General features: G+C 46.3%; 2 protein-coding genes and 1 pseudogene across 3 annotated transcripts in view; 1 reads left to right on the top strand and 2 right to left on the bottom strand.

Moving 5' to 3' along the window:
* Positions 1–2,305: 2,305 nt before the first annotated feature.
* Positions 2,306–10,696, bottom strand: CDKN1A (cyclin dependent kinase inhibitor 1A). 2 transcript variants are annotated; one of them, XM_060021910.1, is made up of 3 exons: positions 10,621–10,696; positions 5,368–5,823; positions 2,306–3,821 (listed from the first exon to the last, which is right to left on the bottom strand). In XM_060021910.1, the coding sequence occupies exons 2-3, from the start codon at positions 5,810–5,812 to the stop codon at positions 3,772–3,774; spliced, it is 495 nt and encodes a 164-aa protein (XP_059877893.1). In that variant the 5' UTR covers positions 5,813–5,823; positions 10,621–10,696; the 3' UTR covers positions 2,306–3,771. The 2 variants fall into 2 exon arrangements, with proteins under 2 accessions (XP_059877893.1, XP_059877894.1); XM_060021911.1 differs by having other exon boundaries at positions 10,608–10,694.
* A 27,713-nt stretch (positions 10,697–38,409) lies between these two features.
* LOC132431553 (small ribosomal subunit protein eS4, X isoform-like) lies at positions 38,410–39,213 on the top strand (annotated as a pseudogene).
* Positions 39,214–67,359: 28,146 nt separating this feature from the next.
* Positions 67,360–71,614, bottom strand: part of SRSF3 (serine and arginine rich splicing factor 3) — an 8,986-nt gene continuing 4,731 nt past the window's right edge. Inside the window, exons 4-6 of the mRNA XM_060021912.1 lie at positions 70,650–70,688; positions 70,351–70,437; positions 67,360–70,167 (exon numbers count right to left, since the gene is read on the bottom strand). Coding sequence (XP_059877895.1) covers positions 70,140–70,167; positions 70,351–70,437; positions 70,650–70,688 — 154 coding nt within the window. The 3' untranslated portion in view covers positions 67,360–70,139. The remainder of the gene's footprint in view (positions 70,168–70,350; positions 70,438–70,649; positions 70,689–71,614) is intronic.

The following is a 71,614-nucleotide window of genomic DNA, read 5'->3' on the forward strand; positions in this document are numbered from 1 at the left end:
ATCTTGCTCTTACAGAAACCAAATGTAACATGGTGATTGATGATTATCCATGAGGCAGCCCTAATGGCAGCCATTATATCAGATATGGTATCTTTACTAGAATAGTCTCCGCGGCCTCTGACTGTAAGAAGCTAATAATACGGCCAATGCATTCTTTCCAATCCATATCAGAAAAGCAGATCAAAAGTGTGTCATGAGGACTTCCCTGGTGGCACAGTGGTTAAGAATCCGCCTGCTAACGCAGGGGACACAGGTTCGAGCCCTGGTCCGGGAAGATCCCACATGCCGCAGAGCAACTAAGCCCATGTGCCACAACTACTAAGCCTGCGCTCTAGAGCCCACGAGCCACAACTACTGAAGCCTGCGCACCACAACTACTGAAGTCTGCACACCTAGAGCCCGTGCTCCGCAACAAGAGAAGCCACCACGATGAGAAGCCCATGCACCGCAACAAAGAGTAGACCCCACTCACCACAACTAGAGAAAGCCCACGGGCAGCAACGAAGACAAAGCCCAACAAAACCAAAAAAAAAAAAAAAGTGGGTCATGACCACATTCCACACAAATATTCAGAAACCTATCATGTTAGTTTTTTTTTTAAATAAATTTGTTTGTTTTGGCTGTGTTGGGTCTTTGTTGCTGTGCGCGGGCTTTCTCTAGTTGCGGTGAGCGGGGGCTACTCTGTTGCGGTGCACAGGCTTCTCATTGCGGTGGCTTCTCTTGTTGTGGAGTGCAGACTCTAGGCACACAGGCTTCAGTAGTTGTGGCACACAGGCTTAGTTGCTCCACGGCATGTGGGATCTTCCCGGGCCAGGGCTCGAACCTGTGTCCCTTGCATTGGCAGACAGTTTCTTAACCACTGCGCCACCAGGGAAGCCCCATTAGTTAAGTTTTAAATGGTCAAATGAGTTGGGGCATGCTGAGACACTCCCTCTATAGTAAAGGACAAGTTATTATACTGTGGACATCCTACCACTAAAAAGAGGCATAGCGCTGGTGGCCAATAAGGATTTTGGAGGCAGTATACTAAATACTGATCCAGCCCATATACTCTATGACTTGATTAAGTGGAGTCCAGAGCAAAAGAGGCTCTGCAATAGGTCCTTGATATGGGGCAAGCGCTTGGGATGTATGGCCCAGCATATCCCACGATACTAGAAATATCCATGGGCGATAAGTAAACAGTGTAAAGTCTCCAAAAGCCCCAAAGGCAGAGCCTCATCTCAGACCCCTAGGATTCTGGAGCAAAGCCACGCCCTGTACAGCAGAGAATTAGTCAGCATTTGAAAAGTAGTTCTTGACCAAATTGCACAATCCAGAGCGAACAGATCATTATTGTTTTAAGCTACTAAGTCTTAGGGTTGTTAACTATGAATAGGTAATCAGAAGATGCAGTAAGAGTACTTTGTTCTTTTTAATGTCATATAGTATTCCACTATATACAGATACCACAACTTATGTATCTTTTCTTATGTTATGGACATTTAGGTTGTTTCTGGTTTGGCTCTGTTATGAATAATGCTGCTATGAACATGTCTTTTGGCAGAAATGTGTACTCATTTCTCTTGAGAACAAACCTAAGAATAGAATTCCTGGTCACGGGGCAGGCATGAGGGAAGGCATCTTCAGGAGATATTGCCAAAGAGTTTTCCAAAGTAGTTAAAATAGTTTATAGTTCCATCAGAAGGTATAAGAGTTCCAGTTGCTCCAAATCCTTGCCAACGTTTGGCATTGTCAGTCTTTTTCATCTTAGTCATTCTGGTAGGTGTGTATCTTATTGTGGTTTTAATTTGCATTTCCCTGATGAGTAACAATATATTCTTTACTAAAAAAACCACACACACAAGAAACCAAAATGTTGACAGTGGCACTCTACAGAGGTGTGATGATTTATTATTTTGTTTTGTTATTGTTGTCTGCTTTTTGTTCTGTAGTCTTGGTCTTTCTATTTGCTAAGCTTTCTGCATTTTTAAAATTTAAGTGCTTAATTTTTTAAATTATAAAAACAATCCAGGGCTTCCCTGGTGGCGCAGTGGTTGAGAGTCCGCCTGCTGATGCAGGGGACACGGGTTTGTGCCCCGGTCCGGGAAGATCCCACATGCCGCAGAGTGGCTGGGCCTGTGAGCCATGGCTGCTGAGCCTGCGCATCCGGAGCCTGTGCTCCGTGACGGGAGAGGCCACAGCAGTGAGAGGCCTGCGTACAGCAAAAAAAAAAAAAAAAAAAAAAAAAAAAAAATCCAAAAAACCTCCACCTACTTGTTCTTATAAATAACAAGGTATATTGACGACAACAGTAATATTACAAGTGAAGTCACCAGAAATATTTATTGAGCACCTACTGTATATCCAGCACTGTGGGAGGGGCTTTGAAGGACACAGGGCAGTACAGGACTTATTCTCTGCCCTTGAGAGGTTTACAGTCTAGGTGGAGACAGAAGAACCAGGACATATGGGAGCCAGGAGAAAACAGTCCAGGCCAGGATGTTACAGGAGCTGGAAGGTGTCTGGGGTCAGAGCCACCAAGTGGTTCAGTGCCAGGAAAGACAACAACTCACAGCTCCCGGGCCCATATCCACCCACTTAGTGTGCCCTATCCATAGCCTCTACTCCCGCCATCATAAAACACCTAACTCCTTGTTCAGTTGCTATTCAAAGTGCAATGAAATGGGGGAGGGGTGGGGCAAATGGAAAACGTCCTTGGATGAGTTCCAGGGGCTGATGTCACAATCTCCCTCCTGCTTCTCACCCACATACCCCTCACACAGAGAGATCCCCATTCAAGGAGGCCTGTCTGACCATCCAGGACCACCACCCCAAGAGCTAAGAGGAGGGGGTGGTCACTGCTTGAGCTGCCTGAGGTAGAACTGGGGAACCCTACTTCTAGCGTGCCCCTTCCCCTTCCAGTCCACTGAGTTGGGGGACAGGCACCCCGGAGTTGCCACCCAGGGCTGAGAAGGTACAAAAGGGAAAGGACATGGAGGAAGGGAGAGGAGCAGAGAGGGACTGAGAGCCCAACTGGGAAAGAGGGGCCTCTGGGGCCCCTAGAAAAGTGCAGGGGAAGGCGAAGCCAAACACTGAGGCCGGCTCCCCCACGGGTGGAGGGGAGGTGGGGTGGTCTGCTACGGGACCCGACCTTCCCCACACCTTCACGGGACCGAGGGGGTTATCAAGGGCCACAAGGGTATCAAATCCCCAGGCCTGTTCCAGGCTGTGCCCACTTCAAGGTCACCCTGCCCAACCTTCGAGGGGAGTGAGGGGACCTCAAAGTTTCGATGATGCTCCCCACTCTGTTGGGTCCCCTTCAAAGTGCTATCTGTTCACTTCTCAAATTATAAGGAATTCAGGTCTGAGAATGCGGGAAAGGGGTAGAATTTTGTAATACTCATCAGACGGTGAGGGGAGGGAGCCAGGTACCTCCAGAGAGTACCACCCAGCTGGTGAGGGTCGTGCCAGCCTCACCGTACCTCAGGGAGAGAGGAAATGGACAGCAAAGGATGAGGAGGGCTTAAATAAGAGTTCACATAATAAAAATACCTAGCACTCTAATAAGCCTAGTTTTCTGCTACCTAATTTTTTTTTAAATAATTCTAATGCCAGAGGCTGGGGGTCTGAGGAGGGTGGGGGCAAGCAGGGTATATACATGAGGAGGAGTTTAAATTAAAACACAAATAATAATTAAGACACACAAACTGAAGGAATCAGGCAAAAGATGTAGAAGAGGCCTACAGTGGCCCCCTTGTTTCCAGGATGACCTAGCTTCCAGCGGCTGGGTTAGGGCTTCCTCTTGGAGCTGATCAGCCGGCGTTTAGAGTGATAGAAATCTGAGGAGAGAGAATAGAAGTCAGCCAGGCCAGGAGGAAGAGGGCCCAGCAGAACCACCCATCCAAGGCAAACTGCAGAGGGGCCAGGGACCCCTCCCCAGGGCCAGAGGGACACACTGCCAAGTCCAGGGAAGAACTGTGGCAACTTCTGGCCCATCTCCCAGAGGAGCATTTCCAGAGCATCCCACCGTACTTCACAGATGTGATTAATAATAGGACCTACGCCCATGGGCCAGCTGTAAGGCAAGCTGCCCTATACAGTAGCCACTAATCCTATGTGGTTATTTAAATTAACTAACATTAAACAAAATGCAAAATTCAATTCCTCGGTCACACTAGCCAGATGTCAAGTACTTGGCGGCCATGTGTGGCCAGCGGCACTGGACATTTGCATCTTTACAGAGTTCTATCGGAGAGCACTGCTCTGGGGATTGCATTAGATAATCCATGAAAAATGTTCTGCACAATGCCTGGGCTGTATAAAGTTAGCTATTATTATTATTATCATTATCAGTATTAGTTCTAACCCAGCTGCAAATTAGCTGTGGAATTCTTGGCTGCATCTCTCCAAGCCTCATTTTCCTCACCTATAAAATGAGGATAACACGGGTATGGTGCTCTGAGGATTAAATGAAATGCTCTCTAAAAGACTTTGGTTGATGGGGAATTCCCTGGCGGTCCAGTGGTTAGGATTCCACACTTTCACTGCCAAGGGCCCAGGTCCAATCCTTGGTCAGTGAACTAAGATCCTGCAAGCCGTGCATGGTGAAGCCAAAAAATAATAATAATAATAACAGTAATAATAATAAAATTTTAAAGTAAAAAATTAAAAAAAAAAAAGACTTTGGTCGAAGGCCTGGCAAAAGACTTTGGTCAAAGGCCTGGCATACTTAGCGTTCAAATGTCAGTATCATTCATTCAGTTTTCCTCAAGCACCTGCTATGTGTCAGATACCATCCTAGGTGCTGAGGATTCAGCAATGAACAACAGAGCTACAGATTCCTTTCTTGTGGAGATAATATCCTAGTTGGGGAGATGGACAATATCAAGATAAGGAAGTAGCCGTTGATAGTTTAAAAAGTGTCAAAAAGAGAAAAATAGGCAGGGAAGGGGGGCTGGAGGTGTGTATGTGTGTTGGGGAAGGGGAGTTAAGTTTGAATAGGACAGCCGGGAAATTCTCATTAGCTTTCTCTCCACTGCAAATTCATTGCGGGACCTTAGGCAAATCATTCTACCTCTCTGGGCCTTGTTTCTTTGCCTACAGAAGGATGGCAATAATGTCTTATGGTATAGGATTGCTATAAGGACTGAAAGAAATCTAGAAACTTAGCAAAGGGCTTGGCATATAATCAATGTTCCAAATAAATGTTAGCTGGTTGTTCTTGGCAGCAGGCTAGCTGTGTGACCTCAGGCAAGTTACTTCCCCTCTCTGGGCCTGTTTCCCACTCTGAGGTATGAGGAAGCTGGGCCAGATAGTTCAGCCCTTGCACCATGAATTCTGGGAGTCTTGATCCCTTGCAGTATCCTTCTCTGCACTTGTCCTCACCTGTCATGCTGGTCTGTCGCCGTTTTCGTCCCTGGGAGGTGCCCGGCCCTCCCAGGGACCCCTCAGGCCGCTCTGGGGAGCGAGGCACGAGCGTGCAGGACAGTGACAGGTCCACGTGGTCCTCCTGAGATGTCCCCTGCAGCAGGGCAGATGAGGTGCTCGGCCACTTGCCCCCTCCCAGGTCGTCCCGGGTCCCCCGGGGCCCTGCAGGCAGGTAGAGCTTGGGCAGGCCAAGGCCCCTCACGCGCTCCCAGGCGAAGTCACCCTCCAGAGGGGTCTCGGTGACAAAGTCGAAGTTCCATCGATCTCGGGCCTCCTGCACGCAGCTGGCCATCAGGGCGTCGCAGTCCCGGCGCAGCTGCTCACTGTCCACCGGGCCAAAGAGGCGGCGGCACGCCTTGCTGCCGCGTGGGATCTGATGGGCATCCCTGGATGGCTCTGACATGGTGCCTGCAGCTGGAACACAAGTAAGACCCTGGTCACTGGAGAAATCAGACCCTCCCTTACCCGGCCGTGCTTCACTCTGTAACCTCAGGCGAGGTCTTCCTACTAGAACGTGAGGTGAGACGATCACTCTGGTTCCTTCCAGCTAATTTCCCCCCACTTCCCTCCCACAGGCTCTCCCAACACCCCAGCAACACACACAGGGCTGGGGCAGAGCTCAGCCAGCCTGGCACCCCAAGGTCACTGGGGAAGCAGGCAGCTGAAGGGCAAGTTTATGTATGTCAACAAAGGCAGGTTTATTGCAATAGCAGGGATCAGGGTCCTGTTTACCACCAGGTATTATCAGGTAAAATGAATTTGTTTTCCCCCCTGAGGTGTCCCTCATGGGTGTGAATGCCCCAAGTCTGTGTGAATTGCCAGAGTCCAGCAGTTTCCTAACCCCAGACCTGGCCAGGAGGTCAATTCCCAAGTAAATGGACAGCTCCTCGAGCCTCCTGAAACCCTCCATCTAGATGCTCATGTGGAGTAATCCTGCTCAGCTACTTAAAACCACCCTGGACTTTGGGGTAAAAAACACCTGGGTTCTAGGGCTTCCCTGGTGGCGCAGTGGTTGAGAATCTGCCTGCTAATGCAGGAGACACAGGTTCGAGCCCTGGTCTGAGAGGATCCCACATGCTGCGGAGCAACTAAGCCTGTGAGCCACAACTACTGAGCCTGCACGTCTGGAGCCTGTGCTCCGCAACGGGAGAGGCCGCGATAGTGAGAGGCCCGCGCACCGCGAAGAGTGGCCTCGCTTGCCACAACTAGAGAAAGCCCTCGCACAGAAACGAAGACCCAACACAGCAAAGATAAATAAATTAATTAATAAACTCCTACCCCCAACATCTTCTAAAAAAATGAATAAATAAAAATAAAAACACCTGGGTTCTAGTCCTAGCTCTGCCACTTACTATCTCAACTTTAAAAAAGTCACTTAACGTCTTTCGGCCTCAATTTCCTCATCTGTAAAATGGGACTGCATGCAAGTCTAAAGCAGGGCTGTAGAAGCATGCTCAAGCAGTTGATCCGTGAGTCCCTCCAGGCAAGGCAGATGGAACAGAGTTGGGAGGCTGTATCTTGGTGGTTAAAAGTGAGGGCTCTGGAACCAGGCCACCTGGGTTGGAATCCAGGCTCTGCTGGGTGAACCTGGACAAGTGGCTTCACTTCTCTGGGCTCTATTTTCCTCATCTATAAAATGGAGACAGCAATAGTGAATGTCTCAGAGGACAGATGTGAGGATTAACTGAGTTAATGTAGATAATGTGCTTAGAGCAGTACCTAGTATATAGAAGTGCTTGGAAAATATTATTATTATTTCTCTCTGCCTTTAGTTCTGCCTGAGCTCCTCCCCATCACTCCACCTGGGCCACTGCCTCCTTCAGACAGCAGCTGACAGGTGTTGTGCGCTGAGGGCCTTTCCCAAGGATGTCATCATGCAGGCAGCCTGGGGGTGAGGAGCAACTAGGCAGGGCAGGGCAGGGAGATGACTTCTCCCAGGCTGAGCCACATCCTGCCAGGCACATGAGGTGACCTGAAGTCTAGACAACATGGAAGCCCCTGCCCCATTTTGCCTGCATCCAAAGAACCCATTTTTCAGGCAAAGAAAATTAAAGGCACCCGTCTACCTGGTTCCTCTCCTCCCACGTCAGGAGAGGGAAAACTAAGGATGAGTTTGCCCGTGAGGGAGTGCTGGCACCTACCTGCCCTGCTCCGGCCTGACTCCAGGATGAGCTCCTGCACGACCTTGACAGGGACTGGGTTTTCTGGGGACAAGTCCTGCTTTTCAGGCTCTGAGGGTGAAAGCTCTGCTGCGTGACCTCCTGGGACAGGAAGCCCTGAACCCACACCACACCTACCCCTCCACACTCCACCTCTCACAGTGAGTGGAGCCCTCAACGCAATGTCTTAGCTGATAGGGGAGGGGAGGCACTAGGTGACCTCAGATCAAGTTAAAAGGGCAGGAGTTATGAGACTTGCCCCAAAACCACACAGTTAAAAGGATCAAGGGCCACTGCCACATAGAGAGGGGTAACATAGTGCAGTGGGCAAAGCCCACAAATAACCTTTGCTCACTCTCTTCAGGGAAGGATTGAGATTTATTTTTATATTTTATGTGCCAAGGCCTGTTCTAAGAAGTTTACAAATATTAATTTTCTGAAAAAGTGAGTACATTAGCTCTTTTACCGAAGAGGTAACCAAGGTGCAGAGAAGTTAAGTAACTTCCCCAAGGTCACACAGCTCACAAGTGGCACAGCCAGGATTTGAACCCAGGCCTGAATGCCCTGGGTTCTGTGCTCTGGTGTTGAACCCTACTCCCTCTCTAATTTTGAGGTTTCTTAACCAGAGAGCCACTTGAGCTTTTTCAAAATGTAGACTGACAGGCCCCTCCTTCCCCAGACCAATTAAATTCAAATGTTTGACAGCTCTCCAGATGGGCATGTTTGGGGTACCAGCCAAGAGGGGACACACAGAATGTCCTGAATAGACACTATGGATCTCAGTTCTTCATTGGTACATGGAGGAGAAGCCCACCTAGGGCTTTATCAGGGAGCTGGATATTCCCTAGCTTCTAGGAGCTGAAGATGGGACCAGAATCCAGGCAGGGACCCTCTCTACTTCTGCTACCCCTTCCCTACGGCTCTCATAGGCTCCCCACCAAAATCTTCTCTCATGCCCATTATTATAACTCCCACCTGAGAAAACAAACAAAAACCCTTGTTTTACAAACAAGTAACTGAGAATAGCTTCCTTTGTTGGCCTTCCTGCCTTCGACTTCAACCATATTTTCATACTCAAATAAATGGTTAGCTCTCAGTAAACACTGCTGAACCAATAGGGTACTCTTTTTAAGAGGCGGGGGAGCGACCTCAGATCAGCACTGGAATAGCGGCGGGAAGCAAAGGCGGGTGAAGCCTCCTTCCGCGGGAAGGCGTGTTTGCTATTAGCGCTGGGGCCAGAAGGGGGCGCTGGTCTACAGGAAATCACGCGCGGGATGGGAGGTGCGTGGGCAGAGCCTGGGACAGCGGCAGGGAGTAGTGATGAGTCAGTTTCCTGCAAAGAGCTCCCAGCCCGCCAAAACTTCGCTTCCACTCCGGCTGCACGTCACCCCAGAGTGAGGAGGGGGAGCGGGAGGGGGAGCGGGAGCCGCGAACACGTCACGCTGAGCCAGCTAGGCTTCCAAAACCCCCGCCACTGTTGGGAAACCGCGCGCTCTCGCGCCGTCTCTTGTGACACACACGCGCGCGCGCGCACACACACACACACACACACACCGCAAGCACAGGCGCGCCGAGATCTGGTCCCTCCACCTTATCTCCACGCCCAAAGCAGGGGATGAGTCAGATCCCTGGAAAATAAAAATAGACGGGAGCAACGAAAACAAAACCGCTCTTAAGTCCTCCCCGAAACGCAACGTGGAGGAAGGGAAGGAGGGAGCTGCCTGGGCGCCCTAAAGTACCAAACCAGTTCCAAGATTCTCGTCCCCACGGGGAGGGCGCGTGTCCCCGGGGGCCCCTGACAAGGCAGACAAGGCGGACGCACCGTGGTCCGCGCTGGGCGGCGGCGCCCGAAGGGCGACTCGCCCTCCTGCTCAACCGTGTCGCCCTCGGAGAGGGAATTCTGGACTAGGTTGGGGGCGCCCGGAGCCCCCGAATGCAGGCGACGGAGGTCCGGAGCGGCGTCGCACCCCGAAGCCCCATCCCTCAAAGACACGACCCCTCACCCCCTTCCTCCCTTGGCGGGGGCTGTGTGCCCCGCCGCCCCGCAGAGCAGGGCTCGGCCCCCGCCCCTGAATCCGTCCGTCCGACCCAAGGGCAGGCTGGGCCGGGGTTCTCCCGGCAGCGGTGGGAGAGACGTAGGTCCGGTTTCTGTGCTTCCCTAACTGACTGGCTGGCGCAAGGCGACTCAGCGCCGGGCCGCGGCTCCGGGTCCTCGAGGGCGCGCCGCGGGGCGGGGACCGGACACCCGGTCCTGGACCTCCTGGTGTCCCGGCTTCCCTGGGAACACTCTGTGCCAGCCAAATAGGTCACTGTGCTGATGGGGGGACAGAGACCGTGGAGAGGCAGGGAAGGGGACTTCTGGAGGAGCCGCCGTCTCCCAGCCCTGGCGGGGATCTGACCTCACCCGGCCCCGTTCCCTGGGGTCTTCTTGTCACCGTGAGTCACCTCCTCGCTAGCCCTTAAGGGACGTGTCCCGACACGTTCCCAAGGGCCGGAGACACAGCCCGCGCTGACCTCAGCGCCCAGCCTATTGGCGGACACGGCAGCGTTGGGGACCCAGACCTCGGTTCTGGGCCGGGATGGCACCGATTGGATCCGAGAGCCGCCCGGGAGCGGATCCCAGATGAACCTGCTCGGCTCGGCTTTCCCCACCCCTCCCGGACCCCTCCGCGGACAGGGCTTCATCCCCACGCCGCAAGCGCACCAAGCCTGGGGCCCCGAGCTCACCCTCCGCCCGGTCCACGCCGTCCCTCGCCCCAGCTGAGCTTCAAGCGGAGGGAGCGTGGCGGGGATCTCTGAAATTAGTGCTCCCTCTCCCCGCCCGGAATCTCCGACACATCCCGGCCCCTGTCCCACGCGCACATATAGACTCGGGTGTGCGCAAAACCGAGCCCCAAGCACGGACCCACGCACGCCATTCACCTGTGAACACAGTACACACACGCTGCTGCGGACATACACCCACGGAGGTGCGCGGACCACACGCGGACACGCTCGGCTCAGCTCAGAGCCGCAGCCCGGGATTCCCTCTTGCCTGACCTGGCTCTCTCACCTCCTCTGAGGGTCTCGGTGTCTCAGTGAATCCGCTCCCAGCTCCTCGTCGCCCAGCTACCGACTCGGGCAGCTGCTCACACCTAAGCTGGCGCCGCCTGCATTCCCCTTATAAAAGGGCTGGAGGCGGGACCGGCCGCTCCGCCCACAGCGCGCCGGGGACCGGCCTCTGGGGGGACAACTGCGGCTCCCGTGCGCTCGCAACAGCGCTCTGGAAACCTCTGCGGCCAACCTCGCGTGCTGCAGGAGGGCGCTTCCCTCTCCCCACTACCCGCGCCTGGGTTTGTACGCTTGACACATTTCCCCACGAACTGCGCTCCAAATCTGTTTTTGTCAGTTGGGGAGTGAGTTGCCGCTCCTCCGGAGGGGACGACATTGTAAGTACAGGACCGAGGAGCCCCCTCTCTGGCCCACCACCAACTGACTCTGGGCAAGGGTTTACCCAAAGCAGTTGAATAGACCATGAGGAGTGTCATTAATAAATAAAAATCCTTAAATGATTTAAAAAAAACACACCTCACTTTGCAATTCCCAGAAAAGCCCCACTACACCACCTCTATTCCCATGGATTCCTCACTACAGCACCTCTGCCCATTACCTGAGGCACCCAGAGACCCCAATGAAGCATTCTTGGAGGCCAGAAAGGATTCAATTCCCTTTATTTCACAGATAAGGAAACCGAGGCCCACAGAACTAAAGGGATGAGAAGTTATTTGTCAAATGCTCCAGGGAAGAGAGGACTGGGCACGCTGCTAAGAAAGGGCCAACCTGGTCTCCAGGGGAAATGGGACACTGAACTAACTTTCCCACCCCCTCGTCCTCACTCCCTACACCCACCTCCCTCTCACCTCAGCAGAAGAAAGCTCTGTGATTGCAGCAGATTTGATGGCTAGGAAGGGGAGAAAGATTTGGTGGGTGAGTTAGCTCCTGGGTAGTCCCCACACAGCCCACATACGCTGCTGGGAAACCGAGGCTCAGAGTTCAGTGGCCTGACTCATAACACAGCAAATAAATGGCGATGGCTGGAACATAGGCCTTTTGTCTCTCATCCAGAGCCCTCTGCTTGTTGCCCTCTCTGTTTCAGTGGCTCTAGAATGAGGGAAATGCCCTGCACCCCTCATTTCGAGGCAGTATACTGAGGCAGTATACTGATGAAAGACAATTCTGGAAACGTCCACTGGTGCTTCTGACAGATACAAAAGCAAGTGAGGTGCCCCGCTGTTCCACACCCCTAGCCCCACTTGCACCCCACCTTTGCTTCCTCCTTCACCTAAAACATTTGCAGTTTCTCCTTTTAAAAAATTGCAGAGAACAGAGTGTTAATCTGAACAGAAATCTACTAAGAAATAGAATCCAGGCTTGGAACAGCTACAATTACTGACATCTAGGGCTGTTCAGTGTCTGGAAATCTCTGCCCAGACATGCCCAGTCTATTTCCTCTAATGCAGCTGACCTCAGGAAAGACAGACCTCCTTCTCCTCTACTGCTGGGACAAGAGCCTGGGTAGGGGTAGGAGGGCACATTACCAGACCCCCTTGCCTACCTAATTTTGGAATCAGGCCAGGACTTCAGAAGGACCTCTAAAAGGCCAAGATCCCAGGACCAGCCCCCTTCTCCCCCAGTTCCACCCTCCCCAGTTCCACCCTCCCCACCTCCAACACACCCGTACCCACACCACCCAAAGGCTGGGTTGTCAAATGTCCAGCAGAAGACGGGCATATCCTCCAACTGCCTTGAATCCCCTTGGCTTTCAGACATTTCAGATAGACTTGACATTGTCTGTCTGTTTACTTTGGGAAAAAAATTTAATGAAGGCTTGTATTGAATTATTTAAAGTTTTGTGGTCCTGAGCTTCACAATGAAATAATTCTTTTTGTTGTTTTTGTTGGGAAGTGAATTTTTTTTTATAACTTCTAGCTCACCACCACCACCACAACAGAATTCAACAAATATTTATTAAGCACCTACTGAGTGTCTAGTACTGTTCAGCACTTAAAAAAAAAAGTTTCCAACCATACACTTGAATGTATAGCCAGGTATGCTTTTAAAGGAGGACTTCTGCCCTGAAGAAGCAAAGAAGCAGGTTGTTAGAAGCCACATGCAAGATCTAACTCCCAAAACACACACACACACACACACACACACACACACACACACACACACACACACTAGATCCCAGGCCAGTCCCAAGGGATCTGCTGCAAATCACATATTCTGTTCAGAGGAACTCAGACCATGGTCTCCCTAGGGTCTCTGGGGGTCTCCTGTCTCCTACCACCCCCCTCTTCTCTGAAAGCAGGAAGCCCCAAGGACAAAACAGCCACCAGCTTCTTCTATGCCAGGGCTCAACATGTTAGGACATGTTCCTGAGGGCCTGAATGCTAGTCAGGACCACAGCCTGCTGCCCGGGCCTGCTCCCAAGGAAGCAGGCAGCTTAGGGATGTAGGGAGACTCAGCCTGAGAGGCCGGAGGATCCAGGTCAGCCCCCATCCAGGAGGGACGTGATGACAGAAAGGAAAGGTAGAAGCCCTAGCCTGAAGAAGGAGGATGTGAGGAAGGCTCAATGGTGGCCACAGGAGCTGCCCAGAAAGCAGGGGGAAGTGCTGGGAACAATGTCACTGTTTTCTCAGAAAAGGCCTGCGGAGTCCCTAACAGGGGCTGTCAGCTTTCAGTGGAATTCACTTCCACACAGGCTCCCAAGAAGTGAGACCCCCAGAGAAGTGGCAGAACAGAGACATTATTATATTATTGAGCAGAAGTCCCGCTTGCTTTTTTTTAAAGGAAGAATGAGATTGGGAGCTCCCCCAACTCCACCCCCCGACCTTCTGGGGGTTTTACCCAGCCAGTACAAAGATCAGAATTGACCATACAGTGAGGTAGAAGAATTTGTGACAGAATTTGTGCCAAATACTTCCAGCTTCCCTGAGCTAGCAATTTCACCTTGTCTAAGCCTGAAATTTCACCATTAGAAATTCATTTCTATAGTATTAAGTTCTGTTCTTCATTAAATAAGATCATATAGGCAAAATGCTTAGCATAGTGCCTGGCACATAGAAATCAGCACGGCAAATGAGTGCCTGAATCCTGCAGAGGGTTCTGGGTGGCACAGCACAGTGTGAATGTGTTGATCATATCATTTAGGGACTAGAAGGTGGTGAGGGAATGTTGTGAACACAGGCCACCTGAGGAGTGAAGGGCTCCCTGTGCCTTTGCACATATTGTTCCTTCTTCTTGGAATGAGTATTCCTGACCAATATGCCCCACCTCCACTCCTTTCTCCACCCATTGAACTCCTACTGATCCTTCATGACCCGACCTATATGACCCCTTGGGGCAAGGCTTTCTCAGGGCTTCCTCTGGCTCCCAGAGCCCCTGGTAAGCAATACACTCCACTGTGCTTTACTGGCTTGCCTGGTTCATGTGCCTACTGCATCCTCTGAGATGGGAACCTAGAGAGGATGAGCCCATATTTTATTCATCTTTGTACCTTCAAGGCCTAGCAGCCTCAGCCTAATCTCAGTGAATATTTATGGAAGAGCCATTTTTGGCCTGCACTCTGAGGTTAGGCTTCAGTGCCTCTGCTTCTCAGCCCTCTCTTTTATTTATTCATTCATCTGTTTACTCATGTATTCATTAAAAAATAATATAATTAACACTCACTGCTCAACCCAAGAATTAGAACATTACAAATCATTGATACCTTCCTGTGATTTCCTCTCCTATGCTGACCCTTCCTCCCCTACCCCAAAATAAACACTATCTTGCAGTGTACACTATTTTATGTTGAACTTTCTTTTGTTTTCAGTAGTTTTATCACATGTGACCAAGACAGTAATGCTCTTCCACTTTTCTACGTGCTCGCCTACATTTCCCAGCCCCTCCTTGTAGTTTAGACTGGGTAACGTGACTGGTTCTAGCCAATGAAATGTGAACATAAGTGACATTTTCCTCCTTGGAACTGAGGTCAAGTGAAATTCTCCAGCCTTTCTGTCCTCCCTGGCTGTGGCAAAAGTGAGGTCTCATGTCCCAGATGGTGCCACCTCACTATGGCAGATCCTCCCTCAGCCTAATTTCCCGAGTGGCTGTGTGGAGCCAAGCACCCCGCCAACTTGTATGTGAGAAAGAAATCATCTCTTGTTATATGAAGTCAGTGAAATGTGAAGCTTCTTTGTTCCTGCAGCATAACCTACCTAAGATTTATCCATATGGCTATCGGTGATTGCGGTTTGTGCAAGTCTGTGGCACCCAATGAAGTACAGCTCTGGGCATTTGCACTCTCTTGACGTTGCCTCCCCTTGAATCTGTCTGGCTTATGACTCTTTTAGCCAATAGAATGGGTAATTCTGTGCCTGTTCTAGGTCTAACCCTTAATAAGGTCTAGCAACTTCTGCTTTTGCATTCTTGAGGAACTTGAGACACCACGTGAGAATTTTGATTACTCTGAGACCACCATGCTGAGAGAAGTCATGTGGAGGCCACATGCAAGATAACCAAGTCTACTCCCCCATGCACAATAGCTCCAAGTGATCTCCTAGCTGACCGCCAGCATCAACATGCCAACCACATGAGAGGACCATTTTAAAAGTTGATATTTCACCCTCAGTTAATCCTCCCCAGTTGAAGCCACATGGAGTAGAGACAAGCCATCCCCAATGAGCCCCTGCCTAAATTGTAGAATTGTGAGCAAATAAATGATCGTCGTTGCCACTATGATTTTTTTAAGTCTTTATTGAATTTTGTTACAATATTGCTTCTGTTTTACGTTTTTTGGTCTTTTGGCCGCAAGACATGTGGGATCCCAGCTCCCTGACCAGGCATTGAACCGCACCCCCTGCACTGGAAGGCGAAGTCTTAACCACTGGACCGCCAGGGAAGTCCCACCACTATGTTTTAACATGGCCTGTTATGCAGCAATAGATAATTAAAACAGGGCTCAATCATTTTCACTGTTATTTAACATCCAGTGATTCCCTTCTCCTGTAAATGGGCACTTTGGTTATTTCCAGTTTTCTATTATTATGCATAGGGCTGCTATAATTATTTTTTTTAAAGATTTTTTTGATGTGGACCATTTTTTTTTAACATCTTTATTGGAGTATAATTGCTTTACAATGGTGTGTTAGTTTCTGCTTTTGGACCATTTTTTTAAAAGTATTTATTGAATTTGTTACTACACTGCTTCTGTTTTATGTTTTGGGTTTTTGGCCACAAGGCATGTGGGATCCCAGCTCCCCAACCAGGGATCGAACCCACACCCCCTGCATTGGAAGGGGAAGTCTTAACCACTGGACTGCCAGGGAAGTCCTAATTATTCTTATCCATGTCTTTGGGTCACACATGCAAGAGTTTCTCTTGGACATACACCTAGTAGTAGAATTGCCCCACAATCTTCCTGTCAGAAGAAAAATGATTGGTGAAGCACCTGCACTTGGCGTTTGGACCTGTCTGTGTCTTTCAGGATTACTGGGAAAAGTCTAAAGCACTGCACACATGTTTGGGATTATCATTGCTTGCATTTTTGTGGAAGAATAAAAAGGAATCCAAAGGAATGAAGCACTAATGGTGGAATTTCAGATATACTGGACACCTGTGGGTAGACATTTGGTGACAAGAGGAACTGCCCACAGACACTGAGTTCAGTCCTCTGAGCCAGCCTTCAAAGCGCCCAAGGCATCCCTCTCCCAGGATCTTTAGCTCAGAACAGCCTTCTGAATGATTCCCAAAAAGTAGGAATTATGCATTCTTTCACTTCTTTCTTTCCTAACAAATTATTTTTAAGCCCCTCCCAAGAAAAAGGCCCATCAAAGTTCTGAGGGTCTTGGGTTTGGATCCTCTGATTGCATAGCAGTGTGGAGTCTTAGAAAGTCATTTCAGGATTTCAGATCCATTATCTGACTCCTCTCCATCCTGGATGGGTGTTTTAGACTCATGTTACAGATGGTGGAATGGAGGCCCCAAGAGGTGCTGGCTTTGGCTGAGATGACACAGGCAGAGAGAGTCAGGGCAGAGCCAGGGCTCTGGCTGTGGCCCCACCCTCTCTGTTCCCCCTCCTATCAGCTGCTTGTCCTTATCTTTGCTCCCCTAGGATGGCACTGAGTGTCACACATAGTCAAGATGCCACCAGAGCCACTGTGGGATGCAACAGCTGCAAACCCAATCCCCAAATGCTGGTGGCCCGAAGTTCAGAGCTAAAGGGAGATTATGCCTCCCTCTCCCCACCCTCAGTGGTTTTTAACAACCCTGCACCTGCTGTGAGGAATGATTACCGACGTCTCCTTTTGGGTACATGCGAGCAGCTCAGTGCTGGACTTAGGAAGAAAAGTGGGAGTGTGTGTTAGAATGACACTAGCCATTGTAATAAATAAACTCTCAAATTACAGTGACAGCCCAATAGAAGTTTCTTTCTCACTCACATATGAATACAATTAAGGCGTTCTGGTTGTCAAGTAGCTGATCTCCATGTGATAATTCAGGGACTCAGGCCCTTTCCATCCTGTGGCTCCACCATGCCCTAAGGCATCAGGATCTCTGCTTCCAGCTGGAGGAAAGAGAAAGAACATCAAGAAGGTATATGCATTTCTTCACACCTGGTTCAGAAGTAACACGCATCATTTCCCACCCACATTCCATTGGTAAGAACTTGTCATGCGGTCCCACTTAGATCAAGGGTCTGTGTAGTCCCCGATGGGGGCACAAATGTGTGATAAGCTGCTAGCCATCTCTGCCACAGCAGAGGAGCGAGGCAGATGAGAACCCTTTCCTCTTCCCCCTCTTCCCACAAGAGAGTTTTTTCCTGCCGAGTTTCCGGACCTGGCTACGAGAAGAACAGTGCATGACCTCTGAGCTGCATGACCTTGGACCTCAATATCTTCATCTATAAAACGGGTACTTTCATATCCATGATCTTACAACCTTTGCTGAGAGGTTGGAAAAAAAACGAGGTAGACATGATGCTCCCCAGTTCCCAGAGGAGGAAACCAGGACACAAAGAGACAGTGTGACTTGTCTAAAGTCACACAGCAGGACCCAATTTCCCCCTTCTGGTACATAGGTTTGTTTTGTTTTGACTAGTCAACATCAAAGTCTGCTGAGAAGTCACTGGACTGAAATGCAGGAAAATCCCCTACTCAGCAAATCCATCTGAAAACCTCCTGGGGGCCTAGGAGGATTACTAAGAAAAAGCCTTTTATTGTCTGAAATGCAGGTATAGAGACCCTGACAGGTTCTTGGTGGGCTGTGTGGGACCCAGCCTGAACCTGGGGGGGCGGGGAGGGAGCCTGCTGTGGTGAGACTTCAGGGAAGGCCCAATCCTCCCTTATCACTTTGCAGATGCCTGAACTCCATCCTTTAGACCATTTTCCCTCCAGCTCAGGAATTCTCAACACAGGGAATGGGAGAAAGGGAACCCCCTTTTGAAAAATGTTCAGGTCCTACAAATACACAGACTCTTTCTAGAAGAAGACACAAGAAACAATGACAGTGGTTGCCTCTGGGAAGGGAAGCAGGTCCCCTGTGCCACCTACCTCCGTGGGCACCATTAGCACCATCTGAGTCTGTGTGGACAGCGCCCCCTGGAGTTGTGCTATGTACAACTCTGGGTGCAAGGTAAGCTTATTCCTTGTAATATATTTTAATAGTTAACTCCATTTAAAATAATAATTAACACAATTAAAAACCTATTCCAATTTCTGGCCCCATCTGGACCTACTGAATTAAAATTGTGTGAGAGTCAACCAGCTACACAAGTATACAGGTATTTTGAAAAATCTCCCTAATAACTGAAACCTCCCCACCCTCCAGCCTCACGGCTTTGGGAACCCTGATTTAATCTGTCCATGCACAGGGTCCCCTTTCTTACCTCTAGAAGTTCTCAGCAGACCGTTCCTTCTGGTTGAGAATGAGAGAACCAAGAATAGATTCTGTCACTAAATGGGAATGGGGGAAGGGAGAAGGGGCAGGTGGGGTGGGAGCTCCAGGCTTAGTGCGCAGGCCAGCTTTACCTTCTGGGCAGTTGGATCACCCGCACCCCTGCAGCTCTGAACCACCCCTCCTATTCCAACGCCCCCCACCTCCACCCCCCCACCCCACCCGCCCCAGTGTAACACATCAGCATCTTTGGCCAGCACAGCTCAGGCTCGGCCTTGCCCGGGCTTGCCTTTGGTTGCATCATCCTCTGGCCTTGCCCGGTGCAAGCCTCCCACTCACCGCTGGATAAAACCAGCTAATTATATCACGGGAGACCCAAGGCGGGAGCATGTGGGCATTTTCAGCTGACCCAGCCTGTTTCTACTTGCTTTGCATGATTGTTCTTGGTGTTTCAAAATAATAATAACAACTACCAACCAGGGAAAAACTGGCCTGGGGCTGTGGAGCATGCTGCTGAAGCAAGAGCAAGGGTCCACCTGCTGCTCCAGGAAAGACCTACCCAGCACTCAGCTCAGAAAATGAAAAACAAGTCTCTTGACTCCCAAATCAGGGCTCAACAGACAAGCAGCTCTGAGAACAGGATACACTGGAATCAGCAGAATCAGGAATACAAATATTGCTTTGATAGCATCAATAACAGCAGCAAGGTAATTTATTTTTTCAAAATTTTAAAAAATTCTATTTGTAGTTTAGTCAAAAGTAGAGAGAGTTTTGTTTTCCCATAATTTCCTGTATTTATTTTTGGAGGAGATAACACAGTCAAAAGATACAAAATGATATGCAGTGAAAACTCCCTCCTATCCCTGCCCTCCCGCCTTCCATTTCCTTCCCAGAGGCTGTGGCTGGTTGCTTGTGCCTCCTTCCAGAGATAGTCTATGATCAGCCAGATCCACAGTCCTTCATCCAAAACATGTGGGGACAAATGGGTTTCAGAATGCAGAACTTTTCAAATTTTAGACAAGTAATGAGGTGCATGTACCATGTATTTTGCAACATCTTCCCTCCATCAAGGCTCTGTATAGGATGACCCTTGGTCTGAGTTTTAACTTTTTTTTTTTTTTTTTTTTGCCGTATGCGGGCCTCTCACTGCTGTGGCCTCTCCCATTGTGGAGCACAGGCTCCGGACGCGTAGGTTCAGCGGCCATGGCTCATGGGCCCAGCCACTCCGCAGCATGTGGGATCCTCCTGGACCGGGTCACGAACCTGTGTCCCCTGCATCAGCAGGCGGACTCTCAACCACTGCGCCACCAGGGAAGCCCTGAGTGTTAACATTTTAAGTTCCACATCCAAGTAACCTCTCAACTGCAGGCAAACAGGATGATGGGTCACCCTAAGTCTGGAGTGTAAGGTATTCACACTATCGGGGGTGGGGGGGTTAGCAGAGGAGGAGTCAGATCTTCATTCCTAATGCTTATTTGTGACTGCAAGTTTAAGTCCAAGCCTGCTCAGAAGTTGAGGGAGAGACAAGAAGACCTGATGAGGTCTCCCAGACCTCCTGCACCTGTCCGACCACTTAGATCATGCAAAGTCATTCACATTAAGCATGGTTTACCAAGGAAGAAAACAACTTACATTCAGACCTACTGTATTAGGGTTCTCCAGAGAAATATAACACATCTCTCTCTCTCTCTCTCTTCCTCTCTCTCTAATATACATATGTATATATGTAGAGAGAGAGAGACAGACAGAGGGACAGAAACTTATGTAAAGAATTGGCTCACTTGGTTGTGCAGGCTGGCAAGTCCATAATCTGTAAGGCAGACTGGCTGAATGGCAATTTCAACAGGAACTGATGTTGCAGTCTTGAGTCTGAAGGCAGTCTAGTGGCAGAATCCTTCTTCCTGGTGGTGGTAGGAGTGAGAAGATGGACCTCAGTCTTTTCTCTTAGGCCTTCAACTGATTGGATGAGGCTCAATCACATTATGCTAATCGAACCAAATTATGTTAATCAGCTTTATTCAGTGTCTATTGATGTAAATGTTAATCACATCTAAAAAATACCTTCACAGCAACATCTAGACTGGTGTTTGACCAAACAACTGGGCACCAAGTTGACACAAAACCTTCACACCTGTTTAACATCCCAACTCTTCAGCTGTGAGTGTTTGTCAGGGATGCGACATGGAAGTCCCCACCTTCCCAGAACTAACAGTCACAGAGGTAAAGCTGGGATACACAAAACCATCACGAAGATTATGAAGAAATGTCTTGGGCTTCCCTGGTGGCGCAGTGGTTGAGAGTCCGCCTGCCGATGCAGGGGACGCGGGTTCGTGCCCCAGTCCGGGAAGATCCCACATGCTGCGGAGCGGCTGGGCCCGTGAGCCATGGCCGCTGAGCCTGCGCGGCCGGAGCCTGTGCTCCGCAACGGGAGAGGCCACGGCAGTGGGAGGCCCGCGTACCGCAAAAAAAAAAAGGCCTTCCAGTTTGTCCTGTCTGCCAAGGGCTTTGCTCCACCCCAGAACTAAGCCATTTTTCTGCTGGTTTTCCTTGAGAACAAAACAGAACCAGAGTATATTCATTCACTCACTCACTTTTTCGTTTTTTCATTCATTCATTCATGATCTTACCAGTCCAAATGGTGATGGGTAGAGGCTATGCCTGCAAAAGGAGACACAAAATACTATGCACCAATAACAAAGGAGAACAGGCTCACATAGGTAAAAGTCCTACCCAGATAGGTTTCTGTGACCAGGTCCAATTAAAGAAAGGGGTTAGATTTCAGCAGATGGGGACTTGGAAGTCTGAGTTAGGAACCCCCTTCCTAAAACCAAGGGAGGATCCAGGTGGCGCTTAAGTTTATGTGATGATAGAAGTCCTCTATAAGAAAAAGAAGACACAATTATAAATATAGTATTGCCAGAGCACTTCCCACGCAAATGAAAGTCCTGGAAGCCTGCCTTCATTAGCTCACCATAAATCCACGCTGTGTGTAGCTAAACAAGGATCAGGGAGGTGGTAGTGTATGTGCAAGGAGTGGTACCTGGCCTACAGTTTTAAAACTTAAAGGACCAGAATAACCTGGGCTAGAGGACAACACAGGAAAGGCAAGAGAGAGTGGATGGAACCATCTTGCAGGGCCCGGATCAGCCTGTCTCATGCATGCTGGGGCCCCACCCCCACCCCACTGGCTGTACAGAGGGTGCTCTGGTTGATGGTGCTCTAATCCCTGCCTCCCCCAGTATTAATAATAATGGTAATAATAGTAATAATTAGTATTAAGGAGGCTCACACTTATTGAGCGCTTCCTATGTGCCAGGTACTGTTCTAAGTACTTTGTCCATAGTCACTTGGTGAGTTTTCATAACAGCTCTATGAATGAGATACCATTACTTTCATCCCCATTTTAAAGAATAGGAAACTGGGGGCTTCCCTGGTGGCGCAGTGGTTGAGAGTCCACCTACTGATGCAGGGGACACGGGTTCATGCCCCGGTCCGGGAAGATCCCACATGCCGCGGAGTGGTTGGGCCCGTGAGCCATGGCCGCTGAGTCTGCGCGTCCGGAGCCTGTGCTGCGCAACGGGAGAGGCCACAACAGTGAGAGGCCCGCGTACCGCAAAAAAAAAAAAAAAAAAAAAATTAGGAAACTGAAGTAGAGATAGAGATTAAATCATTTGCCCAAGCCAGACAGCGACAGAACAAGGATTTGAACCCAGGCAAGCTGGCTCCAGAGGTAAATCTTTTAACCACTAATAACAATAACAGCTAACACTTAGGTCGTGATTACCCTGTGCCAGCTGCTCCTCTAAGTGGTCACATGTATCAGCTCAACTGATCCTTACAGGTGCTATTATTATCCCCATTTTACAGATGAGGCAACCAAAACACAGAAAGGTCAAGCCACTTGCCTAGGTCCCACAGCTAGGAGGCTGCAAAAGAGGGACTTGAACCCAGGCAGCCTGGTTCCAGTGGCCACATTCTTGTGCACTGAACTGTACCCCTGTGCCATGACTGGATTTAAGGGTAATCTGAAAGCAATGGCCGTGGCTTACTTTTCTCTTCATCATGTGTGGTGCCAGCACTGCAGAATTTAATAAGAACTCAATAAATAGTCAATGAACGTTTCTCTAAAAGAACCCTTCCTGATAACGCACAAAAATCACATTTCAAGTTTATTGTAGAAAATCTGGAAAATACAGAAAGGCTCCAAGAAGAAATGCAAGTCATTCTCACTACAGCAGAGATAACTAGAGCTAACATTTTGGTGTCTTTCCAGCCAGTGTTACAAAATAGGGATCCCACTGTATGTCCTGTCTTGTAACCTCCTTTTTTCTTACTTATCAATACATCACAAACATTTTCCCACATCTTTACATTTTCTTCTGCAACTTCCACAGAGGAATAATTTGTGAATGCTCAAGTGACCTGCTCAGGGTGCCACCAGCAATGAACCAGAATGTCCCCCACAAACAGCCCCCTCCCCAGGGGCCTCCTCATAAACAGCCCTCTCCCACCAATCTCTCCACCCCCATATATGCCCACCCTATACACTCGGCCCTCTTCTACTTCCTGTCATCTCTAGAAAGCTCATGGCATTCCCTTTGCCTTCCTTCTTAGACTCAGGGTCTCCTCCTGCACTCCTGCCAAGGGTGTGTCCCCATCCTTTTCAACATCCCCTACGTCTGTTGTCCTGTTTTCCCCTCTCCAGGTCACTCTGCACCCTTCTCACACCCTCCCTCAGCCACGATCAAACTTTTGTCATCCTGCGCCCCATTCCCACAGGACTTGCTAGAGACAATCCAGTTTCATCCGCAAGCCGGCATTAGGCAATGTCTGTTGCAACGCACTTTGTGACAGAGGAGACAACGCCAGCTAAGGTGCTGAGGCTGTAGCGTGGAAGTCTCTCCCAGGGATACAGATGCATTTTGAACAAGGGCCATCAAGGTACAATGCCTTTACCTAAAAGGGGTCTCTCCTGGTGTGATTTCAAGCTACCAGACAGGGCCTATGAGAGCTATTTTGATGCAAGGATCTCTTTTGATGTACTTTAAATCCCAGCAGGGAGGCAGAGGCCTAATCCACCCTGAGGGTGGGGCAGCCAGGGCATCTTGCCCTAATGGGAGGGAATGAAAGACTTTTGAAGGCAGTGGCTCAAGACAGGTGGCTTCTTGATTCTAGCCGCTGTGCATCAGCCAGGATGGGGGGAGGGAGGACTGTGCAGACAGCCCGCAGGAAGGGGGAAGCCTGGGTGGGGTGAACACGGAGATGGGACTTCTTCCAAACTTGCTCTGCCTGACCTGTACTGTGTGACCTCAAGCAGGTGCCTGTGCTTTTCAGCATCATTGTCATAATAGCACCTACACTACCTACCTCACAGGTTTTTGTAAGGATCTAATGAGGTAAGTTGAGTAAAAGTGCTTTGCCAAGGGTAAAACCCCAAAGTTAGGTGTGGTTAGGACTCTGCCTCTTTCCTTATTTTGGAAGGTGCTGATAGTAACTTTGTTTTTTAGGGCATTTCCTCCCTAGCTGCACTCTTTCTATAGACAAAGGGTGGTGGTGGATGTGGATGGGAGCCACTCCTGAGGGTCTCCTTAGCTCTGGGCCACTCCGGCCCCCTATCTCTTTGCCCCCAGAGCAGCTTGCTTTTATCACTGGTATTAACTGAGGGTCCTGGCCTGATTCATTTGAACAGTGTGTGGGGTGACTACCATTCTGGATTCCCCCAAATGGAAGCGTTTCCTGGGACTTAGGACTTTCAATGTTAAAATCAGACAAGTCTCAAGTACACAGAGATGGCTGGGCACCACAGGTGTCCCTGGGGGTTCAGTGGGTCAGGTGTGGGTGTGATTTTTGTCTGGTGTGGCATATACACATGTCCAGCGTGCTGAGGTGTGGGTACGTGTGATTATTCATGTTTGTGCACAGTGGGTGTAGCATGGGTCTGTTGATACATTGGGGTTTTTTGTGTTGGGAATATGTTGCTGAGTGTGTAATGATGTGATATACGCATGTGTCTGTAGGATGCGCAGGGCTTCTTCAGCATGCCGTATTTAGTGTGGTATGGGTAATATAAGCATGTGGGCGATGAATGCGTGTTCTTTACAGCAGGGGTTTAAGTGTATATTTTGTGTCTGGTGTAGTGTGTAATGTATGCATGTCATGTGGGTGAGGGGGGCCAGTGCGTTGTGGTGTGTGTGTGTGAAGTCGACCTCCATGTGGTGGTGTGTACAACTCAAAATACATGGTGTTTGTAGTCTGCGCATGTGAAGTGGTACGCTGTGTGTTGTGTGTCCTATGTTTTTGGTGTGTCATGGGATGCACGCATGTCTTTGGTAAGCAGAGCGAAGGCTGGGTGTATGTTGGGAGTTCTGCACTCCGTGTGGAGGTTGAGACGTGCCGTCTGTGTGCAGATGCACTGCGTTGTGTTCTGCATATGCTCCCAGCACCGTGCCGCGTGGGCTCTGCTCCGCTGGGGAGGTGTGTGCCCTGTGTGGGCCCAAAGCAGAGGGTGTGGTCGTGTGCGGAGGTGTGGGCTAGTGTATGCATGCCGGCTGTGCGGTGTCCACGTGTAGATGCTGCTCCTATGGGATGGGCTGTAGGAGGTGGCTGGAGAGCACAGGCACTGTGGACTCCTCCGCTATGGGGCAGGGCCTAGGGCGCCGCCGCCTCAATGCGCTGGCGCCGGATCTCTTGTCCCGTGACCCGCCTGCGGGCCCTTCTGGGAAGCGGGGCCACGCCCACCGCGGAGGCCGCCGGGAAGCGGCTGAGGCAGAGGCGTGTGCGGTGGCGGCGTCTTTTTCCTCCCTTTCTGCGCTCTGTAAGAGCCGCTCGGTGTTTAAATTGTCCTACTTAATGGCTCCTGTCGAGTGCCGTGCCTCGCAAGTGTATTTTATCGTTTAATCCTCACGGCCAGCCCCTGAGGGGCCTTCTAATCCCCCCCACACAGGTGAGTTACCTCAGGTTCCGAGAGGTGTAGGAGTCCGCCCGGCTAGGGCCCCTAACTCCCCAGCTTGCTGCAGTAATTTATGACGAGGGAAAAGGCCACGGGAAATGGAATTCCCCAAATAGCGTGACCGAGTTTCCCCCAAAACCTGTCGAAAGGTGCTTGCCAAAAATCTCTCCTCAGACCTTTCTGAGTTTCTCGCCCTTGATGGAAAGGGAGGGAATCACGGTTCAGTGCTATGAAAACAAGGTTGAAAGAATGAAGATGTTAGATAAGCTTGTATGGTGTAATGATACTTCCCAGAGGGTGTGTAATCGAATAATGAAGAAGCTGGTTGTCCAAAATTATATTTAATACCCGTCGTGGAGTGAAGGATTACCATCTCTTTTTAAGCTCCATATGGTCGTTCTTCAGATTTGCTTCTGGTGGCATCTAACTCCTCCTCCTCTCCTTCCTTCTTCCATCTTGCTTCATTCCTTCCTCTTTCTTTCTTCTGCCATATTTTCCTCTGTATTTGATCCCTTAGGCTGAATCATATGAAATCGCCTTCTATGTAGATCAAAACTAGTGTTGGCGATTTCATATGTTCAACCTAATACACTTTGGAAAGCTCTTTTATATTTTGCAAAATTCAGGGGAATTGTTTATGTTTGATTAGAGTTGCAGATGTCCTGAGATTCTCACTGATTGGAGGAGCTTGCGCTTATGTATTATGGCTAGAGGGGTGGCATATGGTGTGCTGGAGCCGGCTTGTACTGGCTCTCCACGTGACTTAAATATTCCAAAATTTTTGCAAGTCAGTTGTTAAACCATTGGTAGCTTGAAATTGGCCATGGAGGGAGAATTTACACCATGAAAATTGGCTTCCCTCCTTGCACCCTCCTGGGATCCAGTTTACCAGGACACTATTAGTTGTTTGATTTATCTTAGGCCAAGTGAAGTCACAGTGAAATCAGTTCAGAGCCACATAGATCCCCAAACAGAAATCGAGACTGAGGGAAGAGTGGAATGGATGCTGGGGAGGCAACCAACAAGCTCAGTGGTTGTGGGAGAAAACACTGAAAACTGGGGGATGTGTTATCATGGTTCATAGTTGTAGTTCACTTTAGTTAATATTAGTCAAGCATTTATCAGTACTGTTTGAAGTACTTTATATGTGTTAACTCATTTAATCCCCACAACCACCTTATGAGGTAGATGTCATTGCTATCTCCATTTTGCAAATGGAGGAACTGAGGCTTGGAGAGGCTGAATAAGTTGGCCAAGGTTATACAGATAGTAAGTGGTAGAGTTTGGCTTTGACCTCAGTTTGGCTTTAACTCAAGGACACATGCTCTTAACTACACTGCCTGTATTACATACGTTAGGTTATACTGCAGTAATAACCCACAAATTTCAGTGTCTTACAATAACAAAGGTTTATTCTTGCTCACATTACATGTTAGCTATGCGTCAAATATGGTTCTGCTTCACACATCTTATTCTGGAACCCAGGCTGAAGGAGCAGCTCCTATCTTGTCCTTTCCCCCAGAGAAAAAAACAATTCTAGTACCATGTGATGATTCTTAAGATTCAAGTAATGTGTGACATACTTCTCATCACATTCCATTGGTCAAAGCACATCACGTGGCCAAGCTTGACTCAAGGAGGGCTGAGAAATAGATTCCGCCTCTCCCCAGGCACTGCAAGTCACATGGCAACCTGCTGGGTAGTGAATAACAGGGAACTGTTTTAGGTTATGTTCCCAGAAGCAGACCCTGAGTCAAGGATTTGTGGGTTAAGTGATCTATTAAGGAAGTGTTCTGGGAGAATCTGGAAAAGGAATGGAGGAGCAGGACAGGAAAGGAGACAAAGCTAAGTAAGGGTATAATTTCAGGCCAAGTCCTGGTCTGAGCCTTATCCAGAGGGGGTTCTGGGTACAAATTATACCTCAGAGTTCATCCCAACTCAAGGCAAGGGAGCTGGGCTTTCATATTTCCACAGCTGTCAGTCATCGGTTAAGGACTGTTCTAAGGATACTTCTGGCTTTCTGAATGTGGGTGAAGCAGTTCCAGCAGCCCTGGACCAACCCTTCAAAAAGAATCACAGGTGCATGGCTCTTGGAAACAAAATCACCCAGAAATCAGGAAAGGGAACAGAACCTGAAAAGAGATCTGAGAAAATTTGGACCGAGCACCAGTAGTGTACACTAAAGGAACAGTAATGCCATCTACCACACTGCCTCTATTTTTTACTGTTTTATTTCTATATCAAAGGTATGACATTATTTCTCCTATAGTTAATGGCATGTCTTTGATGTCAGGAAGAGGAACCCCAGTTTGCTCCTCTTGGAACAACAGGTAATGGGGAGTCATTACAGGTTTTTCAGTAACCCAGTGTAGTATTTGCTGAGCACATGTGTCTAACACTGAAATCTTTCCAGAGTGAAGAAAGATGTGTGCAATACTGCTGTGCAGTTCTGGCAGTAACCCAGAGTTAGTGCAGCCTCCACAGGTTAAGGGCATAGTCCCCAGTAAGACTGCCCTACTCTACCTACACCAGCTGCAAGCTCAAGGGTCCCCAGGCCATGCTCACTTCTGACCAATCGGCTGCAAATTCAGGGTGCCCATGACCCCCTCAGGTTCCATAATTTGCTAGGATTATTTATAGAACTTAGGAAAGTGCTATACTTTATGATTATGGTTTTATTATAAAGGATACAACTCAGAGTCAGCCAAATAAAGAGACATATAGGATGAGGTCTGGGAGGATACCAAACATGGACCTTCCCTGCCCCTTCTCTGTGGAATCTGGATGTATCATCTTCCCAGGACACCAATACATTCACCAACCAGGAGGCTCACCCAAGCTTCGAGTGTCCAGAGTTTTTATTGGGATTTCATTATATATGCATGATTGACTGAACTCAATCTCCAGCCCACCTTCTCTTCCAGGAGGAAGTTGAGCTGATATCACATGGCTCAAATCCCCAACCCTCTAATCACATTATTGGTCTTTCTGTTGTGACCAGCCCCAATCCTGAGTCACTCATTAACATAAACTCAGGTTTGGTCTGAGGGCCCTACCACCATGGTTAACATAGACACCCCTATCACTCAGGAAAATCAGGAAGGGTTCAGAAGCTCCCTCCCCAGAACCTAGGAAAAAGACCAAAATCTTTATTATGCAACATGTATCATCAGATTGAAGAATAATATTGAACTCTGAGCAGAATTTTTCTTTAATTCCACAGGCAGACATATGTGTAAGAGCAAATACAGTACACAAAAGACAAAGAAAAACTATCCCATCCTAAATGCAACCAGGGAAGTAAAACAGATGACCTACAAAGGAGCTAAGAGTAACAGCAGACTTATCTGGCACAGCATTAGAGGCTAGGAGATAATGGAATATCTCCAAGAGAACTATAAGGTAGGTTGCTCTTTCTTATTGAAAAGTAAAACATAAAATAATTATAGGATACTATAGTGATATTTATTTGTCATCACAAAAGAAAGTTAATCTGTTTTGAAGTTATCCATTTAAAAACCAAAACATTAAAACAAAACAAAACAAAACAAAACATTATTTTAATGATTTCTGATGTAAGTTGTTCCAAAGTGTATCACCCCATCCCTCCCTTCTTAACAGATAGTTCAGGTTCAACATTAGTGTGCTTTTAGATAGTAAGACTCCCAGGGGTTACTGAGGTCTACTAGGCTGTTTGCACCTGCGTTAAATGTTCCCACATGCTGTACTTTATATTTCTCTCTGCTTTTTATAATTCTGTCTCACTGCAGCAGCAATTTTACTGAAGCTCTTAATCTGTTAGTGATTTAATGTGCATTTGTCTGAACATAGGTCAGGGGTTTTCTCCATCCTCCTAATGTCTATAGCTCATTAGCTATATGTGACAGATTATATTTTCTGAAAATGGGCACCACAATATACCCCTTCCAGCATGTTCTCCTTACAGTGTCATGTTGGCATCATGTATGCTTTCTTCTCTTGAATCTGAGTGTGTCCATGATGTTATGTGACTTCCAAGGTCATAAAAGATGATACAGCTTCCACCTCTGGGAATGCTTATTCTTGGAACCTAATCACTATGCCACAAGGAAGGGGAGAAACCACATGGAGAGGCCCTGGGTAGGTGTCTGACAGAGCCCCAGCTGAGGCCCCATTCAGCAGCCAGCACTAATCTACCTTGTGGATGAGTGAGTGCATAAGTGAGTGAGCCTTCTGGTGAGTCCGGCTCAAGCCTTTGAGCCACCCTGGCTGAGGCCAGGTGGAGCAGAAACAAGCTTTCCAAGCTGTCCCTGTTGAGCCTGCCCAAGTTATGGATTTAATGAGCAAAAGAGTGATGGTTGTTTTAAGCCTCTAAGTTTGGGTGGTATCATTCATAGCAATAGATAACTGGAAAACTACGTGACTACTTTTTACTCACTGCTTAAAAGTTGTTCTGTGTGACTTGTTGGTTGGAGCCCTCTGAGACCTCTTAACCCAAAGGTGTCCTTTGTCAATTGTAAGGAAGTTCAAACCTTATAAATTATTTCAAGTTTCCTCCTGCTCTAGACAAAACTTCTTTGGTTTCAAGGAAGGGAAGAAACCCATTCATTTTACCTCAGGAAAGGGGGGTTTAATGAAAGGACACAGGATTATGGGAATCCAAGAACAGGAACTGCTACACAGCATGGCCTCATGGGAACTGCAGCTATTTTTGGATGTGTAAAATATATGTATACATAATATATATTATATATACAAATATATACTATATATACAAATATAGATATATAATATATATATACAAATATATATAATCTATGTATTTGCAGCTTTTCTACCACTCTCTGCACATATACTATATTCTTTTCTCACTACATAGTCTTAGTTATTCATCATTTCAGAAGTGGGTCGTCACATCTTTTCCCACTTCCTAGTCCCCTTTCTAATCTCAATCTTTATAATTCAAGTGCTACTACTGATTCAGTACCCAGTTTCCATTTCTTGAAAAAACATCTGATTAAAACAACTCCTCTTTGCTAAATAAGACCCCACAAAGCACAAGCATCTGGGCTAATTACACCTGAACTGACCTTGGTCAGGTGTCCATCCCAGGGCAGACAGGTGCAATTTTGAGGTAAGGAGTACCCCAGAAAGAGTGTGGGTGTGCATGTAGTGATTGACCTCTAGAACACCTTCTCATTAAGGCTGTTAACTCCTGGACAGAAAATGAAAGCTGAGATGGGCACAAGCATGACCAGATAAGAGTAGCACATAATCAGGAAGTGGCAGCCCAGGGAAGCATCAAGAATGAGGGAGAATGAACAAGAACCATGTCTGGCAGCAGATGGTGAGACCTACAGGCCTTGGTAACACTTGCAGGTGGCATTTCACCCTTGATGGCTCCATGGTGTCCTACAGAGTCTCCAGAGTCCAGCAGACTCTGAGTTCAAATTCTAGGTCAACTGATCTAAAAGCTGTGAGACCTCAGGCAAATTACCCTCTCTGAACTTTGATTTCTTCTTCTGTAAAATGAGGATAATATTGCAGGGTGAAGGTGGGAATTAAATACTTAACACAGGCCTCATTGCAGCCACTCACTAAACATGAACTCCCTTGCTTCCTCCACTGGGAGTCAGAGCTCCCTTTCCAAGTTGTGAAATGTGCTGGGACAAAGATCCTGTGGCTAGAGGTCAAAAGGTTTCTCACCCCAGTTACTCACAGCCTCAAAGGAGTTCCCTGCCTCAGGGCTTTGCACCTTGCAAAGGCGAAACAAGCCTTTATGGGTCCAGGTCTGCCCTGATGGGGCCACCAGCTATACCTTTTTCTAAAAATCACCAGATTCCTAAAAATCTGCAGAACAGAGAGACTGTAGATGGTTTGGAGACATACCAAGAAATGTGCATGTTAGAAATCAGTGAATAGAAATTTACAGTGTAACAGCATTGAAGCTCTTGGATGGGCCCCCTCTCATTTTAAGAACCTAGTGAAATTATGAAACCATCAGGCAGATCTTGGTCCCGTGAAGACTCTCACTGTCCTCAGGCAGTTCAGCACTCTGTACAGCAGCGGTTACTAAATGTCGTGTGTTGCATGTCGAATGCCAGCACCGAGGCACAGAGGCTGAGTGGTGGAGCACTGGATCAGGAGTTCCAGGCCTGGGGTCCATTCCCAGCCTTGCTGCTGACTAGCTCTGTGTCCTTGGGCAAGTCATTTTCCCTCTCACATCCTGGATCTCCACACCTATAAAATAGGAAGGCTGGACCAGACAGTTTCCAAGAGGCCTCAGACTCAAGTAGGGAAGGAGTATCTTTGTGATTAAAAGAACCCTTAAAATTACCCAAACATCAGTTCAAATCCTGTCTTTTCCAATATTAGTGGTGTGACCCTGGGAAAGTTGTTTAACCCCTATGCACCTCAGTTTCTTTATCTGTAAAGTGGGTACAGTTACAGTGTAAGGTTGCTCTGAAGACTGAAGAAGATAATACGTGAATGCATGCAACACAACGCCTTGTACATAGGAAGTTTTTGATGAATGTTAGATATTGTTATTAGTGAATGGGGATTTTAAAATATATTTTTGAAAGCACAGCTCCGTTAATCATATTGACCCCTGGGGCTCCCCAGGCCAGAATCAACAGGTTTCTGGAACATCAGAAGAGGAGCAGATACAAATTTGTACAACAAAGGCATTGCTGTCCTTCAGTTAACAAGTTTCCCTTTGTTGGTGGTGATGGGGGCCTCCTTGTAAGGCAATAATCTTGAAAGACAGGCTATGGGGAGAAAGAAATGATTTTATAAATGTTTTAAGCTACCACTCCCTTAAGTGAGCTTGGAGGACTTGACCATTAAGGAGGTTACTGTAAGCCAGGCTACAGAGAACTCAGTATATGGCACAGAGCAGTATTTCTCTAACTTCCCGGGAGAGAACTAAACTCAGATTCCTGGGTCACACCCCAAATTACTTGATGAGACTGTCCAGGATGGGAGCCTCTGAAGGAACATTTTAAGCCAGTGCCCAGCTACTCTTGTCCGGGAAGTTTAGGAAATCCTGGCAGAGAGGGTATGCCCGCCCCTCAAGCCCTGGTGCATTGTGAGAAGGAGAAGGAGAGGGATGGGGGGGGCAGTAGGTTGCGAGACTGAGAACTGACCCTTCCCTAAGGTACATAGGGGGAGGGAAGGGAGAAATGGTCCTTTTAATGAGGTGACTGAATATTTATCTGTTAGATGCAGTTGAAATGGAAGCAGACCAAGATGCCTAATTGGCAAGTTGTCCCCTCCCTTCTCAGTTCCCACTCCCTGAGGTGTGGATTCATGAGACAGATTAAATCAGTCTCAGGAAATGGGAAAAAAAAATAATGTCTTCTTTGTACATCTGAGTGTCCTGTCATCAAAATGTCACACCATTGTTGTGATGAATTAGGAGATTAGGATTGACATATATACACTAACATGTATAAAATGGATAACTAATAAGAACCTGCTGTATAAAAAAGTAAATAAAATAAAATTCACAAAAAGAAAAAAGAGACACAGGCTGAAAAGCCTTGGGAAAAAACAACAGCAAAAAACAAAAAGAAAGGGGGCCAAGAAGGAAGGTTCTGATGGCCCTTTGGCTACCGCAAAGCAGTCCCTGCAGAACAGTCAGGTCTCCCAGTGGGGCCTGAAAATGGGATAGAACTTTCCAAAGAGGAACTGATCCGCAGGAAGTGAGAAGAGTTCATTCAGAAGCATGGGAGGGGTATGGAGAAGTCTGGAAAGTCCAGTAAGTCAGATGCTCCCAAGGAGAAGGGCAAAAAAGTGCCCCGGATGTGGGCACTGGGTGGCACTGCTAACAGGGAAGTCCTGGACTATTGCACTCTCACCACCAATGGAGCCCCTGAGGGGCCCCGCCCGAGGACATCAGCTTGATTCGAGGGACTGGGTCTGGGAGGCAGCTTCAGGATCTAGACTGCAGCAGCTCAGATGACGAAGGGGCTGCTCAAAACTCCACCAAACCTAGTGCTACCAAGGGGACTCTGGGTGGCATGTTTGGGATGCTGAAGGGCCTTGAGGGTTAGAAGAGCTTGAGTCGTGAAGACATGGAATCTCTGCTGGACAAGATGCATGACCATCTCATCGCTAAGAACATGGCAGCAGACATTGCAGTGCAACTCTGAATCTGTGGCCAACAAGCTGGAAGGTAAGGTGATGGGGGCATTCAGCACGGTGACTTCCACTGTAAAGCAAGCTCTCTAAGAGTCCCTGGTGCAGATTCTACAGCCACAGTGCCTTGTAGACATGCTCCAGGATATCATGGATGCCCAGCATCATCAGTGCCCTTATGTGGTCACTTTCTGTGGTGTCAACAGCATGGGGAAGTCTACTAATCTTGCCAAGATTTCCTTCTGGCTGTTTAAAAAAAAAAAAAAAAGTCACACCATTGTTATCAAGAATTCTTCATCCAGGAGTCTCTCCAGCTCTGAAACCTTATGGGTCTAGGGTCATTCAGGAGCTAAGCCTGGTTAGGGCCCCTTTGGGTCCAGGAAGCTGCCCTTTGCCTTCAGGGCAAGAACCAGAGAACACTCTTCTAGGCTGGCTGGGAAACGGTTTGGGGGCAAGAGGCTGGAGATTAAATCTTCCCAAAGGAACCACATAGCCACCAAATTAAAGGATAAGCCCACCCAGATGGTTTTGAGAGCGTGCTTCCCTGGCCTTGGCATTCTGGGTTTCTCCAATGGTCACACTTCTCCTGGGCCAAGGGTTCATATCCCTGGGACTCTGCCCACTTTCTGTAAGGGATTTCCTTCTTTTTCTTTTTTCCTTTTTCTAGTCACTTCTCACACTGCCCTAGTATAGATGAAGAACCCTGAAATTCTAAACATCTAATGCTTTTGATTATTAATTGTGGAAATAATAATCATAATAAACTCAGATTTGAATCATCATTTATACTGTTTTTAAGTTTTAAAAAATTGTGGTAAAATACATATAAAATTTATCATTTTAACCATTTAAAGTATGCACCTCATTGGCATTTAGTACACTCACAATGTTTTGCAACCATTGCCACTATCTAGTTCCTGAACATTTCCTCACCTCAAAAGGAAACCCTGTACCCGTTGGTCACTCTCCGTTTATCCCTCCCCCCCAGCCACTGGCAACCATTAATCTGCTTTCTGTCTTTATGGATTTGCCTATTCTGGATATTTCATGGAAGTGGAATCGTACAATATGTGGCCTCTGGCTTCTTTCAGTTAGCAAAATGTTTTCAAGGTTTATCCATGTTGTCATGTATCAGTACTTCTTTCCTTTTAAAGATTAAATAGTATTCCATTGTATCGATGTACTACGTTTTTTTTATCCATTCATCAGCTGAAATCCTTTATACTTTTAAAGTGCTTTTTATATACACTGTGTCTGTCACCTGATCCTCACAGAAACTGTGGGAGGTAGTCAGGGCAGGTACTATTCATAATTATTATGATTCTCCCCATTTTACAGATGAAGAGATGAGGCTCATAAAGGTAGGATTACTTGTCCAAGGTCCCATAGCTGGTTAATAGCAGAACCAGAATCAGAAACCAGGTCTCTGAGTTTGAATGACCAAAACCTTTCTTGGGCAATTTGCCTTGTAATCACTAACAGTGTCCTTCCTCCAAGAAGATTATGAGTGGACACATGCTCACTATGGCAAGGCAGGTGAGGACCAGTGAGGGTTCAACCCTTGGACAGGCCTAATTTTGTCCAGTGGCAAAGTTGGTCACTGCCTACAAGGCCTGATCTTGCCAGGCTTCTGTTCAGACCTCCTTAAGGACTCTCCTTACATCTGTGCATGAAACATACTCACCTAGAAAGCTATACTCTCCCAGCACCAAACCTAGCAGTCAGGGCTTCATAAATGTTTGCCAACTGAGACATGTTAAGGGCCTAAGGGTTCTCTGATGCTTTGCTTTTTCTCCCCAGTAACTACTGTGTCACCAGTAGCAATCTCCCACTATCCAGAGCAACCCCTTGGGCCTTATTACTTGGAATGAATAACAAGCAACTAGGAACTCTAGCTCTTTAGTACAAATGAGCAGGATTTTGGGGAGTGGAATCCCACTCTGCAGCAGTGAGGGTGTTATTCCTGTAAAAATAACAAAACGAAATAAAGGAAGGTTTGAAAAACTGAACAACGCAACAAAAATGACCCATAATCTTACTGTTATTTTGAAGAATTACCTTCCATTAGATTTCCTTCCTTTCTACCTTCCTTCCTTCAATCCACCACAAATGTAATACAAAATATTGTAATATTTTAAACATTACCTAATATCTCGCACCCAGAGACAACCCTGTGAACATTTTGCGTATTTTCTTCCAGTCTTTTTCAATACCTTTTTTCATAATTGCGGTTATACAGAATGTTCCATTCTGTTAGTATATATGTATTTTCTGTTACAAGTTTTCTCTAATAAAAGCAATATATGTTTATTACAGAAATTTATGGAAAAAAATTTCAGAAACAGAAGGAAATAAAAACTACTTAGAATGTTCCTTCCACAGATGGAAATTTTAACATGCATTTTTTTACATAGCTGTAATCCTACTGAATACAGTTTTTTTTTCTTTTTTCCCACCTACCTTATTAGTATTTCCCCATGTTGCCTCATAGTCTTTATCATTAACTTTATTTTTATTTTATTTATTTGTTAATGTTTACTTTTTATTTATTTATTTTATTTTTGGCTGCACCCCTTGGCATATGGGATCTTAGCTCCAGGGATCAAACCCCCACCCCCTGCATTGGAAGCGCGGAGTCTTAACAGCTGGACCGCCAGGGAAGTCCCTTATTTTTATTTTAATTTTTATTTATTTATTTTTTGCGGTACGCGGGCCTCTCACTGTTGTGGCCTCTCCCGTTGCGGAGCACAGCCTCCGGACGTGCAGGCTCAGTGGCCATGGCTCACGGGCCTAGCCGCTCCACGGCATGTGGGATCTTCCTGGACCGGGGCACGAACCCGTATACCCTGCATCAGCAGGCGGACTGTCAACCACTGCGCCACCAGGGAAGCCCTATTTTAACTTTTAATAGGTAACACATTTACATAGTACAATATTCAAAAAATTCGAAGGATACTATGGAAAGGTTTTTTCCCACCTGTTTCTCATTTGCCAATTTTTCCTTCCGCAGTACCCACTGTTACCTGTTCCTTGTGGACCCTCCTCCTGAAGCACCCTTCTATGCATATCTAAACAAATACATTATACTTAATTATATTCTTCCCTATCTTTTCATTTTTTACACAAAGAATAATGAACTATTCTCACCTTTTTAAACTCGAGTATATCTCAGAGGACTTCCTATTTATATTCAAACAGAGCTTCCTCATTCTTCTTTTTTTTTTTAACATTTTCATTGGAGTATAATTGCTCTACAATAGTGTATTAGCTTCTGCCCCATAACAAAGTGAATCAGTCACACGTATACATATATCCCCATATCTCTTCCCTCTTGCGTCTCCCTCCCTTTTTTTTTTTTTTTTTAACACCACACAGGATTCTGCTTTACGTAGTGTAGCATAATGTATTAAACTAGGCCCCATGGTGGAGAGGCAAGGTAGGGGTATGGGTATGGGTACAAACTACTATCTATAATATAAATAAGCTATTGTACAAGGATATATAGTAAAACACAGGGAATATAGCCAATATTTTATAATAACTATAGGTGGAATATAACCTTTAAAAATTGTGAGCCACTGTGTTGTACACTGGAAACTTATATAATATTATACATCAACTATACCTCAATTTAAAAAAAAAAAAATTAGGGGACTTCCCTGGTGGCGCAGTGGTTAAGAATCCCCCTGTGCAGGGGACATGGGTTTGAGCCCTGGTCTGAGAAGATCCCACATGCCTCAGAACAGCTAAGCCCGTGCGCCACAGCTACTGAGCCTGTGCTCTAGAGCCTATGCTCCGCAACAAGAGAAGCCACTGCAATGAGAAGCCCGCGCACCGCAACTAGAGAAAGCCCACAAGCAGCAACGAAGACCCAATGCAGCCATAAATAAATTAATTAATTTTTAAAAAAAATATTAGACCCCATCGATGAATATTCAAGTTATTTCCAATCTGTTGCAAACAATACTACAGTGACTAACATTGTACGTATATCATTTTTCATGTGTGAGCATCCATCTGTGGAATAAACTTCTAGAAGTGGAATTGCTGGGTCAAAAAGTGAATGCATTTATAATTGATAGATACGGCCAAATTGCATTCTGTTGGCTAGCAGCAGCAGCATATGATTTAACCCAGTGTCTAGCCTTAATTACTTTCTCCATCTTTTGTTAACCCTATAACAGAGTTAGAACCAGCCTCAGCCATAAACCAATTTCCGTTTTTGGCCACTCATATGTAATCTGTACTATATTGAAGGCCTACTGGATAACAGACATGTGCTGTGTGTTGAGAAACAAATATGCATAAGACAAGGTGCTGTCCTTGGAAGCTGGTCTTGGGAGCTAGTGGGGGCTGGGAGGGGAGCAAGGAGGAAGGGATATGTAAGAAGAGCCCACCAGGGCTCTGCCCACCAGGCCCTAAACTCCCGAGGAGGAGGAGCTGGGTCTGTTTTTGCTTTCCTTATCCCAGCACCCAGCAGAGCACAGGGTAGGTAGCTGGCATTCAGTATACACTGAGTAGATAAATGATTAAATAATTGAATGTCTGGTGTGGAGGAAAGGGGAAAAGGTTCTGGAGTGAGGCTATTGGTCAGGGCAGGCTTCACAGAGGAGAACAGCAGTTGAGGGCCTCTTTTTTGAGGATTAATTTCACCAAAGTGAAACTCTAGCCCAGAGAGGCTGTTTGTTGGCTTCCTAACTCATAAAGAACAGTTGGGCAAGGTCGGGGGTGACACTTAGGAATGATCTGGGGGCAGATTTGAGTGGGTGAAGTTTGGGGGTCCCTCTGATAAGCCCTGGACAATGGGTATCTTCAAAATAAGGCAAAGGGGCTCTTTTCATGCCTAGTGCAGTCATGGCTTATGGTCCCAAGAAGCACCTGAAGCGCGTAGCAGTTCCAAAGCATTGGATGCTGGATAAACTGACTGGTTGGTGTGTTTGCTCCTTGTCCATCTATTGGTCCCCACAAGCTGAGGGAATATCTCCCCCTAATCATTTTCCTAAGGAACAGACTTAAGTATGCCCTAACAGGAGATGAAGTAAAGAAGATCTGCATGCAGCATTTCATTAAGATTGATGGCCAGGTGCACACTGATTATAACCTACCCTGCTGGTTTTATAGAAGTCATGAGCATTGACAAGACTGGAGAGAATTTTTGTCTCATCTATGACACCAAGGGTCGCTTTGCTGTTCATCATATTATACCTGAGGAGGCCAAGTATAAGTTGTGCAAAATGAGAAAGATCTTTGTGGGGACAAAAGGAATCACTTATCTGGTGACCCATGATGTTCGCACCATCTGCTACCCTGATTCCCTCATCAAGGTGAATGACACAATTCAAATTGATTTGGAGACTGGCAAGATTAATGATTTCATCAACTTTGACACTGGTAACCTGTTCATGGTGACTGGAGGTGCTAACGTGGGAAGAATTGGTCACCAACTAGAAGGGACATTCCTCGTTCTTTTGATGTAGTTCATGTGAAAGATGATAATGGCAACAGCTTTGCCACCCGGCTCTCCAACATTTTCATTACTGGCAAAGGCAACAAATCATGGATCTGTCTTCCCCATGGAAAAGGTATCCTCCTTACCATTGCTGAGGAGAGAGACAAGAGACTGGCGGCCAACAGAGCAGTGGATAAAATGATCTCTAGGTGACATGATTGGAAAAGTCTTTGTACTTAATTAAAGATAATACCACATTAGGGCTTCCCTGGTGGCGCAGTGGTTGAGAGCCCGCCTGCCAATGCAGGGGACACGGATTCGTGCCCCGGTCCGGCAAGATCCCATATGCCACGGAGCAGCTGGGCCCGTGAGCCATGGCCGCTGAGCCTGCGCGTCCGGAGCCTGTGCTCCGCAATGGGAGAGGCCGCAACAGTGAGATGCCCACGTACCGCAAAAAAAATAAAAAAGATAATACCACATTAAAAATAATAAGGCAGAGGGTCTCTGAGTTGAGACAAAGGAAGAAAAGGGAGAATGGCTAGTGAAGACTGCCAAGGAGAAGTTAGGTGCAGAGTGCAGCTGTTGTGGGGGAAAGGCCACTCCCCCAACCCTGTCCCAGACTTTGGTACACCCTGGACAGTCCAGGTTCTGCACCCTGCTGGTGCAGGCTGCAGAAAGGCTGCCCACCCCTGCCCCATCAACCAGATTCCAAACCCCAGAAACTGGTCTGATGGCTTGGAAACTCCGACTACATCCCCAGGAACACAAATGCCCGATTCTCTCTTTGGGGAGCAAACAAGCATGGTTTTAGCTCCTCTAGTTCATTTCCTAGAATTTTAGAAAGAACAGTTAAAGATTTGACTCTTACAGAAAGTTAAATACCAGCCCATCCCCCACCAGCCCATTTGTTTTACAGGTGAGGGAGCTGAGACCCAGAGAGGTGAGGTGGACTACCTGAGGCCACTCAGAAGCAGCGCTAGGTCTAGAAACAGAGCTTCAACTCTGTATCCAGTGCTCTCTGCTCTGAACCAGGGGATGGAGGTCAGGATGGTGACCTAGATGTGGCTCTGGGGCCAGAGAGGGGAGACAAATGCAGGAGCTGGAGGCAGGGTAAGAGCCAGGGTAGGGGTAGGGGTCAGCTACCTACACCTGTTCCAGTTGCTGGGTTATAAACCCTCTAGGAATTCCAGATATTCCACTCATGTCTAAGTTCCCTCCTTGGAAGCAGGTTTGCCAACATGGGTTTCAGAAAGGCCTCGGCCCAGATAAGATAGATGTGTCATGGAGAGAAGCAATCTGGATAAGGGAGGGGGTGCTGGACCACCAGGTTCAGGGGACCATCTTGGGAAAAGCTGTCCCAACCCTGCATTCCCAGGGGCCCAGGATGGCTTCTAGCAGTGACTCAGGGCTTGCAGGCAATATTCCTGGGAACCCAGCCAGAGCAGAGGGGTGGTAACAGGCCCAGATCCTCTCTCATTCCTGGATAAAGGGTGAGAGGCTACTCCTTCTCCTGGACTCTTGGGACATTGACTGCTCTTGGGAAGCTGATTTGAGAATATACCAGAACTTGATTTTCTCTGCATAAAATCCTTAGGGGGGTCTCACTTTGGGATTTAGCCTCTGAAATACCTTTCTGGATACCCTTTCAACCCTGGCCCACCCCCAACCAGGGATTCCTGAGGGGTGAGGGGCAAGTGCATTCCCTTCTCCTGCTGTGGAAGAGGAAAGAAACAATTTACCTATTAGAGTAGACAGAGCTGAATGAAATGATGAAATAACAAAATGATGAAATAAAAAAAAAAAACTATCTCTTACATCAGTGAGTGAGTATCTTCAGGTTCCTTGGCTCCTGGTAATCCTCACAGCATCCCTATGAGAGGTTTTATAAGTCCCCTTTTACAGATGGGGAAACTGAGGCCCAGTGAAGTTATGTTACTTCTTCTAGGACACAGAGAGGAAAGTACCCAAGGGCAGGGCTCCATGGCTACTGGCCTAGACAAAGTGACTCCTCCCATTCAGGTCCTTGCCCCTACACCACCCCAGGCCTCCCCTGAACAGCTCATTGGCTTTTCAATGATAAACTCACTCAAAGAGAAACTGAACAATACTGGTAGCGGGCGTGTTTTTTCAGATTTGGGGGATTGTAACTCATATTAAGAAATGCATTTAATACCACAATGCAGTAACCAGACATAATTCACAGCACTTAGAATAGTTGGTAATTATTTTTTGTTTATTTACAAATATGTAAAAACAAATGGAAGTTTCATAAAATAACGCTTCCCCTTTCTGCCTGAGATGCACTCTAGCATTTTCTGTTCTCTGCTATTCTGTGTCATTATTTTTGAAAAGTGCTCATGTGACTCACTAAATTGACTCCATGACCTGCAGTTTGAAAAGCACCTTTATGGATGGCAGCTGGGTCCCCCCCACCCTTGTCCGCAGGTGGGAAGCAGACAGTGAGGAAGGAGGTCCGACTGTGTACACTTTGTGCCTGGCATTGAACTGTGCCCTTTGGGGACACAGGAAAAGGTACACGCACCTGGATCTCACCCTTCAGTCATTTATAAGCAGAGGAACAAGACTTCCCACACATAAGACAAAGCTGACACAAATTAAAGGCAGAAAGAATCGGTGCCTCTTAAGGACTATATTAGGGCTGCTGTAACAAAATACCACAGACAGGGTGGCCTGAACAAATTTACTTCATCACACTTCTGGGGGCTGGAATTCTAAGATTAAGGTGACAGAAGGCTTGATTTCTCCTGAGACCTCTGTCCTTGGCTTGCAGATGGCTGTCTTCTTGCTGCCTCTTCACATGGTCCTCCCTCTGTACACACACACCCCTGGTGTCTATGTATCCTAATCTCTTCCTATGAGGACACCAGATAGATTGGATTCTAAGGTACTGGGGGATAGGGCTTCAACATATGAATTTGGGAGGGAACAGTTGAGTCCATAACAAGAATCTATGTGCAGAGCACTAGCTCATGCATCTTTACCCCAGGCTGGGCCCTGTGGGCCTTATTCCTGTTTTGAACACAAGGAAGCTGGTGTTGGGAGAGTTTGGTAATGGCTTGTAGTCCTCCAGTTGACAAGTAATGGCACAGCATTTGAGTTCATGTTCCACCCTCTCACATATTGTAGACTTTTGGATTTCATGGGAGACGATGGAGCTGGGCTGAGTTTTAAAAGGCCATCCTGCAGGCAGATGGGAGATGAGTGAGGGCAGAGGAGAGGGAGGAGGCAGTGCTTAGGCAGGACCTCATAGCTTTGTCCAGGTGGATGGAAGAGAAGATAGCTTTACAGACAAGGACAGTGAGAACTGGAAGGTCCTCCTGAGAATTCAGTCCACCCTTCCCATTTCATTGGTGAGGAAACTGGGGCCGGGAAAGGAAAGAGTGATTCAGTGCTTCCACATTGTGTATCTGTGTGTGAAAGTCTTGTCTCCTCCCTCTACTCAAGGCCAAACAACATTGTCAGCTTCTCTGTGCTCTGCGTAGGGCCCAGTATGCCATTCAGAATAGAGATTCAGATGTTTACTCTAGACATGAGACCCTGGGAAGGAAAGGGACAGTGGGTATGGGGGCGTCTCAGTTTTATGCCTCTTGACCCCAATGGTGGTGTGTAAAGGTGTACACTACACCTCAGGAAAAAGCAAGCAATTGCTAATCACAAACACTCTTAGAGCATGAGGATGTAGATTATATATACACACACACATACATACACCTGCTCCCCACAACATACACACTTTTTACCCCCTTTTTTTTTTTTGCGGTACGCGGGCCTCTCACTGTTGTGGCCTCTCCCGTTGCGGAGCGTAGGCTCAGCGGGCCATCGCTCACGGGCCCAGCCGCTCCGCGGCATGTGGGATCTTGCCAGACTGGGGCACGAACCTGTGTCCCCTGCATCGGCAGGCGGACTCTCAACCACTGTGCCACCAGGGAAGCCCCCCCTTTTTAAACTTTTCATGAGAAACACCCTTCAGCCGATTTGGAGTCAGCACCAGAGGGTCTTTTCTCTCTCCAGACTCCTCTTTCCTCTTCTCCCTGCATCCACTAGAATTCTCCATGTTCTCTCATACATCTTCAAGTGAGGTTTTTGCTATAGACAAGCCTCTCTTTCTTTGACCACATCTCAAAGTGTCTGTTATTTTTCTAAAATATTTGCCCAGTGTTGGACTGGTAAATGTTGAACAACCAGCTCTCCAGGGGAAAAAGAGATACATCAATAATTTCAAAAGAGTCAATTGTAGTATTGGGTTGGCCAGAAAGTTCATTCGGGTTTTTCCATAACACCTTACTAGGAAGGGATGAATTTTGAATATATATTACTTTTGTTTTTAATATAATTTATTTAATTATGTGTTTATATCATGCATTTACAACAGAGGTGAAAATTGGTTCTTGGCAGGGGATGAAAAAGTCTTACTCTTCTTATGTAAATATAAAGCACAAATATACATCCAGTGCATAAACAGACATACAATATATCTGTGATATTAAAATTTCACAGGGAGGGTGGTAGGAGATTAGGGGGAAAATGTCTAAAAAGTTTCCTTAGGAGGCAGTAATGAACAAAAGGCTGAGAGACACTGATTCATATAGTTTAATTTTTAATGATGGCTCTGTTTAACAACCAGCTCACAAAATTCCTGAATATTTAGCAATTGGCTCTTGCAAGCCTGTATGAGCTGGTTCCAGTACACCCCCCAGACCTGGTGTGAGGCTGGTGGGAACAAAGTAGAGGAGGGAAAAAGAACCCCCCTCTGCCACCCAAGCAGTGCAGCAGGCTGGTAGGAAAGGTGGCATGCAAGGGGTATTAAGATAAAGAGTCTTTGGACCCCCATAAATCAGTGGGGGCTGCCCCTCTATCAGCCACTGAATCTCTACCCACGACCTTGGGTCTTGGCCCATGTCATCCCATCAGATGGTTCCCCTGTCTTCCAGTAGTCCCAGGGCCTAGGCAACATGGCAGATGGGTGGTGGCATCCTGCAGGGCCCCCCAACCCAACAGGATACAACAGGGATTTGTGCACACACCCTCACCCTTGCCCCTGAAGGGAGCTTCAGAGAATTCACACTTTGTTTAGTGCCTCTTGTTGGGTGGTTCTGATAAAAGGCATACCTCAGGCAGGCGTGGGGAGGGGGGCGGGAGGGTCAGGAAGGGAGGGGCTTGTTTTCCCATTGGGAATCAGAGAGGCCCATTCAGTGTTCCTCCTCATCAGATGTTCCTAGTGATGAGGATGACACAGCCCTCAGTGCTTGATTAAGGTTGGGCCCCTGGAAACTTGGAAGGCTTTGGGTAGCTTTCAGAGCTGCCTAGGGTGGGGTTGGAGAGCTGGGGACCTCAGGCATGCAGATCCCAACAGATTCCAGCATGGGGCCCCCGGTTGGTCCTTCACCCTTGCTGTGTCAGTGGCAGAATGGGGACGGAGGGTGCCCTCCTTGAAGCATTGACTATGGTTGCTCTAATTGCTTCAAGGGAACCCGTCCAGAGACAGCCAAAGGCACTTTGTTTTCTGTAAACAAGGCAGAGAGGAGACACTGAGAAACCTGGGAAGAGGAAGTTCCCTTTCTTCCCTCTAGTCTGTCTCTCCCCCTTTCCTGACCCATTAGGAAGCTAGGGTCTTACCCACTTATCCCAGAGGCTCTCTGAATCGTCACAAAATCTCCACATAGTTCCTTAGAATCTCATTCTCTAAAGGCCCAGCTGCCTCCCAAAAGGGTCAAGCCTAGAAGCCACCCCAAACAGCAACTTTCCTTTACAGCTTTGCCTTTCCCTGCCCTGTAAAATAGGCTTAATCATTGCCTTCTCACTGGGTCAAGGAGTAGGAGTTAATTGGTATGAGTTGAGTGCTCTAAGACTCCCAGTTGAGGCTCTGGTGATCATCGCCCTTTTGTGCCTCCAGCTGCTCTGAGCCTTCTTTTTACAAAGGTCATTTATATGGTGTACTCCTCCACTAGTTCTCCAAAGACTCACTGGGGACTTGCCCCACTCCCTATCTGACAAGACTGTTTCTATCAGTCACTATACCAGCTTCCAGCTTTGGGGCTTTTTTAGTCCTCCCTTAGGAGGCCCCTGAGGCCAGCCCTATCACTTGGAGCTGAGGGAGGCTGGGATCTACACTAGCAGAGGATGGCCAGCCTGCAGTATGATCCAGGAAGAGTTAGCCATAGGGCTCCAAACAGGTGGGCTACATGCCTGAGAGGGCTGGCCAAGGTCAGCTGGCCAAAGATCAGGGGCAGGACTTCCAGTTCTCATGCTTACCACTTCCTACCAACCCCAGAGCCTTTGCACATACTATTCCCTCTGCCTGGAACTCTTTTGTTTTCTTCATTTGATTAACTCCCACTTATCTGCCCCAGCCCAACCATTACTTCCTCCGGGAGTCAGCTTTCTCTCATTTTCTACGTTTATGACAAATCTCTGTGATTACAGTTTTCATAGCAAAGGGATCCTGTTTATTGGACCTAACTTTTTCGGGTGTTAAAATTTGATTAACCTCTGTGTCTCCATTTTAGGCTTCCCAAGAGTAGGTAGAATGTCTGTTCCTGCTCCATTGCACCCCTGTCTAAAGATTTATTGAATGGACGGATGAAATGAGTTTACCACCTCTGTGAGGCCGTCACCACATGACATTCTCTACCTTGTGCTGCAATTAACTGTTTATATGTCTGTCTCTCTAGGACTTGAGGTAATGAGGTGACTTGGTGAAGAATGTGTGTTGTGGAGCCACACTGATTGGGTTCATATTCAGGCTCTGCCGCTTACTAGCTAAATAACCTCAGGCAAGTTACTAAATGTCTCTGTGCCTTGGTTTCCCCATCTGTAAAATGAGGGTAATAGTACACGAGTTAATGCGTGTGAGATGCTTAGAGCAGGGTCAGGCAGGTAAGTGTACTCCAATGAATGTGGGTGCTGTTACTGTATCTGCCACCCAGACCCTGGGGCCTGGGGCATAACAGGTGTTCAGTAAAGGCTTATTGATTGAACCAGCAACGTTTGGGATTGGTCCTAAAAAGAAGAAAACTGAGAGATGGGAGGGAGTGAGCCTGAGGTGAGTATGGAGGGTCTCCAAGGGTGGAGAGAAGTTAGACAATTGGAAATCCAGCTGCCCCAACATTCCCCTACCTAGCAATGCTTTTTCCCCCCAGATGGCCGCAGTTCATTTCAGCTGATTCCAGTTTGCATTTTTTTCCCAATATTCACAGAACCAACCTAATGGTTTCCCCTCAGGGACACCAGCACCACCAGCTGGCACCCCTTCTCCAAAGCTCTGGATTTCAGCTGCAAGGCCAGCCGTCCTCCAAGCTTCTAAGTTTTAACGACTGCAGCCTTTTCCCTTTGTTTCTCCAGCCCTAGGGAAGCCCTACTGCTTCCTGTGGTTGTGACCCACTGATACTTTGATATTCTCTCTTTGTCTTTTCAATTCTTCAAGTACTTAATAATTCTTTATATTAGATTCTCTCTGTTGAAGTGACTGGTGTGGTTTCTGGCTCCTGGCTGGACCCTGACTGCTACTTATCAGATACTCGAACCTGAGGCCCAAAGTGATACAGGTAGAAGCAAGAGCCAGCACCCCACACCCTTTCTTTGCCTGAACTCTAATGGGAAACAGCTGCTTCAGCCCCTTTTCAGCAATCCTGTGGACTAGAGAGGGATGTGCTGCTTGCAGGGATATCTAATCAGCCCTGGAAAAACTGGGCCAACAGCTAAACCACACAAACAAAAGAGCTGCAGCTCCACACAGAACTGCCTACTTGGGAAAATGCCAAGACAAACAGGGTGCTCTGGGCCCTACCAGGGCTGCAGGCTTCCTGGACCCGCATGGATGCATCTCAAGGAGAGGCTAAGCCCCCAGAGTCTCTCATTCCTGGACACCAAGTCTTCCTTCAGTCCTTCCAGGATTCCCTGGTATAGGCTGCCCTGTTCTACTTTAGAACCTTCTGGTAAACTGTGGAGCATTCCAGGGCTTACCTCCCTGGTGCATGTCAAAGGCAGTGAAATACACATGACGAGTTTCTAAAAATACTGATGCCTGAGCCCCACCTCAGGGCTGGTCAGAGATTCTGGTCTGGCCCAGCATTGGTATTTATTAAAGCGCTCAAGTGATTCCATGGTGCAGTCAGGATTAAAATCCACTGAGTTAAAAGAATGTATTAGGACAGCAATTCTCAAATTTGAGCATGCATCAGAATTACTTGGAGGGCATGTTAAACCATAGACTGCCAAGCCTCATCCCAGTTTTCCAATTCAGTAGTTCTGGGGCAGGACCCAAGAATGTGCATTTCTTCTAAGTTCCTGGCTGATGCTCCTGGTCTGGGGACCACATTTTGAGAACCCCTTACTTATGAAGTCTGAAGGCCCAGGTTCAAATATCAGCTCTGCCAGATGCAGTTGACTATCCACCTAAGAGGGTTTTGTGAGGACTAAAAGACATAACTTGGACAAAGGGCCCCACACAGTACGTGCTTATGATAATTAGTAGGCAAGGCTACAGAAATCTTTTTTTTTGGGGGGGGGCGGTGGGTACTGCATCATGTGGCTTGCAGGTTCTTGCTTCCCCAAGCAGGGATTGAACCTGGGCCCACAGCAGTGAAAGTGCTAAGTCCTAACCACTGAACCTCCAGAGAACTCCCAGCAAGGCTACAGAAATCTTGATTTATAATATAGCATGTGACATTGAACCATCATTTTAATCAGAGCCTCAACTTTACCCATCTGTAAAATGGGGATAATGATACTCTGGCTCAGCCCGCTTTACAAGTTGAAGAAGGATCAGAGGAGTTCCTTGATGTGAAAGTGTTTTGGATACTATAAAGCCTAGTAGAGTTTTATTAGAAAGGGGTCAGGCAGGCACAGCCCCATCCTGGAGCCATTGGTAGGGTTCCCTGCTCACCAAGGACATCTGAAACAGCAGCTTCACATGCTGGTGAGAGAGGAATTCCAGTGAATCTCTACATGCTTTCCTGCTACCCTCAGTTTATTCAAACATCTAAGGGGAAGAGTTAGGGGGCTGTTTGCTGCCACCCCCCAGCTCAGCAGTATTTCTGCAAAGAAAAGGAATGTGGTGGAAGAGAGCAAAGTTGTGCAAAGATTCCCTCCCCAGGCCTTACCACACAGTGGCTATTAGGTGCCCTTCCTTCTTGATCCTTTCTCTCCCTTTCCCATCTGCCCACCTAGGCACCTCCGCCCACCTGGCTCCATGGAGGGGAGATGGGCAAAAGCTGCCCTCCCAGGAAAACTGTTCTGCTCAGGGTAGGAGCTTGTCCACTTGGTTCCATCTCTTCAGTTCAACTCGCAGGTACATATTGTATGTCTGCTAGTACAAGGCTAACAGGTTAGTTAATATTAATGCTTTCTGCATTTAAAAAAATACATATTTTGGAGGAATGGCCTCAAGGGGCTGAGTTGAAAAGAGCTAGGAGCCCTTGACAGTGAGGACATGAGAAGCAAGTCATCCCCCACACTGCTGGTAGGGTGGGGCAGTAGGCTTGACTTTACTCAGGGGCCGTTTGGCAGAACAGATCAAAAGCCTGAAAATGTGCATTATCTGACTTGGGAATTCAGGTCTAGGAATCCATTCCAAGGAGATATCACAAAATTAACAGTTTTTTGAGTCTTGGCTCTAATGGTGGGTGACCTTGAGCAAGTTATAGCTTCATTCCTAGAATGGGACTTAATGGAGGCAACCCACCAGACAGGGTTGAGGAAAAAATGAGACAATACCTCAAATGCAGTAAGTGCTCACTAATATTAGTACCTTGGTTGGGGGTCCCTCAGATGTAGACCCCCAGATAAGAATTTGGGAGGTGAGCCCAGGAAGCACATAGGGCCATGAGACAGGGAGAGAAGGAAGCCCATGCAGGACACATTTATCAAGCTCTAAACAGAATGAGCTGTCTGCTTGGGAATATCTCTGAAGTAGAGTCAGGAAGGTGAGGGATATCTGGATGTCTCTAGTCCTTTAAGTCTTGCTTTTAAAATGCTCAGGACTGTTTCCACAATTCTTGTACATGAGGGAAAAATAAAGCACTCTCTGGTTTAAGCCACTTATTTTGCTCTTCTGTTACACACAGCTGAGTTTAATCCTTATCTGAAGCTGGAGGCCTGTGGCTGTCCCATCAGGAAGTTTTCCAGGGGACCCACTGTGGAGGCCCCATAACACAAGCAAATGCTGTGATACTAACATCACATTAGGGAAATGATCTCACCAAGGGTCTCTACTCACCCTACCCACCCTCTTGGAGCCTAATTATGTAGTGAAAAAAATTCTCCTAGGTAGGAGTTCATCACTTTTACCCAAATCCCTGGGGTGTCTGGCACCTCCTGCCTGCTCAGAGGTGCCATGGTACCTCCCCAAACATGTGCTCCATGCACCCAACCCTTCCTACACTCTTCTTCACAACTTATCTCTTCCATGTGCCCTTCTCCTTGGTCTCTGCTCTGTTAGGCAACAGCTAGCACATCTGACAAGTGAATTGGTGTTACTGGGTTAATGTGTCACTGTCCCAAGTAGCAAATGTGCATTTTTGACAGGGGCCAGGAGGAGACAAGGCCCTATGCCCAGAGCTGAATGACATGAAGATCACCAGAAAAACAAGAGGCCACCCTGCTGCTGGTCTCACTTCCTGTGTTCCACTCCCGTTTCCTCCTTCATCCCAACCCTTCCCCTCCTTTGGCACAGCTGACCATGGCCGCAGCTCCTACCTCAGCCATTGCCAGGTCCCCACCCTCTACCGCCATTTGGCCTGAGCTACCATACTGAAAGCGAAAGGAGGAGTTGGAACAGAAAGAAAAATAATAAAACCACAGAAAGAGAAGAAACAGCTGGCAGAATACTGGAAAAATTCCCAGGCGAGAATCCCCAGCTGTCAAGGTCTATGCCTGGCTGAGGATATTCTTAAAGGGCAATCTTGAAATTTGTTGTTAACATTGTTGCCGACTCACAAGAGTACCTGACCCCTGGACCCCACCCTGCCCCAGAGGGGATATATGCATGAAGTTGGAGTTGTGTATGGAGGGTCAGAGCAGAGGGAGGGAGGGAGGGGGAGGGGAGGGCTTAGGGACACACAGTGGGGGCATTGTGCCTGAGGATCCAGGCTCTTCTGGGAGTCCAGGGGACAGGACTTTCCCTGAGACAGAACCCAGCAAGGAGAAGGCTTGGCAAAACCGTGTAGCCAAGAGGGCGTGCGTGCAGGTGCAGGGAGGGGGACTCTAGGAGGCTGCACTGGCAGCAGCTGAGTGGTGGCAGCCAAAATAAAGTTGGCTGCTCTTACCTAAACCGGAGTGAAATTTTATATCCGTTCAGGAAACATGGCTGAAAACTGGAAAAGGTTGAAACAGGGATCTGGCTTGTGCTTCTGCAAGTCTGGAGCAGGCATGGCAGTGGTTGGCAGGCAGGGAGGCAAAAGCAGTGGTATCACCCACACAAAAGCAGGGCTCCAGCCATGCACAGAGACCTGCAGGCTGGCCACCAAGAGGGGCTGGCATTGGGATTTCTGATGAAGAAATGTGAAGGGACCTGCAGGGCAGGGCTGGAGATGAGGGGACAGGGGATGGGGGAGAATGGGAGTGGGTCTGCGACTTAACCTGAACACTGGGTTTGAGGATTAGCTGATGGAGTTTGGAGAGAAGGACCAAGACTGGACATTGCGTACATCATCACATCTTCTGGCCAAGTCTGGGAGACCCTTAGAGCCCCTTTGTTTTGGGCTCAGGACTTGACCCACCAGAAAGGCCCCCTCACCCCTCATGATTTGCAGTTAATGATAATACAAAGAATAATCCACAGTAAACTGGTAGTCAGTCCTCTTTGCTGAGGACAGAATAATTTCTACCAAGTTCATTAATTCCAGACAAACTATGACCTAAGGAATGTCCCAGACCTTATCTACTGATTCTTCTCTGTCTTCACTCCTTTCCCCCTACTCAGCGAGGCCAGAGGGATTCACTGCCCCCTGAACCCCCAAGTCCTTACAGCCACATGCCTCTCCAGTTGACTGCACACAATGCCCCCAGATCCCTACTCTCCCTGCCCACCATTCACACCATCCAGACCAGAGCATGTTACCTGGCAACCTGACCTCTCACCCTTTCTCACTGAGGTTAGTGGAGTAGTGGAATGTCTCAGTGAGAGCATGGGCTCTGGGTTTGAATTCTGCCTCCACCACTCAGTGCCAACACTTCCTCATCTGTGGACTAGAGATAATAACCATACCTACGTTATGTGGATGTTTTAAGGATTAAATGAGTAAATAAAGTACTTAAGACAGTGCTAGGTATGTAGTAAGCTCTCAATAAATGTGAGCTATTATTATTTATATTGTTGCTATTCACTACGCTGTCCATAGAGGAGGGATTTTTGTTTTGTCACCAACTTCATCCGGGTGACTCGAACAGTGTCTAGCACATAGTAGACGCTTAATGAATGTGTGTTAATTTATTGTTGTAAATTCTCTGTTCTAACCTAACTCTTCCCTGTAACACACTTTATACATTTGTACCTCAATGCCTTTGCTCATGCCATTCCTGCTTCTTGAAGGGCCTTACCCCATCCAGTGTAATTCCTCCTACTACTTTGAATTTCCAGCTCCAGCTTCCCCTCCCCTCAGAGGCCTTCCCCAGACTCAGAACCTGCACAAAACAAGCACTCAGTAAAGCCTCAGTGGTTTGTGGCTGGTGTTTTTTAACGCTTTGGCTCCAAAACAGAGTTTCCTTGCTGACTTGGCACTTAATGTTCACCACCTCCTGGGGTGGCCCCTAAGAAGTGGAGACCCCCAGCTACTATATATGTCCTTTATCTTGTGGCTTTGACATTCAGAGTGCTTCCCAAGTGAAGCCACCTGAATAACTAGACATAACTAGACACGTGGTCTCTAAACCAGTTTCTGGGCTTCCTAATTGGTGAGTTGAGAGACACGGCATCTGTTTGCCCAAGAAATACGAGCTAGGCAGCTCTACGTCAGTAGGCCACTTTCCGCCCTGCACGGGGCAACAGCTGCCTGTAACTTGGCTGTCTGTGCACTAAAAAAAGAAATTCCATGGTGACCAGTTGACTCAAGCCAGCTCCCAATGTGAGGCGGTAGTTTCAAAGTAATCCCTGGTGACACCAAATGCTCTCCACCCAGTCCTTAATAAGAAGGAAAAACAAGGGCAAAACTTGAGCGCGAGTTTGCGTGAGTCAATATTCTAAACTGCCTGGAGTGTGCGGTGTCAGCTGGAGTTGGATCTAGAAGGTTGTAGGCCTAACAGCCTCTTCCAGGCAAGCTTGTCCCCTGCAAACTCCCCCCTTCCCCAGAGACAGGGCACTGCCACTTCCTGAAGGACCACAGCACCATCAGGAAGATCCTTTTCAGAAGGCCGAGGGTGGGCGGAGAACAGGAGATTGACCTTACTAGTGGCATTTATGGACCAGGCTGTCCATGGGCCTCCTTGAATAGCATAATTTCATGTTTTCTCCACAACCAGCAGGCACACACTCATCACACATTAGGCCTTTTTCTCATACATTACATACATAGCTCTCTTTTAATCCTCACACACAGCCAGGAAGGCAGGCCCAATTATTTCTGCCATTTTACAGGTGGTGAACCTGAAGCCCAGGAAGGTTAACTGTTCCACCTGCACCATTTGAAAATGGCCAGGCTGGTTGGAACCTGGGCCCAGAGTCCATTGTCTGAGTCTAGAACTAAGCGAAGTTTAGTATGTGCCCTTCCCATCCCAAGAGAGCACCACCACCGCCTCTCCAATACCATTGCCATGCTTCCTGCCTTCCAGTCACTACTATCTGTGTGAACTTTGTGCTCTGCCCTTATTGACCCAGAAGTGCTTCCTGATAAAGAGGGCATCGCCAGTTTTATAGTTTCCTCCTAGCCTCTCTGGCAACACCTGAGCCTGCTGCTTCCCTCTTCCCCCACCCCCAGACTCATAGTCACACACTCACACTCAATGTACAGTCACACACTCAGCATTACACTAGTCACACACACACACCAGACATAATCATACACGTTCACCTATAGACACACATACAGACAGAGTCACTCACCACTGTGGTGGTTCATGGGTGAGGACTACTTTCTAGAAAATCATGCCTGCCTCTCCTTAATGCCCTTTCCCAGCCACTGGAGTTACAGGCTTCTGCCTCATTTCATGTTTAATAAATGAGCCACTCTCGCTCTTTAAGGACCATGGTCCCCCCTCTTCCTGTGCTCACAGGCAAACCTGGATATCCTCTGTATGGAGTTGAGAACCAGCTTTCTTCACCATGCTGCCACCTTGTGACCCGAGCCCAGAACTGTGGGCTCTGTGCTCAGGGGATACCCGCTTCCCTGGGAGGTTCCAGTCGCCAGGTGGGCTGTTAGGGGAGGTCTGCATCCAACTGTCCCATCTACAGTGGGCAAGCTGAGTAAATGAAGATGCCCTCTTCCTTCACCTGATCTTCCCAGGCACAGTCCGTTGGCATGGGAGATGGGTGGGTGTGCCACTTGGACCAGTGTGTGGTAGGCTTGAGCTCACAGACATACGTGTAACTGGCTCTCCCCTTGACCTGACTCACTCCACTCAGGGACACTTCCAGGCCTCTGCCTTTGGTGAGGCAGCCCAGGATGTGTGCCCGCTTTTCCTCCTTGAGCCCAGAGTCAATATGTTTCAGGCAAAGTGATTTCATCTCGTGTCTTATTTTACTCAGTTTTATTTTTGGCCCTCCAGTGCAGTGGGATGAGTCAATCCTACTCCCCAGATGATGGCTCACAGTCATCACTAATCCTGGCTTGTCCCCTCTTGTTTTATGTATTCCCCTTTACCGTGTAGGTCACTCCCAATCCCCTGCTGCGTAGGCAGCCGTTCTAGTATATCCTTTTATTTGTATGTATTCTAAGTGCAGGGTTTTGTAGGTATGTGTTATCACACAGCATTGCCTAGTGCCTTATTCTTTCATTACCATTTTCCTAACAGTGTTATTTAAAGTGTTTGGGAAAGGGTTAATGGATACAATGTGTCCGAGAGTGGAAGTGCCTTAAGTGTTCACTGAGTCTCTCTGCATTAGTGATTATGGAAGTGACTGCACTTTTTCACTGAGTTGTGTTTCCTAGAACATAACCTCAGGATTGTGGACCATGGGTGCCCCGACTAGGCAAGGCTGCCCAGAGGCCTGGATCCTCACCTCAGTTCTGCCACAGACTTACCAAGACATCCTGCAGGTTTTTCACCCTCTGACCCATGGATTCCTTATCTGCTAAACAGTCCTTAAACTAAGGCCCTTCTAAGGGCCCATCTACCTTGAATAGTCTTTGACACTCAGAAAGGTGTTGTCTAGGATTCACCAGCCCTAGAATTCATTTTTTCATCTAATGGACTGTCTAGGTTCCAATTCCAGCTTCCCCACTTGCTGCTGTGTAATACTGGGCAAGTTACTTAACTGTGCCTCTTTTTTAACCTGAAGACAGTAATAACACCTAGTCTCTGAGGGTTGCTGTGAAGACTAAATAAGTTAATGCCGGTGAACAGTGCTGGGCACCTACGAAGCTTTCATTAAAGATTGTTGGTTTTTTTTCCATTTAAATCCTATAATAGCCCCATGTTCCTGTTTTACAGATGACAAGACCAAAGCCCAAGGAGCCAAGTAATGTGCACAGGCTTGTAATACAGTATTGCTGGAAGCCAACAGAAGCCAAATCCAGGTCTCCAGACTCTGAATGCTGTGCTCTTCCCACCAGAGACAGCCATAGGACTTCGAGCCCCATTGTGCAACCTGGAAATGTTATGCAAAACCTTCTTGATGTTGCTCTGAATGACGAAAGGTGACCCAGTGGCCATTGCACAGACAACTTCTGGCCCTGGCAGTGTTCATTTCTCATTGGCATCCTTCTCCTTTACACCCACTGGCCTTCTCTGAGAAAGAACTTGCTTCCTCCAGGGGTTTCGTGGGTATCCATGCAGCCTCTGAATCAATGTGAATCCCAATGCCAGCCCTGCTAATAGCACATACACACAGCTGAGATGTGCTGGAAGAGCTTGGGCCTAAGGAGTCAGGCCTTGGGTTCTAGTCCTGGCTGTGGCATTTCCTCACTCTGAGGTAAGTTATTTACCTTCTCTAAGCTTCAGTTTCCACATCTGTGCAATGGGAATAGTAACTATTAACAGAGTTGTTTGAGGACTAAGTTTTCAGAGACTATTCAAATCTTAGTCAAATATTAACACTTGCCTGACCGCTGTAGAACAAAAAGGCTGTTAAAAAGTCTGATGCCGCCTTGGATGAATTGTCAGCCGCTGTATGCATTTAACATTTTTCCTTTCCCCTCCAGGAAATAGACTGTCTGGACCTGCCATCCTTATAGAAAACCTTATTCTTTTTCTGGTCTTGGCAAGTCCTAGTGAGTGCTGGAAAAGACCTTGCAGGCCATTTGGTCCCAGTGTAGCAAACTTGTATCTGATCAAGGGATGCCTCTGCCTGAAGCAGTGGATGAGGCTGAGTCAGAATTCAGCTGGAAGGACACTGTGGGCCATTTTCAGGGAACTAAGATCCCATGTGCCACAGGCAACTATGCCTGCACGCCACAACTACTGAGCTTGCACACCTCAACTAGGGAGCCTACGGGCTGCAAATTACAGAGCCCACGTGCTCTGGAACCCGAGCGCCACAACTACAGAGCCCACGTGCCCTGGAACCTGCACACCACAACTAAGAGAAAACCCACACACCACGACTAGAGAGAAGCCTGTGGGCCACAACTGGAGAGAAGCTTGCAGGCTGCAACGAAGATTCCTCATGCCGCAACTAAGACTGATGCAGCCAAAAATAAATAAAAAATTTAAAATATATATATATTTATTTTTCGCTGCATCGGGTCTCCATTGCTGCACGCGGGCTTTCTTAGGTTGCATCGAGCAGGGGTTACTCTTCGTTGTGGTGCACAGGCTTCTCATTGCGGTGGCTTCTCTTGTTGCAGAGCACGGGCTCTAGGCACACGGGCTTCAGTAGTTGTGGCTCGTGGGCTCTAGAGTGCAGGCTCAGTAGTTGTGGCACACGGGCTTAGTTGTTCCGCGGCATGTGGGATCTTCCCGGACCAGGAAGTCCCAAAAATAAATCTTAAAAATAAAGTGAGGGAAAAGCCCAGAAGGACAGTACTTACGTGCTTGCAAGACTAAGGACAGTGCCAACCCAGTATCCCTGGGAAAGCAAAACTGAGGCACCTAAAAACCCTACTTAGGGCTTCCCTGGTGGCGCAGTGGTTAAGACTGCCAACACAGGGGACACGGGTTCAAGCCCTGGTCCGGGAAGATCCCACATGCCGCGGAGCAACTAATCCCGTGCGCCACAACTACTGAGCCTGCACTCTAGAGCCCACGAGCCACAACTACTGAGCCCACATGCTGCAACTACTGAGGCCCGTGTGCCTAGAGGCCATGCTCCACAACAAGAGAAGCCACCGCAACAAGAAGCTGGAGCACCACAACGAAGAGTAGCCCCCGCTCGCCACAACCAGTGAAAGCCCATGCGCAGCAACAAAGACCCAACGCAGCCAAAATAAGTAAATAAATTAATAATAATAAAAAAAAACCTACTTAGGTGAGTTGTTTACTCACAGCCTGCCCACTCCCAGGACTGGGCAGGCTGCAAAATAGGAATTTATCTTCAGTGGGGAATGGTTTTGAGTACCTCAAGTCATCATGAGGGAAATACGATATCATGGGCACAGGCTCCCTGCACACATGGGGGTTCAGGAGCAGGTGTCTGAGACTCACCTGTGGACACCTCAGTGCACGGCACCTCTGAGGCCCCTCCTGGTCCTGAAACGAGTGCTGGGCTCGGACTCACAGGCTGTGGGTTTCAAACCTGACTTAACGTTCCTACTGTCTTCGTGACCTTGGGAAAGGCACTTCTTCTTTCTGGATTCAGTTTCCTCATTTGCAAAGTGGGGCCATGATATCACCTCTCTAACACTCCCTAAACACAAATGAGGACACTTCCCATTCCGAGCACACAGAATAAAGAAAACAGGATAGAAAAAAACTTAGGAAAACCAGAAACTATTGGGTCCCTTTCTTCCTTTTTTTGTTTATGTATTCTCTCTTTTTTCTACCACATCATGGATTACCTTTGAATTAAAAATGAGTAATTAAAGGGGATGGAGTAGAGCTCATGTGAAAAACGCTGAGCTTGGCAACTTTTGGGACTTCCTTTGTGCCAGGCAGAGTTGTTGAAGCTTTACACGCGTTACCTCAGGTTTTGTCCCAACAAGCCTGGAAGGGAAGCAGTGTAGCTCCCACTTCTTAGCTGTGGGTACTGAGTTCCCAGAGAAGTCAAAGGCTTCACTGTCACGAGAGGCCACGGTGACGTGCCAGGAGCGGGTATACAAATGCACAACGATTTGATCAAGGTCATCCCTTCAACTCTGGAAGAAAGCAGAACCTTCTCCCTCTCCTGCAACGTGACCATAGAGCCTCGAAGAAGAGCCTTTCCCAGCAGAGCGATACTCTACGAACCTGCTTCTGGGGCACCTGTTCTGAGTCAAGGTCAGGTTAATTTATTATTAAATAACAGCCTGTGTCTAGCCAAAGGTTTCAGTGTCTGAACCTACTTTTAAAACATTTGTTTCTGTATAAAAACATTGCTTGCTCATGGTATTCTCTTCAGTAGCAACAGAATGCATTCTGTAAACAAAAATGCTAATATACTGTGATTAAAAATACCTCCTAGGGCTTCCCTGGTGACGCAGTGGTTGAGAGTCCACCTGCCGATGCAGGGGACGTGGGTTCGTGCCCCGGTCTGGGAAGATCCCACATGCCGCAGAGCGGCTGGGCCCGTGAGCCATGGCCGCTGAGCCTGCGCGAGCGGAGCCTGTGGTCCGCAATGGGAGAGGCCACAACAGTGAGAGGCCCGCGTACCACAAAAAAAAAGAAAAAATCTCCTAATAATGACTTAATATGCTTCTCTGAAAAAAAGAGCAAATTAAATTTTTAAATGTCTTGCCATTTGTAAGCAAATTGCATCTTTCAAAAGGCAAATGCTGATAAATGGTATTTTTGAAATCCTGGTGGTAGGTAGCCCACCTGTTCTCCCATGCTCCAGAGGCACCATCTGCTGCCAATGTGTCTGCGCCCTGGTAACACAGCACCCCACCCCATCATGCCGCCCCACCCTGATACTGAAACTGACGTTGATGGGGCAATGCTCTGAGCTGCCCAGGGGGATGGGACAGACAAGTCCCATTGTGGCCTGGAAAACCCTCCTTAAAAGAGCCAACACCATTCCCAAGCTCACAGGTGTCTGCCTGTTGCTCAAGAGTCCCAGTCTGGCCACAGTGAGGGAAGTGATGAAAATGAGCAGAGGATCAGGAGACAGCCTTCATGGCTGGCACAGGCACAAACCACTGCATGAATCAGACCTGCACTGACTCCTGGAGCCAGGTACTGTTTGCCCTCTGTCTGAGGCTTTATCTGCCAGGGAGATGGGCAAGCAGCCAAGGGCCCTCTCAGGTGAGGGGTTGTACAGCCAGGCTGTGGCATGCTGCCACACCAGATGTCGACTGGTCTCTCGGAAGGAGCACTGGGCTGGGACTCAGGAGGCTGAGTGCCCAGAGATGGCCCTAGCTGGGCCCCATGAGTCTGAGCAACTCACTCCCCTGTCCCTTCACCTCAGGCTCTTTGTCTGCAGAGTAAAGACGAGGGCAGCATAAGGAATTCTCACATGGTGCTACAGGAGTCTCACAGACATTTGTTTGTTTAAAATATATACATGTGTATCTAATGATTTTTCAAAGTATTTTTTTAAACATTAAACCCGTTCAACCATATGGCTATTAATATACTGAAGTGAATCTGTGTTTCTAGGTGGTTTTGGGGTAGACCTTCCTATCCTGTCACTTATGGGATTGCAAAATGAGGTGTTTTAAAATGTTACCTATTATATTCACTTCTCTGTACAACCAAAACAGGAAAAACTGGGTTCTGAGGTCAATCTAATACCGCATTCATCAAAACAACATTATTTTTCCTATCTTTATAAGTGAATATTATCTACTAGAACTTATACTTTTTATAACAATATCATTTAAATTGTTTTATATATTTTATAGTTATTATATATAAGATTTCATTCCAAAAAGATTTGGCTAGTTTTCAAGTTTGAAAATCACCAATCCCTGATGAACTCTAAGTTCCCCTCTAGCTCTGACTTTCTACCAATCTCCAATTCTAAACCCTGAATAAATTCATGGGGTCTTAAAGTTGTCAGTCCATGTAAAATCTTGAAGTTTCATGCCTTTGCTTTTATGCATGTGGTTTTTTTCTTTATATAACCAGCTTTCTATGCCAATCCCATTCTTCAACACTTAGCTCAAGTGCAACCTCTTCTACGCAGAACACTTAACATGGGTCTTGGACCTAAGCCTTGGTTTCTTCATCTGCAAAATGAGAAACTGCCCTCAAATGGTGAGTTTTAAGTGAGCTGGTGGTATATATATGTAAAACATTTAGTAAAATGCTGGCATGAGTTCAAGGAATGCTAATTATTATCACTATTGTCTTTATTACTATCTTTATTGTTACTATCATAGTGGAAAAAAAGACTTTGGAGTCAGTGGAGATGCAATTCTACTGAACAGGTATGTGACCTCAGGCAAAGAATTTGGCTTAGTATTCTCAACAGGGCAGTACTGCCTCCTAGTGGGTGCCTGGGGAACTGATTTTTTTTTTTTTTATGGTGGTCACACTGGCCAGGGAGCTAACTGACTTTAGGGGAAGGGGACAGAGGTACTCGATGTCTGGTATACAAAGAATTACCCATGCCCACGGGTCTGAACCAACTACAGGTAGAAAATATTAAAAACACCTGCATAAAGCCATTAAAGAAAGAATGATTAAATGGAATAAAGCCACTGTCTAGAAGTAATTGAGTACTTTACCCTGTGCATTTGCACTAAATTTTTTTCTAATTGTCATTCCCCTTCTATCAAAGGATATATACTATTTAATACTTAAACTGTGTTTAAGTGCCAGGAACTGTTTTAAGCACATTTCATGTATTAATTCACTTAAACCTTCATAACAACCCCATGGGATAGGTACTTTTTAATTTACTCCCCTCCCCCTGCCCCATGTTGTGAGGTTTGGTTTTTTTGTTTGTTTGTTTTGGTTTTTTGGCCTTGCAGCATGAGGGATCTTAGTTCCCCCGACCAGGGATCCAACCGTGCACCCTTCAGTGGAAGTGTGGAGTCTTTTTTTTTTTTTTTTTTTACTTTTATTTGCATTTATTTTTTGCAGCATTTATTCCCAGGCCATAAGTTTTTGTTTCTTCAATTTCTTCTGGGATATCTTTTTCTTCTGGGCAACCTCCTCTTCTGATTTAGGAACAATCTGTTATTTTTCAGTAAGGATCATCTCAATGTGGCAGGGAGAGCTCATGTATGGGTTGATCCGACCATGAGCTCTGTAAGTCCTGCGCCGCATCTTGGGGGCTTTGTTCACCTGGATATGCTCAATGACCAGAGAATCTACATCTAAGCCCTACAGTTCAGCATTACTCTCTGCATTTTTGAGCATGTGCAGTAAAAATTAAGCACTCTTTTTGGGCCACCAACCCTGCGTCCAGCCCCACTGTTTGGCCTGGGCACACCTACCAGCTCCACCATTGTAACAACGGAATGGCACACATTGCTTCTTTAAGGTAACATCCTTCAGATACTTGGTGGCTTTTCGGATATGCATACCCTCAATGGCCTGGGCTGTTTCACGAGTGTTCTTAAAGTGAACACGAAGATTTGAACCTCTCGACTTGCATGATTTTGTGGCGTTTTCTGGGTCAAGTGAATAGCGAACCATTTTTAGAGGTCACCTCAGGCTGCTGACCGGAAAAGAAGTGTGGAGTCTTAACCACTGGACCACCAGGAAAGTCCCGTTGTGAGTTTATTTTTTGACATTATAGTTTTAAGGCCCAGCTCATTTGTGAGAATACTGTACTTTCTCATTTCTCCAATTCAGCAGTCTATTTGTCTTGGCATGTTATCCCTACTTCAGTTAAGCTTATTTCTCCCTCTCTCCTATCATTCAAATAAGTCTGATCTATCATTACTTCCTGACTGTAGTTTTTTTTTTTTTTGCGGTACGCAGGTCTCTCACTGTTGTGGCCTCTCCCACTGCGGAGCACAGGCTCCGGACGCGCAGGCTCAGTGTCCATGGCTCATGGGCCCAGCGCAGGCTCAGCGTCCATGGCTCATGGGCCCAGCCGCTCCGCGGCATGCAGGATCCTCCCGGACCGGGGCACGAACCCGTGTCCCCTGCATCGGCAGGCGGACTCTCAACCACTGCGCCACCAGGGAAACCCCCCTGACTGTAGTTTTTATTCTGATGTCTATATGTGCCTTCACTCTTAATTTTCTTATAGGGCAAGTATGGAATAGCTTCAAGTGGGTTCAAGCATCTGACTTATGTCTTCTAGCAGTCATGCCTAATATACAGAAATACATAATATTTTATAAACTGCTTTCCTTTTTTATATTAAAGGCTTCATCTTGTTTGTTTTTAAATAGTGTAGAAAATGGGTTTCACTTCAGATTAGTGAAGGATCATTTCAAAATTTTTTTTTTACAGAAAGGGGGCCCCAGTCTGATATGGTTGAGACCACTCTCCCTGTCTGAGCTTCTTGAGTAAATGAGAGAGAACCCCAGCATCACAGAGTTGATGAGAAAAAGCACCATACGTGTGCTCAGCGCACGGTAATTCAATTTCAGCTCCCTTTCTGGTCTACATTTTCTCTCCCACACCTTGCTCAAGGGATAACCCCAGCACCAGCAACCAGCTTGATAAATGAAGGAACAAAGCATTTTCTGGTGAAAGCAATCTCATCCAGCGGCTAGGTGACACCAAGGCAAGCACCCAGGGAATGCTAGGAGTTTTCAATCCGGCTTCACAGCCTCTATACAGAACAGAACCAGAGCTGCCTTTCCCAGCAGGGAAAGAACAGGGATGTGCCTTGCTCCATATACGGGGAGGCCTGGGAGAACTGGCATAGGGAGGAGACAGACCCACAGGACTACTGTGGGATCAGAAACAGGTCTTAATCCTGACTGCTCCTTAGAATCACCTGGGGAACTTTTAAAGCATTCCGATACCAAGCTCCCAGCCCAGACAAACTAAATCATAACCTCTGGAGGCTGGGCCCAGGTATTAGTTTTCAAAAGTTCCCCCATGTGATTCCAGCAAAGAGTGGAAAATACCAGACATAAACAAAGAGTGACCAGTTTAATGCCCTCTGAGGTGTTTTTGTTATCCCCAACTTTACAAATAAGAAATTAAGATGTGACTTGTCCCAGACACACAGCCAGAAGATGGAAATTTGAATACAGGCTGGGCCAATGTGAAAACCCATTTTTAAAGAGCCATCTAGCGGTTTAATCCTTCATCTTATCCTTCCCACCTGCCTATCCCTGTGACTTCAGAAACCCCTTTCTTGAAATCTGCCCAGACCCCTTTTACCACAAATGTCCCTCTTGACCTTGGACCCCTCAAATCCATGTCCCTTCAACTCAAACTGGACAGTGGACTCAAAAGTGGGTAAGGACCAGGGTCAGTGGAAACACTCTTCGTATGCACTGGGGAATGCAAGAATGCACTGGGGGCGCTCTTGCTTGCCCAGCACCAAAATGGGTCAGTTTTGCTTAAAAGCCATTCCTTGAGTGCTTACTGCATACCAGTGTTAGCCTGCCACATAACAGCTAATGCTTACTGAGCAGTGTCACTTTGTGTTGAGTGCCATATATGCATCACATCACTGTGTTCTCAAGATATTTTCAGGAGGTAATTATTTTCTATTATTACCCATTTTATGGATGAGAAAAATGGAAGTGTCAAAAATTATGCAGCTGGTCATTGAGCTATAAGTGAGGAAGCCAGGATTCAAACCCTGGCTACTGGCTTCAAAGCCTGAAGGCCTTAACATTATACTCCTCCCTGAACTAGCACTTCATTAGCTGTTGGGGCAATCCTTGTTCCAGCTCTGCCATGGTGCCCCTGCGTGACCTTGGGCAAATCCACCTTCTCATCTCTAAACATAGAACTGGGACTATGGACTCTAAGGCCACTTCCAGTTAAGTGGTCTTGCAACTTGGGTTACACCATTACAGCTCAATCACTCCTGGGCTGTGACCTTGGACAACTTGTCCAGCCTTCTCTATACTAGGATGAGTACATTCACCGTATTACTGATATACCCTTTTAAATTATTTTCTTCTTGTCACCTGCTGTCAAGTCCAAAAAGTTGGCCCTGGTTCAGGAACCAATCTTGGATGATGCACTTAAAAAAACCCTTCTTTCCATTCACCTCTATGAGAATCCAAATCATTTGAGGAAAGGAATGGAGTGTTCTTCCAGGTCAATAGGCTGCAGCTGCTGAAGGCAATTCAATAGCTTTAATCACCAGGTCCACTGTCAAAATCTAATTGATCACTTGAATGTACCTGCTTAACCAGTATTTTCTTCCTCCAGCAACTAAGAAATGCTGCATTAACTTCAACCACCCACTTTTGAAACCAGAGAAGGTGTGTTCATCTCTGCAACAGCCTTGTCTGGCCATGGAATTCTGGGGTGTTCTAAGACTCCATAAAAAAAAAAAAAAGAAAAGAAAAAAAAGTGTGCACTTTTCTCTATAAAGTTGAAAAAATTAAAAGGCCCCAAATGTAAGTTTGATGTTTACCGGTCCTCATATAAAATGCAATACTCACCAATGTTCCCACATTCCTATAAGGGTGATGTCAAGACCAGGAGACCGGAGTTGCCATAGCAACTAGTCATAGCTTTGAAGCATGCCCATGACACAAGGTTAATAGTGAACATGGACAGACGGAATCAATGTCAACCCATCCACATTAGCACAGCTTTGTCATCCTTGACAGTGACATTTTAGTCATTAAATTAAGCATTAGTCATTAAATTAAGCCAGGTAGGCCTTTGGCAAGAAATACCTTGACTGCCTAACAGTTGTGGTACTTGCCCAGATGACATGTACATAAACCTCAGATGTGCATGCTTCAAATGTGTAATAAGGATAAAGCTAAGATTAGCATTTTAGCTGTATAAATACTTGCTCATTACAGTACGCCTAACTTTCTAGAAAACAAATTTAACAAGTTACCTCTAGAAAGGAGGTAAGTCTTCTCCAGTGTCTGTACAATTTACTTTTACCATAAACATGACAGTCACTAAGTGGCATCTTATGATTGGGTTGTAAAATAAAAATGCAGTGAGCAGAAAACCAAGTATGGTCTCAGTGCTGAATACACTACAGATCTTCCTCAACTTATGATGGGGTTACATCTTGATAAACCAGTCATAAATTGAAAATACAAGTCAAAACCACATTTAATTAACACATCTAACCTACCAACATCACAGTTTAATCTAGCCTACCTTAAACGTGTTCAGAACACTTACATTAGCCTACAGTTGGGCAAAATCATCTAACATAAAGTACTGAATCTCTCATGTAACTCACTGAATACAGAAAGCGAAAAACAAAATTGGGTGTATGAGTCCAGAATGCTTTTTAAGTGTATTTGTCGTTTATTCTCGTGATCACATAGCTGACTGGGAGCCACTGCTTGGCTTGCTGCCCCTGCACCAAGAGTATACTGCCGGGGCTTCCCTGGTGGCGCAGTGGCTGAGTCCACCTGCCGATGCAGGGGACGCGGGTTCGTGCCCCGGTCGGGGAGGATCCCACATGCCGCGGAGCGGCTGGGCCCTTGAGCCTCGGCCGCTGTGCCTGCGCGTCCGTACCGCAAAAAAAAAAAAAAGTATACTGCCAAACATCACTAGCCAAGGAGATCAAAATTCATAGTTTAAGCCTATTGCTTTTTCACCACCGTAGTCAAAAAAAATCACCTCGAATCGTCAATAAGTCCAAGAGTGTTCGTACTTGCTTGGTAGGATGAGGAATTATGTATGAGGAGCTTTTCTGCCCTCTGTTTAACAGGGATACTCACCTCCCAAGTGATTAAGCATTACGTAAGAAAAAGGATAGTGTTTGGCAGAGCTGCACTCAAAAACAAAACTTCCTTTCCTGGACGATATAGCTGGCCAGAGTGAGTAGGCATGGTGGGGCAGAGATGGGGCAAAAAAAATTGTTTTTAAACTTCCTGACTACTCCACCAGTTTTCACCCGAGCTTCCAGCACCTGAAAAGGAAGTTACTTTCTTAGCCCTCTCCGAACTATCAGTGTTCACCTACTCTGTTTACGAAGTGGGCAACTTCTACTTCCAACCTCACTTCTGGAAGCCACTTTCATTTCAAACGGACTGCTATACATTGCCAACTGAAAACCAACCAGGATTGCCAGTTCAGTGAATTTCCTGTCCCCATTAAACCCCAGACAGCTGGGACACATGAGCCAGCCTTTTCATTAGGGCAGTAACACTCCCAACTTCTTGGCCTTCCTGCCAGTACTAAAGCTGGACAAATTATCCCACACTGCTTGTAATGGCAATAGGGCTGAAGGAAAGTCAAAAAATCATTAAACTGGAATTGGTGTAAATTCATGGTTTTAGAATCCTTTCACTTTTACCGCCAAGCAGTTATGTACTCCTGCCCTCTTCTACTTTATGATTAAGGTACTCACACTCACTTCTTCACTTCATTCTTCACATAGCCTTTAACTGCGAGCTCTGCCTTTAGTACACAGCCCTTACCATCTGACTCAATTCACTCGTTTTCCACTTCTAGGTAAGGGGCTTTACAAAGCACTCTCAAGATTATTTGCCACCTCAAGATCCAAGAGCCTTTCTCTTAGGGTATTTAAAAGCCCTACAACCAACACCTCTTAACTTATCCTAATCTAAAACAGGGGTGAACTTACATTTAGTTCAAGGTCTCAACATCCTAATATTGAACACAAGTCAAATATTACCGGTTTTGAGATACTGAGCTGGTATTATGCCCTATCACTGTACCCCATTCCCCATTAAATGCCTGTGTCATAGACTACCATGTGGGGAAGGTGTGATACGAAAAGGATTAAATAACAAATCAACATTCCAATTTGTATTTATTTGCAAAGCACTCTTATTGAAGCTTAACATGGATTTTATCTAAACTAAAAATAAATTCTCATTATAAAAAATTCTGGTGGCAGAGAGCCAGCTGGATTGGGTTAAAAGTACTAGCTGCCTAAGTTTAAAAGGATTTAGAAATTGTTTCCTGCGGGAGTTATTCTCTCAAAAATAACTTTCAGCTCTCAAAACTTGATATACTGATGATGATATACTGAGCATTTCCATTCCTCTTTCCAAATGTTCAATACAAACAGCCACCTCCACCCCCCTCCAAGGCAGCATTCATTAAGCAGTTTTTCAGCAACTTTCCCTCTTGGCTCTGATTTGAGGTTTTGGGACTTAACAAAAAAATGACCTCTAGGGCTTCCCTGGTGGCGCAGTGGTTGAGAGTCCGCCTGCCGATGCAGGGGACACAGGTTCGTGCCCCAGTACGGGAAGATCCCACATGCCGCGGAGCGGCTGGGCCCGTGAGCCATGGCCGCTGAGCCTGCGCGTCTGGAGCCTGTGCTCCGCAACGGGAGAGGCCACAACAGTGAGAGGCCTGCGTACCACAAAAAAAAAAAATGACCTCTAAAGAATGCTAAGTTGCCCCCAAATGAAATCTGAATGAGTTATGTACTGAAGAAAAAATGCCAATTCACAAGTGAATAGGACTTCAAAAAGAGGGGAAAAGTCACCTACAGACTACTTTTCTGGAAGGTGTAATTTTGCTCTGGAAATAAAGGAAATATTCTCCATCTCAGGACCTCTCCAAATGAGACTATCAAGGAAGCTAAGTATCAATGTTTCCAGAGATTTTCACTTCAAGACCAAGTACATACATGTACTAACAGCTAAGGCACTAAGTGGCCAGATTCTAAGACTTTAGTAAAATAATCATATAATACAATGTTTTATGTATGTCAGAGAAGAACCAAGGAAAAACTAAGGATGAGAAGTAATGTTCTACACATGTATTTCATGTATTAGTCTGGGAAACATTTTGGCTGTTGTCACATCTTCCATCCAGGTAGTTAGAGGAAGAACTGGGATACAAAATGATGAGAATACCATATAATGAATTTCTGCAATTCCAATAAGCAAAAATTTGTACAACAAAATTAAGCAGTTATACCAGGTTTATCAAGACAAATTTTCAATATCTCTTTCAAATTTTCTATCTTCTCTAAAGTGTGCTGTATACAGCTGAATTTGTTTGAAGTATCCAACGAATTTAATAAAGTAAGATGAAGAGAACTTGTGTGGACATATAAAATTGAATTCAACACTATCAGAATGTTTTGATAAAAATATACTCCAACCCAGTTTTTCTTCAGCTACTTTAATTATAAAATCTTCCATAGTCTCAAAAAAAAAAAAAAAAAAAGGAAAACCAGAAGGCAACAGTCTAGTACAAAAATATACAACTGGAAGACATTACCACCAACCAGGTCTGACAACTAAATCATGTTGGGGATTCTGAAAATAAAAGCACACTAATACAAAGTACTAAACCAGTGGTTCCTATATAACCAGGGATGGAAAAATGAGTCAGTAGGCCTGGAAAAGTCCATTCCTGATAAAGCACTGTAAGAATATAAACTATAACTCTACAATAAAAGCAACCAGGACTTTCCATCCAGACACGCGTGAGTCTTAAAAGGTGGTGATGCCATCTACTGATCACATGATCTTTTAAGGAACTGTAAAAAGCCATAGAAACAGTAGATAAAAGGTATCTACATCTCATAAAAATAAAATTTCTCTGGCTAATTTATCTTTGTCTTTACCTTTCTGCTTAAGACATGGAGGTCAGAAATAACCCACAATGAACTGAGAACCACAGAATATTAACTATTCTTGAAAGCATAAAAACCAACTATAATCCTTAGATATGTTCCTTAAATTATCACCAAGTATTAATAGTGACCTCTAGTGAACACCTGTAATCATTACACCACAAGTCAAACTTTCTGTGACTACTTTCAGTATCATATTCAACTGAGAATGCAAGACAAAACTGGCCAACGGGACTTGTTAATTTCAGAAATTACAGTAGAGAACGTTTTAATAGCCAGAATGTAAGGTTTTAACGATTTCTATCTTCCATATTTTTAAACAAGCCATAAAATTGTGCTAGGGTTTCTGGTTAAAGTGATTGCAAATTTGGACCCTAAGGATAAATCCTAGAGGTTAATTTTAATATCAGGTCTGTATTAGCCACTTTATAGCTACAATCCACTATCCTTTTTACAGAAACCCTTCCAATTTAAGACTCTGCAAGTTGTATACTGCCAAAAATGCCCATGTAGATTTATAAGAGCAGTGTAATATTGATGTACCGAATTACTTCCATGAATTCTTAGCTATCTTGCCTTGCTTGACCCCAACAAAGGTTTTAAGCTATGAAATGCCAGAAGACAAAGGCCCAAAGCCCGAGCTCCCAGTAAATCAATAGCCAGTCTTAAAAGTATCTTCTGTAACGAGGCTCATACTTAACTCCACTGACACCAATTCTCCCCCTCTGACACCCAGGACTCTCCCTCCCTTGATATGTGCATGAAGGGTGAAGAAGGACCACTGGAAATAATTTGTTTAGGATCTGCATCTTATAAAACATCCTTATAGATTAATATAATGACTTATCTTTCATATTAATGTCAGTACAGCATAATCCAAAACTATCTTTAAACAGCACATTTAAGGAAACTAAGCCAAAAGACTGTTGCATTATGATTTAATCTAATTGCACAAAAATTTGAAATTACAACTCCTCTAGATTTCTAAGAGGAAGGTTATGCATGCCTCCATATTCAATTCTGCACTGTTACATTTGAACCATATAGTGAATTTCACATCATGATGGATCAATTTAGAATCCCCATGCAACACCTCAAATTATATAAAATGGAAGCAATTTTTAAAAGCTTTGTGGAACGTATTCATGCTAATTTTTTTTTTAAACCAGCAACTTTGGATTATAATGTATCAGGTGGATATATTTTAAAATGTTGGTCACTGAATATCAAGGACTTTGAACTGGCTTCTACTCCTAAAAATGTATCATCGCTTAGGTGGACAACCAAAAATTTCCTTCACTTCAAAAGCCTCAAATTGTGTTTCTTACAGAATAAGATTTGTGTAACCAACTGCCTTCTATGGGACAAGAAATATGGTAATAGTGGGTTCAACTATTACACAATTACGTTAATATTTTATTTTCAAAAGCACTTTACAAGAAAATGTAAGTATGGCTTCCAATAGGAATGTTATACCTGGACTTGATTGGTACCAAGCTCAGATTTTAGTTTTGCAAGGAAAAACAGGCTTTCAGGTTAAACAACAATTTGTAACCAAAACTTTAATCCCAAGGATTCTCACAAAACATATTACAAATGACAGCATGAAAAAAAAAATCTTGCACAGTAACTCAAAGTTCAGCTCTACAATGTACCCTTAAACTGGCAGGACATAGGTATCTTGAATAGTCTCAAATTTCCAAATAATATTACAAAGAGCTAGGTATCCATATACAGCAATCACAGAAGGTAAACTAACTTTCTTGAAACTTCTTAGATTCTAAACCCACTGGACAACCTCTTGTCCGGTGTGAAGACTAGTGGAATTTTTAAACCTCTAATCTAGTTTAAGGGTGCAGCTTTAATTTTTACCTGCTGGCTTGTGTTCACAGCAGCTTTTAAAGACCGCTTAACTACAGCTGCATACCATATCCCAGCTACAGAGTCTTTTCAATTTTTGCCAGTTTTGTTTCCGTAATATTAAACATCACACTTTAGCTGGGCAGGAGTTAGAGGTTTATTATCAGTCTGTGCAAGACTAAAAATTCAAAGCAAATTCAATTTTGCTTAAGGGAACATTGTAAAGTAACAATTCTTGATATTACATGCCTCATATGATCCATTTCAAACCATAGAGAATTACATCTTTATGTGTCACTGTTCCAAGAGACAAACAAATGTGAACAGCTAAAACATTTTAAAAATGCACCAAGCTTATGAAGTCTCAAACAAAACTTGAATTTTCTGTACATACTCCTGTCAAATGAAGTTATTTCCTGTACACCACTCCTCTTGCAAACTGGTCTTCTATTTCCTTTCATTTGACCTAGATCGGCTGATAAACAGAAAAACAGAAGTTACACCTGTAACTCCGTTACACTCTGACAAAACATCAAAAGATTTTTATGGGAAAAAGTTGTAAAATTTTTATCCAAGTGGCTTAAGAGAAGACCTATTTCTACTTTTAATACATTATGTATGCAAGGTCTTAAATGGCTCAGGTCATTAAAGATCTTACCTACGAGACCTAGAGAAAGATCGGGACGGCTTGTGATTTCTCTCCCGGGACAGTGACCTCTCTCTTCTCCTATCTCTAGAAAGGGACCTGAAGTCAGAGGGAAAAGAAAAACAGTGCCATTCAGGATTATACACAACAAATACTTATAAGAGAAGTTTCTGAAAGCTAAAAGCTATGCCAGTTGATTCATTACTGAAGTCAAGGTCTATCACCATTAACCAAGTCATTTGGGAAACAGCTTAGGAATAGCACAGACACTCCCACTTCTGAGAATGTGGCCCCCAAAAAAGGTTATTCACCTGCTCCGGCTGCGGGAGAAGCTTCTCCGTCTTGGAGATCTAAAAGCAGAAAACAGGGAAATTAGGCCAATTGTCAATTAGCATTTATGGCGTGAGGCATTTCCCAACTTTTCAATCTCACTGTTGGGCCCAGTGAATGTGCCGAAGAACTGGCACCCATCGTCCAAAAAATAAAAAAAAATTTTTTTTTAAAAAAGAAAAGAAAAAAAAGGCACAGAAGGATTAAGGAACCAAAAGCTCAAGTGAAAAGCAGGTATTCCAACCATGGATTCACTTTAACAAAGAATGCTTCACAGCAGATCTGTCCAATGCAAAACTTCATGTCAAACTAACTTCACTACCCAAACACCACACCAAAATGTAGTCCCACAAGTAGTTCCAAAAACAGTACCATAAACCAGTATTTGGAACCCATGCAAACCTGCAAGTCCATGACAAGACTTAGGTACCAGGTGGATAGTGTAATTTTGTGAAAACGCGCTAGGTGTAAATACTGATGCCATTAAGTGCTACATTAGAACTGCATTTGTGATCATCACATTTAAGAGTGTGTTTAGGCTTATCAAAATTACCTTAGCTTGGCCCACTTCACCCCCATAATTTAAAAATTTTGAAAACTGTTAGTAAAACCATTTAAAGGTGATAGGATTCAACAAATTTTTGCTAGAAAGGAAAGCTAAATCTGTTAGAGTTATTAAAATTTTTAGTTTGGCATCTCACACATGCAAATAAGTTTCACTTGAAGGTCTAGTTACATTATGAGTTCCCTATCACCCTTAAAAGTTTTATTCAAGCAATATATATATGTACGTTACCATTCAATTATGCACAGCCAGCCTTTGATCCAGAAAAAAAGAATTACTTTAAGCCGCTTACTCCTTATTTTAACCAGCAGTAAACTGTATAAGCAGGAAAAACTTACTAGTTTTTGGGTTTCAACAAGCTAGAAATGGTGAGGTGAGGCT

This window comes from Delphinus delphis, chromosome 10 (genome assembly GCF_949987515.2).
Source record: "Delphinus delphis chromosome 10, mDelDel1.2, whole genome shotgun sequence".
Classification (NCBI taxonomy): Eukaryota; Metazoa; Chordata; class Mammalia; order Artiodactyla; family Delphinidae; genus Delphinus; species Delphinus delphis.

Coding starts and splice junctions, on each gene's coding strand:
- CDKN1A (XM_060021910.1), bottom strand. CDS start 5,812: ATGTCAGAGCCATCCAGGGATGCCCATCAGATCCCACGCGGCAGCAAG. Junction 3,822..5,367: donor GCGACAGACCAGCATGACAG/GTGAGGACAAGT, acceptor CTCTCTCCTCAG/ATTTCTATCACTCTAAACGC.